The sequence below is a fragment of the Schistocerca nitens genome, chromosome 4, assembly GCF_023898315.1.
Source record: "Schistocerca nitens isolate TAMUIC-IGC-003100 chromosome 4, iqSchNite1.1, whole genome shotgun sequence".
In the NCBI taxonomy this organism is placed as follows: Eukaryota; Metazoa; Arthropoda; class Insecta; order Orthoptera; family Acrididae; genus Schistocerca; species Schistocerca nitens.
Window position 1 is genome coordinate 56,547,119 of NC_064617.1, and position 72,089 is coordinate 56,619,207.

General features: G+C 43.2%; 2 pseudogenes; both read left to right on the forward strand.

Annotated features, from left to right (window-relative positions):
• The first annotated feature begins 13,843 nt into the window (after window positions 1–13,843).
• On the forward strand, window positions 13,844–13,961 carry LOC126254207 (5S ribosomal RNA; annotated as a pseudogene).
• A 2,610-nt stretch (window positions 13,962–16,571) lies between these two features.
• LOC126252112 (integrator complex subunit 14-like) lies at window positions 16,572–56,025 on the forward strand (annotated as a pseudogene).
• Window positions 56,026–72,089: the final 16,064 nt, after the last annotated feature.

The window sequence follows — 72,089 nt, forward strand, 5'->3', positions numbered from 1 at the left end:
GAATGCAAATGTCACATGATGGTTAAATGGTAACCCATCACATCCATCAGTAGTCGAGACTTCCTTAATGTGGAAAATGATTCATGCCAGAACGATCTGGCGTATTTTCCCCAAAAGCACTCGCTCCACACACAGTTCAAATCTTTCTAGCTGCATCCTCTGCATTCGCCCCTCTGTTATATCAAAAGTAACTATTGTGTTGCATATGTTCTTGTTGTTGTTGTTGTCTTCAGTCCTGAGACAGGTTTGGTGCAGCTCTCCATGCTACTCTATCCTGTGCAAGCCTTTCATCTCCCAGTACCTACTGCAGCCCACATCCTTCTGAATCTGCTTAGTGTATTCATCTCTTGGTCTCCCTTTACGATTTTTACTCTCCACGCTGCCCTCCAGTACTAAATTGGTGATCCCTTGATGCCTCAGAACATGTCCTACCAACCGATCCCTTCTTCTAGTCAAGTTGTGCCACAAACTCCTCTTCTCCCCAATTCTATTCAATACCTCCTCATTAGCTATGTGATCCACCCATCTAATCTTCAGCATTCTTCTCTAGCACCACATTTCGAAAGATTCTATTCTCTTCTTGTCTAAACTATTTATCGTCCATGTTTCACTTCCATACATGGCTACACTCCATACAAATACTATCAGAAACGACTTCCTGACACTTAAAGCTATACTCGATGTTAACAAATTTCTCTTCTTCAGAAACGATTTCCTTGCCCTTGCCAGTCTACATTTTATATCCTCTCTACTTCGACCATCATCAGTTATTTTGCTCCCCAAATAGCAAAACTCCTTTACTGCTTTAAGTATCTCATTTCCTAATCTAATTCCCGCAGCATCACCCGACCATATCGAATACATTCCATTATAATCGTTGTGCTTTTGTTGATGTTCATCTTACACCCTCCTTTCAAGACACTGTCCATTCCGTTCAACTGCTCTTCCAAGTCCTTTGCTGTCTCTGGCAGAATTACAATGTCATCGGCGAACCTCAAAGCTTTTATTTCTTCTCCATGGATTTTAATACTTACTCCGAACTTTTCTTTCGTTTCCTTTACTGCTTGCTCAATACACAGATTGAATAGCATCGGGGAGAGGCTACAACCCTGTCTAACTCCGTTCTCAACCACTGCTTCCCTTTCATGTCCCTCGACTCTTATAACTGCCATCTGGTTTCTGTACAAATTGTAAATAGCTTTTCGCTCCCTGTATTTTACCCCTGCCACCTTCAGAATTTGAAAGAGAGTATTCCAGTTAACATTGTCAAAAGCTTTCTCAAAGTCTACAAATGATAGAAACGTAGGTTTGCCTTTTCTTAATCTTTCTTCTAAGATAAGTAGTAAGGTCAGTATTGCCTCACGTGTTCCAACATTTCTATGGAATCCAAACTGATCTTCCCCGAGGTCGGCTTCTACCAGTTTTTCCATTTGTCTGTAATGAATTCGCGTTAGTATTTTGCAGCTGTGACTTGTTAAACTGATAGCTCGTTAATTTTCACATCTGTCAACACCTGCTTTCTTTGGGATTGCAATTATTATATTCTTCTTGAAGTCTGAGGGAATTTCGCCTGTCTTGTACATCTTGTTCACCAAATGGTAGAGTTTTGTCAGGACTGGCTCTCCCAAGCCTATTAGTAGTTCTACTGAAATGTTGTCTACTCTCGGGGCCTTGTTTCAACTTAGGTCTTTCAGTGCTCTGTCAAACTCTTTACGCAGTTAACTGGGTTTCCATCTGAGCTCTTGATGTTCATACAAGTGGTTCTCTTATCTCCAAATGTCTCTTTAATTTTCCTGTAGGCAGTATCTATCTTACCCCTAGTGAGATAAGCCTCTACATCCTTACATTTGTCCTCTAGCCATCCCTGTTTAGCCATTTTGCACTTCCTGTCGATCTCATTTTTGAGACGTTTGTATTCCTTTTTGCCTGCTTCATTTACTGCATTTTTGTATTTTCTCCTTTCATCAATTAAATTCAGTATATCTTCTGTTACCCAAGGATTTCTACTAGCCCTCGTCTTTTTACATACTTGATCCTCTGCTGCCTTCACTGTTTCATTCCTCAAAGCTACCCATTCTTCTTCTACTGTAGTTTTCCCCCCATTCCTGTCAATTGTTCCCATATGCTCTCCCTGAAACTCTGTACAACCTCTGGTTATTTCAGTTTATCCAGGTCCCATCTCCTTAAATTCCCACATTTCTACAGTTTCCTCAGTTTTAATCTACAGTTAATAACCAATAGATAGTGGTCAGGGACCACATATGGCCCTGGAAATGTCTTACAATTTAAAACCTGGTTCCTAAATCTCTGTCTTACCATTATATAATCTATCTGAAACCTTTTAGTATCTCCAGGCTTCTTCCATGTATACAACCTTCTTTCATGATTCTTGAACCAAGTGTTCGCTATGATTAAGTTATGCTCTGTGCAAAATTCTACCAGGTGGCTTCCTCTTTCATTTCTTAGCCCCAATCCATATTCACCTACTACGTTTCCTTCTCTTCCTTTTCCTACTGACTATTAAATTTTCATCTCCCTTCACTACCTGAATAATTTCTTTTATCTCGTCATATACTTCATCAACTTCATCATCTGCAGAGCTAGTTGGCATATAAACTTGTACTACTATAGTAGGCGTGGGCTTCGTGTCTATGTTGTTCACAATAATGCGTTCACTATGCTGTTTGTAGTAGCTTACCCGCACTCCTATTTTTTTATTCATTATTAAACCTACTCCTGCATTACCCCTATTTGTGTTCACCTGACCAAAAGTCTTGTTCCTCCTGCCAACCAACTTCACTAATTCCCACTATATCTAACTTTAACCTATCCATTTCCCTTTTTAAATTTTCTAACCTACCTGCTCGATTACGGGATCTGACATTCCACGCTCCGATCCGTAGAATGCCAGTTTTCTTTCTCCTGATAATGATGTCCTCCTGAGTAGTCCCCGCCCGGAGATCCGAATGGGGGACTATTTTACCTCCGGAATATTTTACCCAAGAGGAAGGAATCATCATTTAATCATACAGTAAAGCTGCATGCCCTCGGGAAAAATTACAGCTGTAGTTTCCCCTTGCTTTCAGCCATTCGCAGTACCAGCACAGCACAGCCGTTTTGGTTAGTGTTACAATGCCAGATCAGTCAATCATCCAGACTGTTGCCCCTGCAACTACTGAAAAGGCTGCTGCCCGTCTTCAGGAGCCACACATTCGTCTGGCCTCTCAACAGATACCCCTCCGTTGTGGTTGCACCTACGGTACGGCTATCTGTATCGTTGAGGCATGCAAGCCTCCCCACCAACGGCAAGGTCCATGGTTCATGGGGGGGAGGTGTTGCAGATGTTACGCCTATTTCCACTTGCGACTCAATTTTACAATGCTTACTTAACAGTAGTTCATGATTTTCAAGTATGCAAAATCCAATGCTTAACTGCAAGATGATAACTAGAACTTCAAACCCGAAAATAACAGTTGATACATACACTGACAGCGTGGCGCCGCGTTCACATGGGCGGCTCTGGAATTCAGGCGGCGGGTGGCGTCTGGTCGTTGGCCGGTAGCCGCTGCTGCGCGACGAAACGCTCGAGCGTAAGCTGTTATGATCGCGACGCAGCCACGGGCTGTCCTGCGGAATTGTTTCTGGAAGTACTTGTTATTGCTGGTGGGTAGAATGTGAAGCGAATTATCTTCGATGTTCCATCAGACTCATAACTTTAGACGAGGGCCGAAATGTGGTAAAAAAAATAAAATACAGTTGGACGCGAACAGGCGACTATAAGTTTGGAAGGCACGATGATTACCACTAAACCACGGGCTCACACAATGCGACAACATCTCAGAAGTAGACAACACTTCCTCCTAACACTTCTGCGTCTTACAGTGTTGCCAGATTGTGCAGATGGTCGGACTTGGAGTTGTCAGGGGCGGTCAGTTTTATTGGCCACCTTAAGTGAACGACTCGGACTTAGTCTCTGTGGCGGCCGGCCGGATGTCAGTTATTATGTCTAAGACTGTACATCTAAGAAAAACTAATAATTCTGATAAAAAAGACAGGACATGGCAGCAATAATATTATATGTAAGGTAAAAACACATAACGATTTATTATAATTTTTCTGATCATATTTACAGACCATCATACTAAGACAATCGCACCTGATTATGGCAATATGCCGAAATTGGCTCATCTTGAATGATTTATAAAATAAAAACTATATCTGGCTGATATTCGTAACAATCATGTCATTAAAAGACATATTTTGCACTGTGAGCCCCAAAGAACAAAAGTTAATATATGAAGGGCTTATTTCAATAGTGGTGCAAGTCCATTACCTCCACTTTTCTGTCTATAATGCTTCTGACATTAATGGTCCAAACAAACAGAAAGAAAGGTTCATCTCTATCAAGAAGTCATGTGCTTGAATATTTCTGGTATCTCAACAGCATATTTTTCAGCGCTCATTCAACTTTAGGACTTTGCATCTCAGAATGAACAAAAGTGGACTTGTGTCACTATTGAAATAAGCCCTTCATATGACAGTTGTAAATTATCCAGTACTATTGTGTCAAAGAAGTCTGTCAAAGATAAGTAAATCTGTTATTCATTTACGTAATAAATGAACTAAGTCTGATGAGCCTTCTCTCAGAGCAATCGAAGAACCCTTAGTTACGGCTGGGCGAAAGTAGTTTCGTCTAGTCACAACGGAACCCATCACCCTCGGGCTGAAAACGCAAGAGAAACAGTTGCCAGGTGTCCAGTATCTTCTGTTTCACGTCAGCAGCGTGCATACGATGCACCCGCCGTGCTCGCAGTCTTCTGTACGGCACCTCTGCAGTGGTGGCCTCTGCATGCTCTCGTGATGCGCCGTACTGGGAGCTGTGTCTGTGTTATCCGACGATTTTCTACAACGAGTTCGTCAACCAGATTCCGATTAACCCCATCGACTGCTATACTTGCTGGCCCACTCTGTTTGGTTTCAGTAGTGAATAGCTGGCAAAGAAGTCGTGATCTCAGTCAACTTTACCAGTTAACCATATAAGTTATAGCACACAGTACTGCGATTACAACAGCTATGGCGAATACAGATCTCTAATTTCGTCATAGGTGCTTAGAAGATTAAGCAGTGGTTCTGTTACAGCCTTGATCGTTACATTACAGCTAAACGATTTGCGTGGATTCTTGCAATGGAAATCGAGAGAACGGACGGTAATTCGGATACATTTCTAGCAGGGGCGGATCCAATCGCGAAGTTCACCTCATCACCTTTGAGGAGTCCGTTCTGTCGGAGGCAGAAGTGTGGCAAGAAATGAGATTCGAGTCACAATCAATGTAGCCCTGACCAAGTTATCGAAACGTTTGTTACGCATGAACAGGAGATTTTTGTCGTTAGGTGAAAGTATATCAAACAAAAAATTCAACGGCATCCTCATCTTGCGAGAGCGTGCAATTCATGCGTCTTCTAGTCGTCTACACCCATTACCCCTGTCGATACTATGAAGACATCCAAGGAGGTCTATTCTTTAAGCATTTAGCGCTCGTCGATGTTTCATGCAAAGCAATCATTTTGTTTGTTAGTTTAAAAAACTGCGAGAACAAAGCTGTCTGAGCTTTTTTTTTTTGTTTGTTTCACTCATGAGGTATGTAGAAACCGAGTGCGTGAACGTATCCACCATCTTCATCTACATCTACACCTATACTTTTCTTATCACTATGAAGCCCGAGACGAAGGGCACATTTTATTGTATCATACACAAATTATAGAAGAGCGACTGAGGAAAAGGAATGAACGGAGAATCCTCCTGGTAGAATTAATGAGAAAGGATCTCTGTAAGTTGAAGAAAGCAGAGGTTAGTGAGTGTTTTGACACAGGAGTAGGGTACACAATACAACACAAAACTGATACGAATTATTTACAGAAGAATGGAGAAACTGGTAGTATCAGAAGTTCGGAATTTCAGTTGGGGTTCCTGAGAAGTGAAGAAACACGCGATACAATACTGACCCAACAGCTTACTTTAAAAGACAGGTTAAAGAAAGGCCAACCGACGGTTCAGCGGCGCTGTTACGTTAATGATGTATTCGGTGATCTTTGGTAATGGACAGCTGCTCGTGGCGAAACATTTTGTAGATGCTGGTTTTAACTTTGAACATATTGTACATACTGGCTTCAAGTTTAGTATGCCAATGTATCTTATGTCAACTATACAGCTAATTAAGATATGGGGTACATTTATAGCGCTGATTGACCACATGTATTAACCTGTTTTGAGATAAGATGATGGTAATAAAGTTTTTACAAATGTCATCTTAGCTGAGATGTTGTCTTTCTTCAAATCTGTAGCATTTAGGCAGTTGAGTAGGATGTTGGAAGGTCGCTTTAAATAATAAACATAGTGAAAGTTGTCTTTAAATAATAAAAATATGACTGACGTACTGTTTCTGATTCTAAGATCTGACCTCTAATAATAAATGAATTGGCGGAATGAAACTTGTATTGCTGTAACGTGAATGCAAAGCTGCACTGTAATAATAATTAATTCTCGGAATGAAAAGGGAAATATTTCATACTGTAAAATTTATTAATCTGACTGCAAGAATTTTGAACAGTATAAACTGCCTGACTAATGAACTTTGACACAAAACCTACGATAATTCGTTTTGGAAAACTGATCACAAAAACTGTCTGTTAATAAGTTGGCACTGATTGAATAAATATAAAAAACATCAAAATATTTAGTCGCCTCTATTCTGCGCAAATCTGGATAACGCGTTGCAGTACTGCTCTGTCTTGCGCGCCGCTGTACTAAAGCTGCATATTACTGCATCTACACAGAGACATTCGTGAGGTGCTGTGAGTTCTCTGTGGAAAGAAATCTATGATCAAGTAAGAATTGTAGGAGAAAGGTAAGTGAAAAATGAAATATGTGCACAAGCAACACTAACTTTTTTGTATACTGTGAAAAAGTGCTCGTGGCTGATTATAAATTTAATGAACTCCTTAACATCCAGATAATATACTTTAATATCTTTCAAATCTAGCAACCCTCAGTACAATAACCATGATAGTCCGATGTCGCACCAATAGTGACAAAAAAGTAACATCATTATAATATTTACCTCTAACATGACGCTTCTGGTATACACTTAGTTCCATTAAACTTCTTCCTTCACAAATCAGTTTCGGTTAAAATCTTGATATAATCATGTTCGTTAAACACATTGATAAATTGAAACTTTACAATCGCTTCCTCATTCCAACACAGCGTAATATTATCTGAATACCAAAGATAATAACCTAACTTCTGCGATATCGCTTTATAACATCGCTGCTCGCTCACAATCGATTCAGATACCAAAATTACACATGACACCTATCAACGTACGAAATTTTAAAAAAAAGCGGAGGCAAAGGTGATGATTTGCAGACGGTGGATAGCATTAGTGTTGCCAGCAGAGAAGATATGTTCCAAGCAGAATCTTTAGAAGCAAAAAGTTTTCGGTAGTTTTACGAAATACTAATGGTCTTCTACGATTGAAATAAACGGGCCGCGTAGCGTAAGTGACACTAACTCTAAAACTCCCTATATAGCTGTCATTTTTCATTCTGAACCTATTGAAGTATACAGGATGTTCTGAAACTCCTGTTACAAACTTCTTGGACTTGTAGACGGGAGTGACTAGATAATATTTTCAATTGGAACCCTTGTCCAGAAATGTACCGTTTCTGTGCTGCAGCCATTGGAAAACATGCTGCTAACACGACCCTTCTCACAAGTAATTGATTAGGCCTCACCCAGTGCATCATTTGTTTTACGTTTACACTCAGTAATGGCCAAAGAAATTGCTTGTGTACTCGTTGGCTGGTTCTCTTCAACGTGATGCAGTACAGTCTCTTACAATTCGTGTGCGCGGCGTCTGCTTGGAGCACAACAGTCACGTTTGCTGACGGTGAAGCTACCCTTTCTCGAAGTCGTTGCGTAATCGTGGCGAAAAGAGCATACGAAGGAGTCGGACGTTGTGGAGAACGATCTTGATAAAGGCGACGAGCAGCTCCTCCATTACGGCGAGCCTCGTCATTCAGAGGGTTCATGTCGGAGTATTCTGCAAACGTGTTTTCAGCCACGTTGCTCTGACTCTTACAGAGACGTGAAGGAGCCTCGAACCAGGTCAGAGAGGCAATACAGACGATAAATGACATCAGCCGATTCGACGTAAGCACCTTCCACGATGACGAGACTGTTGCATACGTACCTAGCAAACATGTTTGCGAACCGCTCTAACACGGAAATGGTACGTTTCTGGACATAGGTTCACGCTCAAAATATTATGTACTTATTCCCCTCTGCAAGTCCTCCAAGTTTATAACGGGAGTTTGTGAACATCCTGTATATCAGACTAATCGGGAAGGAGTATAGAATTTAATAAAGTTATTTAAAAAATCCGTTTTCTCATTGCTCGCCAGTACACGGTGCTTTGGTGCGTCTGCAGCTGTGTAACTTTCTTTGCTGACCAGTGGATGTTGAACGAAGAGGCGATGGGGTGCGCACAGCGGTGCCAAGCGTCTGTGTTGGCACCAGCTGTGGTCCGGACCGCGGCTCTGTCCGTTTCGTGCTCTGTTGTGCTTCCTCACCGTTCAAACATTCAGTTAGTTTTATTTTTATTTACACGTCTAGTTCCGTAGGACCAAATTGAGGAGCAAATCCCCAAGGTCATGGAATTTGTCAGTACATGAAACTACAATACAAAAATAATAACAGATAAAATAAAATGTTTTTGAATCCAAAAAAGTCAAGCTATAAGTTTAAGTAAATGCAATCAACAATATAACATAGGAATCAGCATAATTTTTCAAGGAACTCCTCTACAGAATAGAAGGAGTGACCCACGAGGAAACTCTTCAGTTTCGATTTGAGAGCGATTGAATTACTGCTAAGATTTTTGAATTCTTCTGGTAGCTTGTTGAAAATTGATGCAGCAGTATACTGCACACCTTTCTGTGCAAGAGTTAACGAAGCTCGATCCAAATTCAGATTGGATTTCTGTCTAGTATTAACTGAGTGAAAGCTGTTAATTCTTGGGAATAAGCTGATATTTTTAACAAGAAACCACAGTAAGGAATATATATAAATACTGAGAGGCCAATGTCAGAATACCCAAACTAGTGAACAGGGGTCGACAAGAGATTCGCGAAGTTACACCATTTATTGCCCGAACCACCCGTTTCTGAGCCAAAAATATCCTTTGAGAATGGGAGGAGTTACCCTGAAACAGAATACCGTATGAGATAAGCAAATGAAAATAAGCAAAGTAGACTAATTTTCGCGTCGAACGATCACTTACCTCAGATACCGTTCGAATAGTAAAAATTGTAGCTTTAAGTCTTTGAACAAAATTCTGAATGTGGGCTTTTCACGACAGTTTGCTATCTATGCGAACACCTAGAAATTTGAACTGTTCAGTTTCACTACTCATATGCCCATTCTGTTAAATTAAAACGTCGGGTTTTGTTGAATTGTGTGTTAGAAACTGTAAAAACTGAGTCTTACTGTGATTTAGCGTTAGTTTATTTTCTACAAGCCATGAACTTATGTCATGAACTGCACTATTTGAAACAGAGCCATTGTTGGACACAACATCCTTTACTACCAAGCTAGTGTCATCAGCGAGTAGAATTTTAGAATTACTGTAGTACTAGAGGGCATATCATTTATACAGATAGCCCGTCTGTATGTGTGTATGTTGTTCTTAGCATACGTTAGTTTAAGTAGTGTGTAAGTCTAGGGACCTCAGTAGCTTGGTCCCTTATAAATTCACAGACATTGAACATTTATATAGATAAGGTACAGGAGTGGCCCCAGCACTGATCCCTGGGGTAGCCCCTATTTGACTATGCCTCACTCAGACCCCACATCACAACCATTCTTGACACTTTGAATATTGACCTTTTGCTGTTTGTTGTTAAAGTAAGAGGTGAACCAATTGTGAGCTACTCTCCCTATTCCATAATGGTCCAACTGCTGGAGGAATTTTTTGTGGTCAATCAAAACATGCGTAGAGTTTTAAACCTTTTGTTTAATCCTTCTAGTACTTCACAGAGACAAGAGAATACATCTTTTTCAGTTGCTAAAACACTTCAAATGCCGAACTGTACATTTGATGGCAATAGTTATTCACACGCACTCAAATCTGCCTTTGCGTTAGCGCTACAATGCAAAGATCTAACGAGGAATGATATTTCATGAGTATTATCGTTCATTTACTCGTTTACCGTTGGGTAACTCCGCAGATTATAAAGACAGGGTGAAAAGAAATGACTCTCTACAGTACCTCACAAACCATTACTACCTGGAAACAACAAACAAAATGCAAACAAAATAAAACGCCTTCGTTCGTTCTTCCGGCGAAAACATGTTGAAGAAGAGGAGAGATTCTGGGGTAGTTCCTAGGCTGAAAAGCGCATGGTACCTTAACGAGCTATTATGATTCATAAACACTTTGGGGTGACGTCAGAAATGAAAAGAACATAGAAACGGTGCTTGTAATTGAAGTAGCTGCTTCTACTGTTGTACAGTTGCTGCAAGACTACACGTTAGCCATGCAAAGCTCCAGAAAAAAGAGCAGAAAATTCCACCTCAGTTCAAAATCTTGCACAACATCAAACCAGTCTTCTCTAGAGTTTTGAGGTGAAAAGTAGAAAAAAATGTTCAGTAATTTACAGACAATTCGGTCGAAGGAATATCCTCAACTGATCATTGAATCAAAGACTGAAAATACCGCTTAAGTTGTAAGGTTCTTTTTATTTAAAACACGACTGGTTTCGGGCTCTTACATGGCCATCGTCAGATGTTATACTGAAACAAGAGACCGCGGAGCTAATAATAGTTTTTACAAGCAGTAGTGCACATAAAAAAGCAAAACAGAAGTTCCATATAACATTTCAGAAACGAGCGGTCGGGGTAGGTGCTGTCAAAACCTAAGTCAATGGAAAAATGACACCAGACAATAGTACGGACGACTGCCTGGCTAAAGAAATACGCAATGACCTTCAGGACACGAACGCTCTGCTCTTTGACCCCGAGCGCCAAGTGAGCGTAGGGCACGGAGTAGCGGATACGAAGGGGGAAGCAGACTGGTAAGCCAGAGTGACGAAAGTGCTGCCGTCTGCTGACGGGGAGAATAACGCGAGGCCCACTATCCCGCCCGTTGACAATTTGAATTAGTGATTTACATTCAATATGAAAAAATCATTACATAGAAAGTTACACAAAGAACGTTGGGAACTTATTATGAGTTGTAAAGGAACATATTGAACAGGGCAGTAGAGAACTGTGGTGCAACTAACTGGAAGCCGGAAGCCGGAAACATAAAATTTATGTATAAACTGTAAAATACAATGAAAGTATTCCCTTTCCTCGAGTGGCATGCATAATGTAAATAACGCGTTTGAAAAAATAAGATCCCTCTCACATTCCCTAACACACACACACACACACACACACACAGAGAGAGAGAGAGAGAGAGAGAGAGAGAGAGATAAACACTGATGTGACTGGACTGAGATTTATGGAAATGTGAATGGACATGTGTTATTCTTTCAGCATTTCCGCTCCTTATATCTCTACAGTGTTGCTTGTTCAGAAATAAACACATATTCACATATTCTTCGACTTTTGACTGTTAGTGTTCAGCATCAAACAAGGATTTCGTTTTCACGAGAAAGAAATGGTAAGTGACCATCAACGTAGGTTAAAGCAGTTTTCTGACGATTTCATCTGACTCTGGCAAACTTTCTGCGATGATGTGTAGTAAGAAAATGTGGTTCTTTACAACATATTAGGGAGCAAAAGTGGACAGGAAATGCGCTTCGAGCGCAAAATGATTATCTGAGATGATGTTAGATTTCGTTCTAGTAGATGCCTCGAAGCAGAACTTCAAAGTTGGGCAACTTTCTCTGACAACAGCATTTGGAAGCCTCAGAGCTAGCCTTTGCGCCACTGTCGTCTCATCCATTTCACAATGATCGACCCATGATTGCATAACGAAAATCGATGTCTTGTAGCTTGCCGGAACCGTGGAAATGTCTGCTTCTATTTACTGTATGAATATTACAATTTAGTTCAAAAGGCGGCCGTGGTGGCCGAACGCTTCTAGACGCTTCAGTCTGGAACCGTGCGACAGCTACGGTCGCAGGTTCGAATCCTGCCTCGGGCATGGATGTGTGTGATGTCCTTAGGTTAGTTAGGTTTAAGTAGTTCTAAGTTCTACGGGACTGATGACCTCAGATGTTAAGTCCCATAGTGCTCAGAGCCATTTGAACCATTTTTAGTTGGAAACGGAGCTTCATACTGGTTAATATTTAAGAGAAAACGTGCTTTCTCAAGAATTTTTTGTCGAGTGTCAGCCTCGAGGACTCAGTGAAATCTGACCATAATTAGGAATAAAATTCCTTTTCACAGCTTTAAGATACAGCCTTGTCCTATTTGCAGGCGGATTTTCATTATTTTCTTGTTAGTCGTTTCATCGTCTTAACGTCAAATGCAAGACGCTACGACTGAACTTAACTTTGTAGCTGTTGCGGCGAAGGAAGCGCGAGTGTAAAGCCTGCACTTTTATTGGTTTTATCGTGTGTCTTTACCAACGAATACCCCATGTTTGTCAATTAAGTCTGCTGCAATTCGCGGTAAGCCCCTATTCCTCAGCGAGGGATGGCAACTTCGCAGTCACTTTCCAATACATCGCCGCGCGGAATGGCCGCACGGTCAAAGCCGCCATGTCACGGACTGCGCGGCCCCTCCCGCCAGAGGTTCGAGTCCTCCCTCGGGCATTGGTGTGTGTGTTGTTATTAGCATAAGTTAGTTTAAATAGTGTGTAAGTCTAGGGACCGACGACCTCAGCAGTGGTCCCTTAGGAATTCACACATATTTGAAAAATTTTCCAATACAGCATTGCCGAATTAAGTTGTTGTTGCGAGGAGAGGTCAATAATATGGAACATTGCAACTGAACGCTCGGTATACAGTGAAGCGCCAAAGAAACTGGTATAGGCATGCCTTTTCAAATGCAGAGATACAGTACATAAACGGGCAGAATACGGCGCTGCAGTCGGCAAAGCCTATATAATACAAAAAGTGTCTGGTGCTGTTTTTATATCGGTTACTGCTGCTACAATGGCAGGTTATCAAGATTTAAGTGAGTTTCAAATTGGTGTAATAGTCGGTGCACGCAGCATCTCCGAGGTAGCAACGCAGTGGGGATTTTCCACTAAGACCATTTCACGAGTGTACCATGAATATCAGGAATACGGTAAAACATCAAATCTCCGACGTCGCTGTGGCCGGAGAAAGATTCTACAAGAACGGGACCAACGATGACTGAAGAGAACCGTTCAACGTGACAGAAGTGCACCCCTTCCGCAAATTGCTGCAGATTTCAATGCTGGGCGTTCATCAAGTGTTAGCGTGCGAACCATTCAACGAAACATCATCGATATGGCCTTTCGGGGCCCCTGGCCCACTCGTGTCCCCTTGATGACTGCACGACTCAAAGCTTTACGCTTTGGACTGTTGATGACTGGAAACATACTGCCTGGTCGGACGAGTCTCGTATCAAATTGTATCGACGTGTACGGGTATGGAGACAGCATCATGAATCCATGAACCCCGCATGTCGGCAGGGGACTGTTTAAGCTGGTGGAGGCTCTGTAATGGTGTAGGACAATGCGACACCCCACACGTCCAGAAGTGCGACAGAGTGGCTCCAGGAACACTCTTCTGAGTTCAAGCACTTCCGCTGGCCACCAAGCTCCGTAGATATGAACATTATTAGTATATCTGAGATGCCTTTGGCAACGGCCTTGCCGCAGTGGATACACCGGTTCCCGTAAGATCACCGAAGTTAAGCGCTGTCGGTCGTGGTCGGCACTTAGATGGGTGACCATCCAGGCCGCCATGCGCTGTTGCCGTTTTTCGGGGTGCACTCAGCCTCCTGATGCCAATTGAGGGGCTACTCGACCGAATAGTAGCCGCTTCGGTCACGAATACCATCATAACGAGCGGGAGAGCGGTGTGCTGACCCCACGCCACTCCTATCCGCATCCTCCCTTGAGGATGACACGGCGCATTATATAGATTTATGTGCATAAAAGCATAATAGCTGTGAAAGGCAACAACAGAGCTTACACATAGACTTTTATTTATACGTATCACCATTAGGTGAACTACGGCTATCTACATCCACCATTATTAATACAAATCGAGTTATCGCAAAGCCACGAAAATTAGCCTGTAAAAAGAGATTGGTCGTATGTTTAAATTGTGAAAAGAAAATTTTTGCCATAATCACGTGCTAATTTCTGTAAGTCCTCGAAATTGACTCTCTGGAAAAAATGCTCAAAAAACTCGCTTTCTCTTAGATATTACCGCGTGTATAGCTCCCTTTTCAATTAAAATAAACGTAGACATTCCAAGATTCCAGCAAAGTACAACACACCGATGTTCGTCGTGCAGTGTAACCGGAATATGAGCTCGGAGTCAGTAGTTAATCATTATGGACGGTGGCGACTGTTGTGTAAGAGAACAAGAGCACATGAACATCCAAACATTTGACACTTTGCTCATTTATTAGTTATCTTCCTTTGAGTGCAGTTAAATGTAACATAGAGACGATAATGTGAAATACGCGGCACCAAATCTACTGCTGTAAGCTACTTTGCTACTCCACTAGACTCCGTGAAACTTGGCATCAGGGCCGCGAGCACATCTTCAGTGGTTCACGTTTCAACCCTTTTAGACATAAATTTTTTTCTGGTGGAAGGAACATTTTTCTCCATGCTCCACTGCTCTTAGGTGATTTCTTAATGATTGTAGACGCATAATTTACACAAATATTTGTGCCCTTTCCAATACACTCGTCGAACATTTGGCTTCTTTTTATGGGCGAAAATAAATAATTTGTAAATATTCATTGTTGTAATAAATAAACTAATAATTCAATAATTTCCAGGCAAAATAACAATAGTTATGTTCAGTTGTACAGTGGAAGATAACTAATCGACTACTTCCGTGTATTCTGGCGGTCACAAGCTGCTGCGCACTGCTACATTCACTTGCTGATATTTTTACAGTGATGCCCAAAAGGTGGGAGCACTTGTGCATAATGAAAAGATTGAACATTCACAGAAGTGTACATGAGATTTCTATTGAGGTAAAATATTTCTGTTGCACCTAATACACACTAAATATTAATGTACACAATTGTGGGAGCACTTGTGCATAATGAAAAGATTGAACATTCACAGAAGTGTACATGAGATTTCTATTGAGGTAAAATATTTCTGTTGCACCTAATACACACTAAATATTAATGTACACAATTGTATCCAGAGGGTCTGAAACGGTTAAGGAGCTTTCGCGCATCCGTAACTAGCTTGAGATATGGGTGATCAACGCGCACTGTTCATGGCACGCGCGGCTAGCCCCTATTACCCTACTACAATTTTACGTCAATGCCACCAGGTGGTTGAATACTGCAGCAGACTGTTATCCACATTCACGTGGCACAAATCCCGCTTGACGTTAGTACACTCCTCAGATATGACAGTTCACTTACAATATAGTAAATTCAAGAAAGGACGTCAGTATATGCTACAGTTATACAAACCCTATTTTAGGGGTTTCTGAATAACTTGTAATATATTTAGTTTAGGATTATAACATACAGAAGTCTACTTGAGGCTCTGAGAACCATAAAGTTCATCACCGTCGATTGTGAGACTGTAGCATTTATTCGTGCTTCTGGCATCAGTTGATCTTGTGGTGGGTCAGGTTTATCTGTGCTGTTGGTCCATATTGTATATATCAACATTCACGAAAAGCTGTCTCACTGGTTTCTCCGATTATCACTTTAATGTGGGATGATCGATGGCGGTGTGCTTTTGACTCTTATGGTTCTCAGTGCCTCATTTGTGTCTACTGTACAGGGGTCGGCTTTCTCATACACCGTCAATATGCCCTCTGTTGTATCTATTTCAGATACTAACAGATAAGTAAATTACCAGGAGGAGTTAGCCACAAACGAACTAAGGCTGCCCAGACCAGATCCGTTGACTGAGAAAGAGACGAAATCAAATAAGCGTGACTACAAGCGAACATTTAACAAATAAGTGTAAAATAATTTTAAGCTGTTGTGTGAGTGTAATGTAAAAATGTCTGATTTTCAGTTCGGACGTTAGTTCGTGGACTAATACAGATGTTACGTCCGAAAAAATAAAAAAGTACGAAACCTCCCACTTACACTAAAACGTGAAACGGAGCGTAGCGAAAGCTTACACATTATTTTCTTCTTGGCCTGCACTTAACAAAATTTTATGAAAAACGATCCTTTCTTTTGTCAGACAAGTAATTCATATTATTGTTACTATTATTATTATTATTGTCAGGGTCTGTAGTTGTATAAATTTGTTGATAAGCATACCTGTTATACAGCAGATGCTATTAATTTCGTATTCTCAAATTTATCTGAATCTAAAAATCTGTTGACAACCAGATTGTTTACTCACTAGCCGCTACTGATAATGAAATGGATCAAACAAGACGCTCAGGTGTACGCGCGCCTTTCAGCAGGTTGCTGCCCAGGTTGTCCATCCAACAGGCGCCGCCTAGTTCGGGAAGCCGCCGCCAGGGCGTGTGCCCGCACGGCGCAGGCGGAGGCGGAGGCGGAGGCGGCGTGCCTCTGGGCGCCACAGTGCGACGCCGACCGCCGTGCGACCCAGACGCAGCCTCCCCTGCCGCCCCCACCGCTACCAGACCGCGCAGATATGACGCAGGTGAGTACCGGCCGCTCTGCCATCACGCAAATTAGTCGGAAATTACTCTGTACTCTCAAAACTACAATTGCAACTTCTCAATATCTGCTGGAAAGAAGGATCGCGTGTGATAAAGATGACGCAGTAGAAAACGTACAAACAACAATCAACCATCTCGTTCCTTATCGTTAAACATGCTCTTCTGGCATGTTAAAAGCCAAAAAAGCTAAGTGCTATTAGTGGCGAGTCGGACTTTTTTTCCTGTTGCATCGACTCTGCGTGAATAGATGGCTTATTTGTGTTACAATTTGTGTTCGAAGATCTTTAATCGACCCAACAAAATATGTGTACCTGGGAAGTGCAACAACGCTTAATTCCGATCTCGTCGCATAACAAAACAAGAAAAGTATACTTTGTTCATTATCCTGTCTTATGACGTTTATTATATCTGTCTTGTCACCCCTGTGATATGAATCTCGAACAATACCGATTCAGGTATGATGTTTTGCTCAGAATGTTATGTGAGGTCAGACGAATTTACAATATTACGGGTTGCTATACCGTCAATTTAGAACAAGAAATTCGAAAACGGAAGTAATGTAATGTCAAGCAAGTGGCTAAATTGTAAGTAACCTATCCAACACCAAATTTCAAAAGAAATATTTCCTTAAAATAATTTTTATTTCATCATTTTCGTTGCGAGCATCATGTTCATCTTTATGTCTACATTCTCTAAAGTTCCGTTGGTGTATACCGGTAAGACCCATGCAGTTAACTGAAACAATATTGTAATTATTGTTTTATTGCGATGTACTCCAGATTCACACCAATAAATCGAGAATGTAAAAATCAGATAGCAGACTGCGATGAGTCAATCATCTGCTCTCCTAAATAATAAAGAAGTGAATATTTGCGTAATAAACGTGGAGGCTGAAATAAAATCTATAACAGCGAATATAAATAATTCCGTGAGTGATCCCAGGACAGTCGGGTGCATACGTAATTTAAAATCAGAAATAATGTGCATATGCAACATACAGCTGTTCTTGCCTACCTTGCTCTTAATGGCAAAAACTTACGTCTTGGCAGATACGACACATTACTCCAACAGTTCCTTAAACAATCATTATCAAGAAGAACGAATTAATTCAGTGCTCATAGCTGTTTCTGTCTGAATGGCAATTCACCGATGCAACTTGGAGAATTAGTAGATGTAGCAAGTACAGTTTGGATGTTCCAATTATTGATATTTTTGTCCTTTACTCTACTATGTAGCCTCGTTTTAGTTTATGTAGCCTACCGGAATCTGGTTGTCCTCACCAAACGTGCAACCGCCGTACAGTACATGAGCCACCGTGTCTTCCTGTCTTTGTATCTGGTCTTCTCCTTCTATGGGACAAATAGTTGAGGACGAACTAGACATTGAAACTTTTAGAGTGTCAACAATGGAAAAACCTTAATTTATCACTGAAACGATAACATCATAGGGTAAGCTTTGAAAATGTTAATGAGTATCTAGGCAATCGTGTAAACGAGTGAGAAAGAGTGCAACTATTTCTGTGACTCGGATATAACAAGTTCCCAACAATTGAGTCAGCTGAGTTTGTTGGGCTGATGCGAGTAGTCTGGTCACTCTTTTGAGTAATGAAATGCTGCCCTTTGCTTGTTTCCATTTCTGGATTGTAAAACCCACTGCACCTTCTGACTTCGGTATGCTCTCTCTCGTCGTTTACAGTGTATTACATCGGCTGCTCTCTGTAGCGGTACAATAACTAACCCATTACACTTTTCCCCACAACTCAGCAATCTGTCCCGCCACCTGTTAAAAGTTTTTCATCGAAGTTTTACTTGACGATTCTACGTAATAAATCTACATTTAGGATTTTCTCTACGGATATACTCTTAATCTGTAAAATCCTACCAAACCAAAAAAAAGTGTTCTGTTTTGTTCGAGTTCGTTTGCTCTTGCCAACTACCTCCGTAACTTCACAGCAAAATTACTTCACTGCTTCTACTGTATGTTCACCATTTTTTAAGTTTTGTTTATTTCAAACTCCAGTTTCATGGTAAACAGGCTGCACAATGTTGAATAACTTTCCGATTCCTCTTCGTTCGCTTTCGTCCTGAAGATGAGTATAATGTGCGAATCTCAAGATGAGCACCAGCTGCTCTTTTATTTATGTTTTGAAGTTTTCATTTTAATTTTTTGATTGTTGTCTCTACTTTTCAATATGGCAGTACACTTGATTATTTACGTAGTTTAATACTTGGTGTTGTTGTTATTACTGTGGAGATCCTGCTAATAAATCGCTGCAATCTCATTTATTTTTAGTAGAAAGGTGTGTAACTTGATCCCCTCAGTTCAACAGAGACGTTACTAGGTTTAATATTAACAGAGACATGCTACAAAAACCACTGAAATGGCTGTATGAAGCTTATGAGCCGCGTAGTATTATCATCATATTTGTACTTCCAACCTGATTGCAAATTGTGAACTAAAATTGGCTCATTCTGCAGCTAAATGCTGTGAATTGTTGCACCAAACCCTTTCAGTCTTACTTCTAGGGTAGCGAAGTGAAACGTGTATCCTCGAACGTGAGACAACCTACGTTACCGTCCTCAATATTCTTTACGTTTACGTTTTAGTTTCCCTGGACTGGGCACCAACCAGGTTGTCAGTCTGCAGCCTTTGGATAATAACAATTAAAAGAATAGTAAACCAGGTTTGATTAAGAGAAAAATAATGTCGACGAGTAGCATGAAGAAATATTGAAGATGTGAATTCTCTATCCTATGTGGATGACTATGAAGAGTGTTCCATGACCCATTTTGAAGATAGTGACTTGAATGCAAATTTGAAATTGGAGATAATATTCGCGATGTATCTGTGAGAAAGAGCTGATAGATGGGGAGTATGGGTTATAAGGACGGTAGTAATTGGAAAAAGGTGGTCTGAAGTTTGGGAAGGAGACGTGACTGACACGGTATACAAAAGAAATTACTTTGGGACAGTATGTAGAATGTTTTGTGGATGAAATATTGATACCGGAGGCAGAAGGGCAGGGCTATCAATGATAGATGATGCGGTGGAGTACAGATGTTCATGTATACGGCCGACATAGGAGTGCCCAAGACACTCTCGGTGTTTGAGAAGGTGAGCGGAATTTGAAGGATGCAAGTGAGCGAGAGTAACATTATACGAAAAATGAGGAGGTCGTTTGGAGTGTGTCATAGAGCTGGACAAAAATGGATGCTCATAAACACTAAAATTGATAAATAGGTGGTGAGTGACTATTTTGTTTGGGAGGATGCTAGTAGTTGCATTAATGGCCAGTCAGCGTTTCTAGTAGTTTCATTTTATCGTGGATTCCGTTTCGAATGGCTAAAGATTCATAATAAACCATAATATATCAGTAATAATTATACTTTCATTTATGCGTTTTATTATAATTTGTGGGAAGTACTAACGCTTGTTTAGATTTTTGCTGAAGTTCTGTGGTATGGATTTTGTTACGGCGTAAAGCCAAGCGCCGGCAAGCCACACGGTAAAAAGAGAGTAGAGAGGGCTGTGGAGACGATGTCAGCCAATTGCACGCTGACCGACTCCTCTCCAGCACGACAACGCGACAGCTGCGGCCTGTATGCGAAGTTAGCTAATTAGTTAGTTACTTACTTACTTCCATGCTCTAGAGATTATTTTGCACGATAAATCGTCATGATGTGGAACGAGTCATTTTACATTCATATTGCAAATTAATTTGTACATCTATCTGTACTCATCATATAATTATTTTTTCCGGCAAATGAAAACAAGATATATAGATTGAGTTAGCAATTCCTAACCACTACCTTCAACACATTACAAACATAGAAATTCTTCTACGCATTAGAAGGAGTTGTCCAGGAGAAACTTTTTCAGTTTATTTTCAAATTTATCCTGCTTTCTTCTAGTATTGTTCCTTTTGAACTATAGTGGATTATTTTTAAACATCCAGCTGCTGTGGCCGAGCGGTTCCAGGTGCTTCAGTCCGGAACCGCGCGACCACTACAGTCGCAGGTTCGAATCCTGCCTCGGGCATGGATGTATGTGATGTCCTTACGTTAGTTAGGTTTAAGTAGTTCTAAGTTCTGCGGGACTGATGACCTCAGATCTTAAGTCCCATAGTGCTCAGAGGCATTTGAATCACTTTTCAACAAACTTCATGAGGGAATAAATATACTGTGAAGCAGTAGTCAGATTGCCCAACGCCTTAAACAGATGTCTACAAAATAATCGGGGTGAGCATCACATATTATTCTTACAGCACGTTTTGGGCAATGAAGACCTTCTTTCTTAAAGATGGATTACCCTGGAACATTATTCCATTGACATTACTGAATGAAAATAATCAAAATATGTCAACTTACTGATTTTTCACTCCCCAAAATTTGCTATGATTCTAAGTGTGAATATTGTTGAACTAAGTTGTTTTAGGAGTTCCAAAATGTATTTCTTCCCATTTAAATTCTCATCAATATGGACACATAAGAATTTTGAAGTTTCCACCACGAATATTATTTCATCACCATGTGTTGCACTTACCACTGATGCAGTGCCCATAAATTAATATGATGTGTCTTCGTGAAATTCAGGGTGAGACCATTCGCAGAAAACCAGTCAATGATACTTTTGAGAACTTTGTTTACCTTCTTTTCATTTCTATATGCATACTGGGAGTGATTGCAATACTGGTGTCACCTGCAAAAATAACCAATTCTTTTTGTCGTACATTAGACGGTAAATCATTTACATATATCAGAAACAGTAGTGGAACTACGATTCATTTGTCTCCAGTCAGAATTACGTTCCTAGATTCTGTTGGTTGAATTACTACACTACTGGCCATTAAAATTGCTACACCAGGAAGAAGACGTGCTACAGACGCGAAATTTAACCGACAGGAAGAATATACTGTGATATGCAAAAGATTAGCTTTTCAGAGCATTCACACAAGGTTGGCGCCGGTGGCGACACCTAAAACGTGCTGACATGAGGAATGTTTCCAACCGATTTCTCGTACACGTATAGCAGTTGACCGGCGTTGCCTGGTGAAACGTTGTTGTGATGCCTCGTGTAAGGAGGAGAAATGCGTACCATCACGTTTCCGACTTTGATAAAGGTCGGATTGTAGCCTATTACGATTGCGGTTTATCGAATCGCGACATTGCTGCTCGCGTTGGTCGAGATCCAATGACTGTTAGCAGAAACTGGAATCGGTGGGTTCAGGAGGGAAATACGGAACGCCGTGCTGCACCCCAACGGCCTCGTATCGCTAGCAGTCGAGATGACAGGCATCTTATCCGCATGGCTGTAACGGATCGTGCAGCCACGTCTCTATCCCTGAGTCAACAGAGGGGGACGTTTGTAAGACAACAACCACCTGCACGAACAGTTGGACGACGTTTGCAGCAGCATGGACTATCAGATCGGAGACCGTGGCTGCGGTTACCCTTGACGCTGCATCACAGACAGGAGCGCCTGCGATGGTTTACCCAACTACGAACCTGGGTGCACGAATTGCTAAGCGTTATTTTTACGGATGAATCCTGGTTTTGTTTACAGCATCATGATGGTCGCATCCGTGTTTGGCGACATCGCGGTGAACGCACATTGGAAGCGTGTATTCGTCATCGCCATACTGGCGTATCACCCGGCGTGATGGTATGGGGTGCCATTGGTTACACGTCTGGATCACCTCTTGTTCGCATTGACGGCACTTTGAACAGTGGACGTTACATTTCAGATGTGTTACGACCCGTGACTACCCTTCATTCGATCCCTCCGAAACCCTACATTTCAGCAGGATAATGCACGACCGCATATTGCTGATCCTGTACGAGCATTTCTGGATACAGATGGTGGCCGAGTAACTGGCTCGTCACAATACGCCAGTCACAACTCTTGATGAACTGTGGTATCGTGTTGAAGCTGCATGGGCAGCTGTACCTGTACATGCAATCCAAGCTCTGTTTGACTCAATGCCCAGGCGTATCAAGGCAGTTATTACCGCCAGACCTGGTTATTCTGGGTACTGATTTCTCAGGATCTATGCACCCAAATTGCGTGAAAATGTAATCACATGTCAGTTCTAGTATAATATATTTGTCCAATGAGTACCCTTTTATCATCTGCATTTCTTCTTGATGTAGCAATTTTAATGGCCAGTAGTGTACCAGGTACAACTTGCTGCATTCTTTTTGTTAGATATGACATAATCCATTGGTTGGCTATACCATCAACCCCATAAAACATCAAAACAAGTATAATAAGACACACACAATCATATGCTTTGGATAGCTCACAGAAAATACCTACCGGTGCTATTTTTGTTACGTGAATGTAAATGTCGTTTGAAGAGAACGTAAGAGCCCCGCCCGACTGGCCGCGGCCCAGTTCTACAGACGCTTTACGACTAGCGACCTGAATTGAAGAGTCGACTGTATTACTCCACTTGTATAATGAATGGTATATACTGAAGAGATTTCTTATTTGCACGTCGCCCTTTCCTTGCGACATTCGGTGTTATTGTGAAAGTTAAGTATTGTCATCGTTTCACTCCGTAATAAAACTCATTAATACAATTTGTCTCAATGTTATCTATCGATCCGAGAAAACAGGCTTCCTAGAAAAAAATGGTTCAAATGGCTCTGAGCACTATGGGACTCAACATCTTAGGTCATAAGTCCCCTAGAACTTAGAACTACTTAAACCTAACTAACCTAAGGACATCACACACACCCATGCCCGAGGCAGGATTCGAACCTGCGACCGTAGCAGAAGCGCCTAGAACCGCCCGTCAACAGCGGCCTTTTCTGAACTTTCACTAGGTTCTCATGCCACGCGGGAGATATTAGAGACTTGGGTGCCTTCCAACAGTACCTTTACCAGTCAGAAGTATTTAGAGCTGGTCGTCAGGAAACCTTCTTTACTTTTCCCGTCGTGTGCAAGGTGCGAGAAGAGTAGTTTGCTTGCTACCTTTCTTTATGCTGAAGACTGAGAAGACGTAATGATTATTTTTTTTTCAACAAGCCGGCCGGTGTGGCCGTGCGGTTAAAGGCAATTCAGTCTGGAACCGCGTGACCGCTACGGTCGCAGGTTCGAATCCTGCCTCGGGCATGGATGTGTGTGATGTCCTTATGTTAATTAGGTTTAATTAGTTCTAAGTTCTAGGCGACTGATGACCTCAGAAGTTAAGTCGCATAGTGCTCAGAGCCATTTGAACCATTTTTTTCAACAAACTTGCCGAACGTAATGAGCCATATGAGTAATGCTGTAAGACGCTGAAGAAATTTTGTCTTGTGACTGCATAACTGCGAATACTACAGTTTGGTGCATACTGCGTTAAACTTAAGCACCATTATTTGAGATAGGCTCCTTAATCCTGTTTAATTCAAACCCGTTACGGTATTACCGATACTTAACTCATCCCAACACTTTAAGAACATGTATAGTACGAACCGAACAGTAGTAGCTATAACGTTTTATAGAAATAATATGTACTACCGCTCAATAATTGCCGATAAAATGTGCAAAGGATTACGATCGTACATGCTTTGAAGCTAAAGTATAACAACAGACGACATATTTCAATAAGGTGGGCGAAAGTATCTCTACTTGCAACATGACTTAGACGTTTATTTACACATTTGAGTAATAGCACAAAGAGAGCTCAACTTCATTATTTCCTCGAGAGTTTTATGCAAAAAATAAGATGAGTAAATACATAAAGCTCTATAATTTCAACTGTTTGGTGGAGTGTTACCCCATGTTCATATATCTGACTAACCGAAGCTATGTTCCGAGAATTGTTTCGAGGAAAACAGCACTAGCTGATTGATAGCTCGAGATGTCTTCATACAGCTGAGTTGGAAGAGCAACATGTACTAAAGGCAAAGATCCGGATTCGAGCAGTGTTCGTGCAGTACTTTAGTCTATCATCCGAGTCAGAATACGCAACTCTTTATCATTAATGGGACAAAATTTACTTTATTTTTACTATTTACAGCAAAGCCTATTTACAAAAGAAACAGATATCACAATCGAGAAACCACTGCATCACTTACGCGTTACTCGTCGGAAACAAACAGAATTACATTTAAAACTCGTATTATGAACAGAAATAATAAAAAAAAACGACAGTTATTCCCTGCAGGTAACATGAAAGCAAGTGATACATTTTGTTCTTCAGGCGAGGGTTCTCATTTTTCGGAGAGCCAAAATATCGATATAGTAAAACAAAAATGGTTCAAATGGCTCTGAGCTCTATGGGACTTTACTTCTTTGGTCATCAGTCCCCTAGAACTTAGTACTGCTTAAACCTAACTAACCTAAGGACATCACACACATCCATGCCCGAGGCAGGATTCGAACCTGCGACCGTAGCGGTCGCGCGGTTCCAGACTGTAGCGCCTAGAACCGTTCGGCCACTCAGGCCGGCATAGTAAAAGAAATTTAATATTTTGTCCATCTTTAGCAACTGTAGTGTTATATAAAGAAATAATAAGCAACCAGCTGCGTATAAGAAATTTAATTTCTGAGTGGTTTTGGGCACTTAGTGTCCTTCAGAAGGTTATGCCTGTCGCATTATTTGCGAGTGTTAATGATAAAGTGCATACAGCACAATGCCATGGTCATGTCGTTCCAGTCAACAAATTAAACTTTTTTTATGCAACTGGTTGCTTATTATTTCATTATATAGTCCAACAAATGTGGCCCCGTGTACTCCAACAACAGATCAGCGCATTTCAGGGACTCGGCATCACTTAACTGGTCAAATCCCGGTTCGTAAACTCAGATATTTAATCACTCGCTAATTCTTTCGTAATTTATGACTTCACCAGCCATAAATCTGTACTCTAAAGTGAAATGTTCGTCTAAATCTATCACTATAGAATATTTTTGGTCTTCTGTCTTTATTTCTTTCAAAAAACTCAGAACTATGCGCACATAATGTGCAAGACGGGTAATAGAGATAGTGATGTATTTCTAATTCTTCCGTTGGCTGATCAACATTACATACAGTAGGTTTTGAACTAGACGAGCCAACAGCCACTGAATGTAACAATAAGTCTCTGGTGCTGGCCCTGTCCATTGTTTACGTCGTACTGTGTACAGCACCACTGTTTCAAACTCTCATTATTACATTTCATTTCTCCCACATACATGTGTAATGCTGAAGGTCTGACTGACCTAGTCAACGAGTCCTAGTCGCTTTAAGGGGCAAGAAGAACTTACAATTATTGCCCAGTTTATAAATTCTGTATACTCATTAAGGGGTATAAGAGTACGTTAAATGTTTAACACGGTGAGTCAAGTATTAAAGTCGACACTGGGTGCACGTCTTGAAACAGCCGTTAACTCTCGGCGCACAACTTACCCACACTATATTCACCATCTGAGACTGAAAGCACTTAATGACTTACGCTAAACGTCTAAGCACAATTTGAAACCTATTACAAACTTTTTCTCGCTGACACACTCCACAAAACAATGAGAGAAATAAAGTTCATCACTTGCTGTATTTTCTCTAATCATGCAGTAAAATTCAGCATCAGGTATGACTATTTAATTTGTTACTTCCTTACTACTAAACCTCGCAACATAGTTTGCAGACAGAATCGACATATATCAAGGAATTTACCTACAACATTATATCACTGTACGACGCACAGTTTAGGGAATATGACGTCATAAGTACCTAAACCATACTCATCCAGTGTTTGATAATAAGAGCATTTAGCGGCCTCAAACAAACTTTTAACGTAATTTCAAATTTTTTCTAAATTTCTTCTCGCTTACAGCCCCACAAAATAACGACAAGAAAACATTTCATCACTTACTAGCAGTTCGTTGTTTATGCAGTAAAACTTAAGCATCAGGCACGACGTTGTCACTTATCGCATTTTTACTACGTCCTCCATGTGCTACAAATTTCGCAGACAGTACCTGCCTATAACACTGAAGATATCTGCGGTGTTACATCACTTTTCGGTACATAGTTTAGGAGAAAAGGCAGCTTTTATCGGTTTGCGTCTTCAGTCATATAGCTTCTACACGATTATTGGCAAATATTTAACACCTTAAACTATCAGACATTTGAAGCTGTTTTACACATGGGAGTTCCATTCTCTAATGAATCCGGTGATTGAGTTACTGATCTTTAATGAAACACAAATTGCGATCGATTCCCTACTTTCCAAACCACAAATTATTGAATTTCAAACTAATAGCTGAAAATCAGGACCCGGAAGTTCCACACACATCTCTCCCTGGCTTTCCATTTAGGGCCGATGTATTGTTCTGTTATAATGCCCTATGTTTGTGCATCTGAAAGATGTCTATTCAGATTGAGCACCAGTAGTATAAGAATGGCGCTAGTACCGTCAGTATGAGGATTCAAATCAGGTTTGCTTTAAGTGGACGCTGTTGCGGTCGAGCCGTAGTTACCTTTGAGAATGAAGTGGTGAGTTGATGTTAGCCAAGAATTCCTTTAAGTGGGGTAGGACGTCAAACGGGACGACTTGGAGGAGGAGAGGCACCACAGGGTATTTTAATTTCCACTGTCTGTACTTTTACAAATAAATTCATAAAACTTTGTCAGCATGACCAGGAAGGATTCATGGTTCACACTCATAGCAGTAGAAGTTCAAAAACATAACAAAATAAATTTTTTACATGTAAAATTTCATCATTTTTTCACTTAATATTGGCTGCATTTGTTGCTATAGGTACAGTTTTCTTCATCAGAAAGAAAGATCCTTCGATGAATTTTGCACAGCATACAAACAATACTTACATCTGCATGAAACTCTATAATTTATTTAATTTATGGAAAAGTGTTAATTATGTCAATTTTTACCACAGTTTTTAATAGATTTGGAAAACTCTAACAGTTTCATACACCTGTAAGTATGGTTTGTACGCTGTGCAAAATTGATTGACTATCTCTCTCTTACTTATAAAGGAAAGTCTACCTATGGCGACAAATGCAGCCAGCAGTAAGTGAAAAAATGATGAAATTTCCTCACAAGTAATAAAAAAAATTATTTTGTTATGTGTTTGAACTTCCACTGCTGCAAGTGTGAACCCTGAATCCTTCCTGGTCGTGCTGAGAAAGTTTTATGAATTTATTTGTAAAAGTATAGATAGTGGAAATTAAAAATCCTAGAATGCTCTTCTCTACGCTGCTATATAAAGTCGTTGCTTAACGCTATTACCAAAAATCTCGAAAAGCTTTCCAACTATTTACTTCAGATATTTACACGATGCTCTAATAAACAGTTGGACAGACATAAGCTATCGATAGCTGAGTGGTCAGCGCGACGGAATGCCGTGCACAGGGACCCGGGCTCGATTCCCGGCTGGGTCGGAGATTTTCTCCGCTCAGGGACTGGGTGTTTGTGTTGTCTTCATCATTATCTCATCCAACGGGATGGTGACAGGAAGGGCATCCGGCCACTCATTAAATTAACCATGCCAAATCCGAAGATTTTCTCCGCTCAGGGACTGGGTGTTTGTGTTGTCTTCATCATTATCTCATCCAACGGGATGGTGACAGGAAGGGCATCCGGCCACTCATTAAATTAACCATGCCAAATCCGAAGATTTTCTCCGCTCAGGGACTGGGTGTTTGTGTTGTCTTCATCATTATCTCATCCAACGGGATGGTGACAGGAAGGGCATCCGGCCACTCATTAAATTAACCATGCCAAATCCGAAGATTTTCTCCGCTCAGGGACTGGGTGTTTGTGTTGTCTTCATCATTATCTCATCCAACGGGATGGTGACAGGAAGGGCATCCGGCCACTCATTAAATTAACCATGCCAAATCCGAAGATTTTCTCCGCTCAGGGACTGGGTGTTTGTGTTGTCTTCATCATTATCTCATCCAACGGGATGGTGACAGGAAGGGCATCCGGCCACTCATTAAATTAACCATGCCAAATCCGAAGATTTTCTCCGCTCAGGGACTGGGTGTTTGTGTTGTCTTCATCATTATCTCATCCAACGGGATGGTGACAGGAAGGGCATCCGGCCACTCATTAAATTAACCATGCCAAATCCGAAGATTTTCTCCGCTCAGGGACTGGGTGTTTGTGTTGTCTTCATCATTATCTCATCCAACGGGATGGTGACAGGAAGGGCATCCGGCCACTCATTAAATTAACCATGCCAAATCCGAAGATTTTCTCCGCTCAGGGACTGGGTGTTTGTGTTGTCTTCATCATTATCTCATCCAACGGGATGGTGACAGGAAGGGCATCCGGCCACTCATTAAATTAACCATGCCAAATCCGAAGATTTTCTCCGCTCAGGGACTGGGTGTTTGTGTTGTCTTCATCATTATCTCATCCAACGGGATGGTGACAGGAAGGGCATCCGGCCACTCATTAAATTAACCATGCCAAATCCGAAGATTTTCTCCGCTCAGGGACTGGGTGTTTGTGTTGTCTTCATCATTATCTCATCCAACGGGATGGTGACAGGAAGGGCATCCGGCCACTCATTAAATTAACCATGCCAAATCCGAAGATTTTCTCCGCTCAGGGACTGGGTGTTTGTGTTGTCTTCATCATTATCTCATCCAACGGGATGGTGACAGGAAGGGCATCCGGCCACTCATTAAATTAACCATGCCAAATCCGAAGATTTTCTCCGCTCAGGGACTGGGTGTTTGTGTTGTCTTCATCATTATCTCATCCAACGGGATGGTGACAGGAAGGGCATCCGGCCACTCATTAAATTAACCATGCCAAATCCGACCGTAACCATGCAACCCTGCTAAATACAGGGTGTTACAAAAAGATACGACCGAACTTTCAGGAAACATTCCTCACACACAAAGAAAGAAAATATGTTATGTGGACATGTGTCCGGAAACGCTTACTTTATATATATACAGGGTGAGTCACCTAACATTACCGCTGGATATATTTCGTAAACCACATCAAATACTGACGAACCGATTCCACAGACCGAACGTGAGGAGAGGGGCTAGTGTAATTGGTTAATACAAACCATAAAAAAATGCACGGAAGTATGATTTTTAACACAAACCTACGTTTTTTTAAATGGAACCCCGTTAGTTTTGTTAGCACGTCTGCACATATAAACAAATACGTAATCAGTGCCGTTTGTTGCATTGTAAAATGTTAATTACATCCGGAGATATTGTAACCTAAAGTTGACGCTTGAGTACCACTCCTCCGCTGTTCGATCGTGTGTATAGCAGACCACCAGATTACGTAGGGATCCAAAGGGAACGGTGATGGACCTTAGATACAGAAGAGACTGGAACAGCACATTACGTCTACATGCTAACATCTTTTTATTGTCTTTTTCACTGACGCACATGTACATTACCATGAGGGGTGAGGTACACGTACACACGTGGTTTCCGTTTTCAATTACGGAGTGGAATAGAGTGTGTCCCGACATGTCAGGCCAATAGATGTTCAATGTGGTGGCCATCATTTGCTGCACACAATTGCAATCTCTGGCGTAATGAATGTCGTACATGCCGCAGTACATCTGGTGTAATGTCGCCGCAGGCTGCCACAATACGTTGTTTCATATCCTCTGGGGTCGTAGGCACATCTCGGTACACATTCTCCTTTAACGTACCCCACAGAAAGAAGTCCAGAGGTGTAAGATCAGGTGAACGGGCTGGCCAATTTATGCGTCCTCCACGTCCTATGAAACGCCCGTCGAACATCCTGTCAGGGGCAGCCTAGTGCTAATTGCGGAATGTGCAGGTACACCATCATGCTGATACCACATACGTCAACGCGTTTCCAGTGGGACATTTTCGAGCAACGTTGGCAGATCATTCTGTAGAAACGCGATGTATGTTGCAGCTGTTTGGGCCCCTGCAATGAAGTGAGGACCAATGAGGTGGTCGCCAATGATTCCGCACCATACATTTACACAGTCCACGGTCGCTGTCGCTCTACCTGTCTGAGCCAGCGAGGATTGTTCACGGACCAGTAATGCATGTTCCGTATATTCACTGTCCCGTGGTTTGTGAAACCCGCTTCATCGGTAAACAGATAGAACTGCAACGCATTCTCTGTTAATGCCCATTGACAGAATTGCACTCGATGATTAAAGTCATCACCATGTAATTGCTGATGTAGCGACACATGAAACGCGTGAAAGCGATGACGATGCAGTATGCGCATGACACTACTTTGACTCAGTCCACCGGCTCTCGCAATGTCCCGTGTACTCATGTGTGGGTTCATGGCAACAGCAGCTAACACACCAACTGCACCCGCTTCTCCTGTGACGGGCCTGTTACGGACCCGTTTGCGTGCTACGACCATACCTGTTGCATACAGTTGGCGGTAGATGTTTTGCAATGTGCGGCACGTTGGATGCTCTCTGTCCGGGTACCGTTCTGCATACACCCTGTAGGCTTCAGCTGCATTTCGTCGACACTCGCCATAGATGAGTATCTTCTCCGCCTTTTCAGAGTTCGAATACACCATGGTCACAGTTCCTACAACACTACACTATCACAGATGTCTGGTAACACGGTGTACTGCAGTTGGTCTGCGTGCGGAGACGAATGCAGAATAACAATAGCAGCAAGCGCTACATGCGGACACTGCGACAGCTAGACCAAACCACAACAGTGCACTACAGCCACACTCGTAAACACGGTCGTCATCGTAAACATGTCCCTGCAGATGCTGCTCGCCGACCGCGGCCCGTGTTTGTTACAACACGCAACTGAACGTCGGAGGTTTCAAGCGTCAACTTTAGGTTACAATATCTCCGGATGTAATTAACATTTTACAATGCAACAAACGGCACTGACTACGTATTTGTTTGTATGTGCAGACGTGCTAACAAAACTAACGGGGTTCCATTTAAAAAAACGTAGGTTTGTGTTAAAAAACATACTTCCGTGCATTTTTTTATGGTTTGTATTAACCAATTACACTAGCCCCTCTCCTCACGTTCGGTCTGTGGAATCGGTTCGTCAGTATTTGATGTGGCTTACGAAATATATCCAGCGGTAATGTTAGGTGACTCACCCTGTATATATATAAAGTAAGCGTTTCCGGACACATGTCCACATAACATATTTTCTTTCTTTGTGTGTGAGGAATGTTTCCTCAAAGTTCGGTCGTATCTTTTTGTAACACTCTGTATTTAGCAGGGTTGCATGGTTACGGTCGGATTTGGCATGGTTAATTTAATGAGTGGCCGGATGCCCTTCCTGTCACCATCCCGTTGGATGAGATAATGATGAAGACAACACAAACACCCAGTCCCTGAGCGGAGAAAATCTCCGACCCAGCCGGGAATCGAGCCCGGGTCCCTGTGCACGGCATTCCGTCGCGCTGACCACTCAGCTATCGATAGCTTATGTCTGTCCAACTGTTTATTAGAGCATCGTGTAAATATCTGAAGTAAATAGTTGGAAAGCTTTTCGAGATTTCTGGTAATAGCGTTAAGCAACGACTTTATATAGCAGCGTAGAGAAGAGCATTCTAGGATTTTCCCTTAATTCTTTCGCTTGCTGCACGCATAGGACCTCGGGCTGAACTGTACGTCTGCCGCCTTAGTACTGGTCGGAGGAGCCAGGCCTCTGGTTGGAGAAGGCGAGGGCGCTCCACCGCTGTAGGTAGTACACCACGCCACGTGCGGCGACCGCTGTCCAGCATTCTGGACGACGGCGGCCCCGCCTTCACTCCAGTGTCCCGCCCGCTTGGCGGGTCGCGCCTGAAGCAGTCCTACCGCTGGCATTACCGGAGCCGCTTCCACGCTGTTGGCAAATTGAGAGTGCGACACAGAAAACGGCCCGGAGACGGCTGCACGAGGTGGTAACGCGGCCGTGCGCTTGGGCAACGCCGCATAGCTGCGGACGAGCGCCTGACAGCTCCGGGGGCGGCGCTATCCGAGCCGACCAGACCAGTGCGTGGCAGCGTGGTGCCTCAGCCATTTATGGTTTCCCTACTGTAGTGCGGACACACCGAAACTGAGGTAGCAGGCCCACGCTCCGCCCTTGTCAATTGTGTGTGCAGTAGTGGATACCAGTGTAAAGGGAGCACTCCTCCGAAAATAATAGTACAATTTCAGAAGTGTACACGTATCGAATTTATTACGAAAGTAGTAGATCCCGATAACACATAAAGAGTGGTGACGCAAATACATACCGGTAGCTTCTTTTCTAACAAGAGTAACAAAACAAGGCGTGCGCATTTCCTAGATGGAAACTGGCATAAAAGCACCCCCTGTCCCGTTGTGTTATTGAATGCCGCGAGGGATTAGCCGAGCGGTCTAGGGTGCTGCAGTCCTGGACAGTGCGGCTGGTCCCGGCGGAGGTTCGAGTCCTCCCTCGGGCATGTGTGTGTGTTTGTCCTTAGGATAATTTAGGTTAAGTAGTGTGTAAGCTTAGGGACTGGTGACCTTAGCAGTTAAGTCCCGTAAGATTTCACACACATTTGAACACTTTTTTCTTATTGAATTGTTAGTATGAGGGGCACTCAAATGAAACCCGGTCACTAGTGTGAAGTAACGGTAACGATGTTATTAACTCACAAATGTTGTTATGCACAGTGCACATACTCAAAAATAATAGCCAAAACTGTTGGCACATTTACCCCATCGTGACACTAGCCGGTCGATTCCATCCTTGAAGAAGCTAGTAGACTGGTGTCGGATCCAGGCCTGGGCCCAGTCAAACACTTTGTCGCCCTTTGCGAATCGATGTCTGAGAATACCTTGTCTTAGAGGTCCAAATACACACGGTGAAAGGTCGGGACTGTACGGTGGATGTTCCAGCGTTTCCCACCGAAACTGCTCTAATGTCGCCTTCATCGCATTGGTCATGTGTGGGCGGGGATTATCATCCAGGGGGATAACGCCATTGGAAAACATGCCTCGGCGTTTCGACTTGATGGCTCGTCTAAGTTTCTGTAAAGTGGCTTGATAACGCTGGGCGTTGATGGTGGTTCCCCGTCCCAGGATCTCGACAATCAGTGGGCCTTAGTGGTCAAAAAGGACATCATGACGTTACCAGAACTGGTGTGCACGGCCTTTGATTTCTTTGCTGGTGGTGAGGATGCATATTTCCACTACTTGCTCTGACGCTTGCTTTCCGGTTCAAAACGGTGACACTTCTTTCGTAACCTGTGACAATACGCGACAAAAAGCTGTATTCCCCCTCATAATAACATTGCAGATGACTCAATGACAGCGTCATTCGAGTAATGCGCTGTTCGGCGGTCAGTTGGTGGGGAACTCACTAAGAACAGATTTTTCGAATGTTAATATATTGATGCATTATGGTGTGGGTGGTGCCCATGCTGATACCCAGTAACCGAAGGAACCCGTCCACGGTGATTCTGCCGTTGTCCAAGACTAAAGCATTCACCTAAGCAACCATTTCCGGTGTGATGACACGATGAGCCTGGCCAGGACGAACATCGTCTTCCAATCACTTGTGCCCCTCAAAGAATCGTTTGCACCCTCCACAACACTTGAACGACTCAGACTGTACTGACCGTATACAGCCCTCATCTGTCGATACATTTCACGGCCTCCAACTCCCTCCGCCGCCAAAAATCGAATCAGTCCTCTACGTTCCTGCTTACTCGCCTGCATGTTCGGTAGTGGATGATAACTTGTGACCACCTTCTCTTCGGCATGAAACCACACTGGTGCTGTGCAACATCAAACGGTGCACACGTGTCAGTCTCTCCGCCAATAGATGGCGCCACCATACTCACTGTTACGTGGTGCTACCTCGCGTGTAAGACAAAGGTAGATGCACTGACCAAGTTTCGTTTGAATGAATCTCATACTCTGACCAGCCTCCGTTCTTCCAAATTGCCTCAAAAATTCTCTTCAGCATTGATTTTGTAAGAATTTACAGTTGTTCCACTACAACTGTCACCCATTCTTCTCGCATCGCTCTTTTCAGCTCACAGACGGCCTCAAATTGCCTTCCATTGCGATAAACACATCTTGCACGTGTTCCAGAAAAGGTTTTCGACGGGGTTGAAGTCCCGGCTAAGTACAGGCCAGGGCAAGAGATCGATTTATTTATCTTAAATCCAATTTTTCGCTATGACAGAAACGCCCAAAAATGCATTATCTTGTTGAAAGATTAGACTTTCGTCCTCTAGGCTCTCAAGTATTTTAATCAGTTATGTCACTATAACGTCTCACTGTGCATATTAAAGTTCATTCTGGTGCTCAGCCAAGAAATTCGTGATGCATCTTTGGCGCAGAAGGTTTCCCAAATCATGAAACTTCCAGCACCAAAATTTCTGCTTATTCTTACCTGGCAGCTCAGTTCTCAGGTCAATGATATTGAAATTGATTCGGACCATCTAAAGTACTTCACATTACTGAAGGTCACTTCATCCTATTCTCAAGTCCTTGACATATGTTTTTCAGGAAACTCCAGTCTAGCCTGTTTATGTTAGGGTGTTAGAGCAGGTTTCTGCTGTCGCTTCTTGAATTCGACATGTTTGTCATTTGACAAAACTTGTCGTACACATCTGGCAATTTCTGGCCACTGTAAATCAACAACAAGTGGAAAAGGATAACGGTTGGCGGCCCTTTCTCTCCGCAAAAGTAACTGTTTAGATGCCTGAGATAATTTTCTACTTTGCCCACATTTAACGTTTTGTCCATATGGTGCACCCAGTCTAACGCAGTTATCTATCATTGTAGCAATTTGACGAGCAGAGAGTAGTCCCATCTCTTTGTACGCACAGATTTTTTGTATTTTCATCACGAGATAACTGTTTCCCGCTTGGCAGTGCAACACGTACTGTCACTAATGGTGCTTGCTTCCTATAAGCAGTACAGGCACGTACGCACACACTAACACCGCACAGAACCGACTGTCTTTAAACCGAGTTCCACCCTCTACCACCCAAATCGTTGATGACTTGTTATATATAATGTACTACTGACATCAAATGCGATGCCACTTGACAGCGCTTGTCGGTATGCTGATTCCCATACTATTGCATGCACACCGTGGACACTTATTCCAACCGACAATGTTAATTTTTCTCCAAATATCTGAGCCTCTATACTCATTGCAACTACTGCACTGTTTCATTCCGTCGTGTTTTCTAGGGCGAGTCAGAAAGTACTGCATGCTGTTTTTTTTTTCTCCTTCAGTTAAGTTAGTAACGTAGTAATCATGAATTCTGCAAACCTCCTTCTACACCCCACTGCTGTAAAAGCGCCCTGCATCAACAGATTTCGGCAGTCTATAAGTTTAGAAGACGCCCGACATCGAAGCGCGTATAAGATAGCGCTCTGTTATCGTAGAAAGTGAAACGCCCAATGGCATTCATGAATGGCTGAAGAAGGTGAGTGGAAATGCTGCATTAGAAGATGCGTTCGCCGCTGTGCAGAATCTGACGGGCGGACGCAGTCGGCTGATGGAGGGCGGACCGCCCGGTGCCGTCACACAACATTCGTAGAATCATTTTCTGGTTATTGTTTTGGAGACAGGGTGCACAACGAATTGTCCAACTCCTGAAAACCCTCTAGAAGTTAAAAGCTCGTCTTCGGCGAGTTCGTTCTCGAAAAGTTGCGGCGCATTTTCTTTTTTTGCTCGACAGTTCATCAGACCACAGACCAGTCACTTCAGCACTCGCGAAATTGCAAAAATTGGTAGGAAAGCCTTGCCCCATGCGTCACTGTTACCGAACTTCGAAGATGGGCAGGCCTCGAAAAAAAAATCTGAGATCAGTAACTGAGGAAGCCGGACCACGATTCTTACAGAATAGGTACACATGCTCTTGTTTCAAGTTAGAAAAAAAATCTGAGGAGAAAGATGGCGATTATATTGGAAAGTGACAAATCAATCGTGAATATTGTTCTTGCTATTCTATGTATGTGTCATTTACTTTTCTTTTAAAATAAAAATAAAAGAATAGGAGTCATTAGTTTCCGTCTGACCGTCCTAATTACGTCATGCAAATTTTGCAATTGCACTTTGATTGCGAGGAAAGAAAGAACATACAACAAGTGAGCAACTTCTACTTTCTGGAGTATGGTTCAAATGGGACTTAACATCGGAGGTCATCAGTCTCCTAGACTTAGAACTACTTAAACCTAACTAACCTAAGGACAGCACACACACCCATGCCCGAGGCAGGATTCGAACCTGCGACCGTAGCAGCAGCGCGGTTCCGAACTGAAGTGCCTAGAACCGCTCGGCCACAATGGCAGGCTCGGGAGTATGACTCTGTACGTAAGCAGCTGTTAATGTATGTTGGTTCAAGAAGACGTTTAACTTCGTACCACATAATAACATTCGAACATCGATTGTACTCAAATACAGAGTTTCACAGATAAAGTACCTTGATATGTGGTACGACACATACCTCTCTCTGTTTCAAAATCGTTTTCACTCCCTTTTAAACTTTCTAGCAAAGGTACTTCTCTCGTTACTTCGGCCTCTTTGCTAGACCTGTTACCATCATTATTTACACTCCAATATCTTAAGTAATTTCCTCTAACGCCATACAAATACTTGATTAAGTTGAGCTCACGAAGTTTTACAATGGTACGTGGCTCACATTGAACCCTTCTGGGAACAGTGAGAAAATCATACGCGAGTAGGTTTTGCTGTGAAAGGAGCGATACCTACCAGTGAGCTGGGGCGACACATATCTCGTGGTCAGAGCACCATGACGCCGCCTACGGCCTCCACGTTTGGAAACACTGTCCAGTCTGTGGCAGACGGGCTTGCAGCAACACAAATCTAATTCTGGATAAACTGTCGTGGTTACACCTAAAGGATCCGAGGGAAAGGGCCCACAAAGCGCTTAATATCCTGAATCGCCTTAGCCACAGGTCTTGGGGAGTGGACAGGGCTCATCTGCTCCAGTTTTATAGCTCCCCATGATAATACCGTCCCCGGCGGACTGCGTTGGTGGTGCGATTCATGTTTCGCGGAGACGTTCCATGACCTGAACGAGGCGCAACGAGAAATTTGGTTCAATCTATCAGGAGACACCTTTCCATTGATCAACGTTAAAATGTCGACAGTCCAGTGCCCATTCCAATCGTCAACATAGGTCCCGTCTGCTGCAGAGTCACACAAAAATGGTTCAAATGGCTCTGAGCACTATGGGACTTAACTGCTGAGGTCATCAGTCCCCTAGAACTTAGAACTACTTAAACTAACTAACCAAAGGACATCACACATATCCATTCCAGAGGCAGGATTCGAACCTGCGACCGTAGCAGCAACGCGGTTCCACACTGAAGCGCCTAGAACCGCTTTGCCAGAGGCACACATTTAATCTGATTTTCTCGTTGTGAGATGGAACTTTAACGATGAACCTTTTTGTCCCCTACTTGTAGTTCCCCGTCCTCAAACACTTTCCACAGATGCTCACGAATACAGTGCGCGAACAGACGACCAGCTTCGCCTTTTGTTATGTGCTAGATTACAGGCGCAGAGCCGTAAACATCTGCCCTTTGAAATTTCCAGCAGATTAAAACCGTGTGCCGGACCGATACTCGACCTCGGGACCTTTGATTTCCGCGGGCAAGTGCTCACCAAATGAGCTACCCGAGCACGACTCTCGAGCCGCACTTAGAGCTTCTCTTCCACCAGTACCTCATCTTCTACCACGCAGCCTTGACAGGAACTCTCCTGCACTCAGCTACAGAGTCAAAAATTTCATTCTGGAAACTTCGCCCAGGCTGTGGCTAAGCCATGTCTCTGCAATAATCTTTCGTCCAGGAGTGCTAGTTCTGCAAGGTATGGAGGAGAGCTTCTGTGAAGTTGGGAGGGTAGGAGACGAGGTACTGGCAGAATTAGAATTGTGAGGACGGGTAGTGAGTCGGATAGCTCAGATGGTAAAGCACTTGCCGGCGGACCGAGCGAGGTGGCGCAGTGGTTAGCACACTGGACTCGTATTCGGGAGCACGACGGTTCAATCCCGCGTCCGGCTATCCTGATATAGGTTTTCCGTGATTTCCCTAAATCGCTCCAGGCAAATGCCGGGATGGTTCCATTGAAAGGGCACGGCCGAGTTCCTTCCCCGTTCTTCCCTAGTCCGATGAGACCGATGAACTCGCTGTTTGGTCTCTTCCCCCAACACAACACAACTTGACGACGAAAGGCAAAGGTCCCGACTTCGAGCGTCCATCCAACACAATTTTAATCTGCCAGGAGGTTTCATATCAGCGTACACTCAGCTGCAGAGTGAAAATCTCATTCTGGTAATCTGTCCTTTGTCGAAGTCGCCAATGTCAGTAGACTTCCGCTCTTGCGGTCTCCAGCGTCGCTAGAGTCACTCCCCATGCCTGTTTGCACCGCTTCTGTAGTTTCATTACCGCGCGACATGTGTGTGTGTGTGTGTGTGTGTGTGTGTGTGTGTGTGTGTGTGTGTGTGTGTGTGTGTATTACAAAGTACGTGTAACGACTATGTCAGAAAACATGCTCCATAAATGAAGTGTCCGCATCAGAGTGCTGTTAGTATTCGCGCACTCGCCTGCGTGTGCGCTTCACACTGCTGCGACTGATATGTGCGAGTTTTCGCCGGTCTCGAGAACCCACTGAGTCGACACGGCTTCGAAACGCTGCTGTGGCATTTTCGAAGCCCTTTCACGTTCAGCTGGGGCCCGCAGTTACCAGCCTGAAATGACTGACGTCCGCAGCTGTCTCTAGCTCTGTCGCTCAGGGTACCTGGACCTCCGACAATGCAAGTGACGTCAGCCGGTGTCTGACATGCCGGCTGCGGCAGCGCGGCAGGTGAGCGCTCCTTGGCGACGAGGCGGGCTCGTAACGCATCGCTCACCATGGAAACCTGTCCCTCGCCGGCGCACCTCACGGTGTGGTGTGGGGAGGCGGGCATGCCGCACCCTCCCGCACCTGCAAGTCTCAGTCCGTCACTTCCTCCTTTCTCCAACACACACACGACTACTCGAAACTAATAACACTTGTCGCGACTCAAGCGCCACACTATACAGCAACTATTTGCTTCTGTTGTTTAGCCTACGACGATCTTCCGTGTTCGGTTACTAGAGGTGACTATGAAATGATAAAATATTCTTCTGTAGTATTAACACGGAAGTAACTGCTGGCAGAATGGGGTACCTTCAGTCAAAGTGCTTTTATGGTGTAGACAGAAGAAGAAACAGGAATCGACTTACAAGGGGAGGCCGCCAATTGTGAAATTCAGATTCGATTCATACTGCGCATAATAAAAGCTCATGGCCAGAGGTGTAATGTGGCAAAGCACCAAGATGCACTTCTCAGCCGTTGTCGAGAAAATCGACAGTTAAAAGAAACCGTTGTGGTGAAATACTCTCTACGATTTATAGTTTCCTACAGCGTCGTGGCTCAGCGGTAAGCGCTCGGGTTTGTAACCCGAAGGTCGCCGGATCGAATCTCGCGCCATGCAACTTTTATTATTTTAATATTTGTTTTTTGTAATTCAAATATATATATATATATATATATATATATATATATATATATATATATATATATATATATATATATATATATATATATATCGTGGGGTCTCTACTCTAATTCGGACGTTTGACTTACACTATACGTATTCGTTTCGGAATATCGTTTCTACGTCTTCCGTTAACTACACGTGTAAACATTATGAAGATAATTAATAACATTTGTGAAATACAACTTTGTTTGCGGAAAACATAATCATGTTCGAAGTCGCCAGTTTTTCCACGACAAACGACTTTCAACAACGTATTATATGCATAATTGTTGCAACTGATTGCATATATATATTTGAATTACAAAAAACAAATACTAAAAAAAAAGTTGCATGGCGCGAGATTTGATCCGTAGACCTTCGGATTACGAACCCGAGTGCTTACCACTTTTTTTGTTTTTTTTTTTTTTATTTAAAGAGTGTTCAGTTATGAGTAGGTGGAGACAAGGCGGGCAGGGGTCGAAACCCAAGGCCTGGCCGCGATGTCTTCCCCCCTCCCGTCCCTGAAGCACTCCCGCAAAGTAGCTTTTTGATTTATTTTTGTTTTATTTTTATTTATAATTTTTTTTCACCAGGAAAAGGGTAAATGAAAAAAAGATCTTTATTGGTACAAACTTAAATACAACAGAAATGCCATCCTTCCGGCGAAAATAACACAAGACAATATACTCGTACAAGGCGAGGAAAAAATTTTTTTTTTTTTTTTATGAAACCACTGGGCCACGACGCTATAGGCAATTATAAATCGTAGAATTTCACCGCGACGGTTTCTTTTAACTGTCGATTTTCTCGACAACGGCTGCGAAGTGCATTTTGGTGCTTTGCCACAGTACACCTCTGGCCATGAGCTTTGATTATGCGCTGTATGAATCGAATCTAAATTTCGCAATTGGCAGCCTCCCCTTGTTAGAAGAGAAAAGGGATCCAGTATTAGAATTTAAGAGAGCTTTGGAAGACTTAAAATCAAGTAAGGCAGAAGAGATGGATAACATTCCATGAGAATTTCTAAAATCATTGGGGAAGTGGCAACAAAACGACTATCTACGTTGACGTATATCGAACGTATGAGTCTGGCGGCAAACCATCAGACTTTTGGAAAAATATATCCACACAATTCCGAAGACTGCAAGAGCTGACAAGTATGACAGTTATCATCTTAACAGCTGATGCATCCAGGTTGCTCACAAGAATAACATACAGAAGAATGGAAAACAAAATTGAGGATGCGTAATATGACGATCAGTTTGGCTTTAGGAAAGGTAAAGGCACCAGAGAGGGAATTCTGACGTTGCGGTTGACAATAGAAGCAAGACTAAAGAAAAATCAAGACACATTCATAGAATTTGTCGATCTGTGAAAAGCGTTTGAGACTGCAGAATGGTGCAAGATGTTCGAAATTCTGAGAAGAATAGGGATAAGCTATAGACAGAGACGGGTAATGTACAATATGTACAAGAGCCAAGAGTGGGCATACAAGAACGAAGTGCTCGGATCAAAAAGGGTGTAAGACAGAGATGTATGTCTTTCGGCCCTACTGTTCAAATTTGTACATCGAAGAAGCAATCATGGAAATACAGGAAAGGTTCAGCAGTGGAATTAAAATTCAAGGTGAAAGGATATCAGTGATAAGATATACTGATGACATTCCTATCCTGACTGAAAGTGAAGAAGAATTACTTGACGTACTGGATGGAATGAACAGGCTAATGAGTACAGAATATGGATTGAGAGTAAAACGAAGAAAGACGAAAGTAATGAATAGTAGCAGAAAAAAGGACATGAGAAATGTGTCACGGCTGGTGATCACGAAGTAGATGAAGTTAAGGAATTCTACTACGTAGGCAGCAAAATCAAGGATGCCATCAAAAGCAGACCAGCACTAGCAAAAAGGGCATTCCTGGCCAAGAGAAGTGTACTGGTGTCAGACATTGGCCTTAATGCGAGGAAGAAATTTCAGAAAACGTACGTTTGAAGCACAACATTGTATGGTAGTGAAACATGGATTGCGGGAAAACCGGAACACAAGTGAATCGAAGCATTTGAGATGAGGTGCTATAGGCGAATGTTGAAAATTAGGTGGACTGATAAGAAATGAACAGGTTCTGCGCAGAATCGGAGAGGAAAGGAATACGTAGAAAACACTGACAAGGAGAAGGGACAGGATGATAGGGCATCTGTTAAAACATCAGGGAATGACTTCCATGGTACTAGAGGGATCTGCAGAGGGCGAAATCTGTAGAGGAAGACAGAGACTGGAATGCATCCAACGACAATTGAGGACCTACGTTGCAAGTCAAATGCTACTCTGAGACGAAGAGGTCGGCACAAGAAAGGAATTCTTGGCGGGACGCATCAAACGAGTCAGAAGACTGATGATTCAAAAACAAAAAAAAAATGAAATGTACCTATAGTTTATTTGAAATGGTATTCAAGCGAGCCCATACCAATAGCGAAGAATTCCAAATCTACAACTCCCGTGGTCATAAAATAACGGGACTGATGCTGCCATGACACGCATGCACTAAAGACGAACGACCAATAGCTGTGAAGCACGAAGCCTTCTCAGACAAATGCGGCATCTCTGGTATCTGTAGACAAATCAGTGTAGCCGTGGCCTTCATTTGCGTACCAGCTGCGATTTTCTCTTGCCTAAAAATGGTAAGTGTAATAATAGAGCAACAAACTGTCGTGAAGTTCCACATGAAACTTGGAAAAATTGCTAAAATCTATCTTTCACACAAGAAAGCGTATGGTGAAACCGTTTATCGCGGACGGAAGTTCTTGTGTGGTTGAAGCGTTTCCAAGATGGTCGAAAAGACTTTGATGATGACTCACGCCCGGGACGCCCTTCAATATCAAAACAACGGACGAAAATATGGAAAAGTCAGGTAATCTGACTCGATGTGGCCCTCGGTGCTGAAACTGTAGCAACTGACAAAATGCGTGAGCCAAGTTGTTCATAACCGATGTAGCATAAAAAAATGTGTGTGAAACTGGTGCCGAAAAGTCTGACGATCAAACAAAAAGAAGTTAACTAAATTGTTTATGCTGACCTTTTGAATAACACTGAAAATGTTCCTGATTTCTTGCGAAGAGTGATAACATCACTTATGATCCCGAAACTAAGCGCTGCTCCATACACTGGACGGGTCCAACTAGAATGAGCAAATTCAAAGCGATGACGACTCTTTTTCCATATTCACGGAATTGTATATCTACACTGGGCTTCTGAAGGCCAGACTATTAATCAGCATTACTACCTTGAGATTCTTGCTCAACTCCGTGAGAAAAAAAGTAGAAAGACTTGCATTGTGGCAGAACAAGTCATGCGTTCTGCATCAGGAAATCGCATCACCTCATACCTCATTGTCTGTTAAGTCTTCTAGCACAGTACAGCATCCCAGTGTTAGACCGCCCACCTGATTCACCTGACCTAGCACCGTGTGACTTTTATCTCTCCCCCAAGGCCGAATCTGCATTAAAAGGAACAGGACTTCAGTCCGCCGCAGCCGTGAAAGAAAAATCGGCACGCATCGTCAAGGAGCTCACAGAGGTTTCCGTCTATGGGAAATTCGCCTGAGCGTTGTAGAACAGAGGAGGGCAGTATATAGACGGTGACAACAATTAAATATGGATGTTTCTGAAATAAAATTTTTACACTAATAGTCACGGTATGTTATAGTCACGCTGGCTGATTAGGGTTGGAGGTTCATAGGTCCTTTTTATCACTGAGGTGATCGTGGCCCACCTCCATTTGAGGTTGTTCTCTTGTGATTTGTCACTCCATTCCCATCACGTCAGACAAGTTTTGCTTCGGAATTAAGACATGTCTTGTGATCCAAATTGAGCTTCATATAATTTTAAGCTGTACTGATAGCAAATAAAACAGATCACGCAGCGAATCCAAATGACATTCGCACTCATTGACAAATTTCCGGTTATGTTCGTGTACAAATCGAGTTACTAATATATTTATCAAAAGAGCTGAAATGGGGTGGAGGAGACAAAAACCTACCAAAACAAAAATCACTAAAATATGCCAAAACAAAAATCACTAAAATATGCCAAAACGAAAAACAGAACGTTATCGTGATGTACTCTCAAAAGATTCCGTGTGGTCGACGGATTAGGAAACAGAAAATCGATTTTGTCTAGAAAAGTATTCGACTGACGTATATGGTTCAAAAGTCTTTTCCAATAAAATTTGAAAATTAAGATAATCATCGCTGTCGTATAACGCTTTGCAGATATCACCTACAAAGTCTACTACGTCACTGCGAATAAGTGGTGGTTCTGACTTGCAGTACACGTTAGTAAAGGCTGAAGATAAAAAAAAATCAAGTTTATAAACATTAACAGCAAGTAGAAGGCTGGTAAAGTGAATAAAAGTAAAGTTTCAAGCAGTTTTATGCAGTGTGTGCTATGTAACGTCAGAAACAACTAACTGTGACCATCTTCTGGCGCCCTGGTAGGCATGACGTGTTACGTTATGGCAACGATGTTTTGTCGAATTGTGATGTACACAGTAATTTTAATTTTGACGTGCCAACGCATCACTGATATCAGTTTTTATGTATCTGGCATTTCAATGGAAAGATTTTGTGTGTAGCTGTCACAAGATGTTTGGAACAAACTTTATGAGAATCTGAAGATGATAACTTAGTTTTACCGAAACCGGTTATCTACACTGAAGTTTCTTTTATAAGCGATCTCGTCCAAGAAGTCATTCTCCTAAGTTTTACAAGCCCGTTTGCAGTTACTCCATTGTCTGTTGTTGTTATGCGCCGTCGGAGTTGCCGCGCGGGATTAGCCGAGCGGTCTTAGGCGCTGCAGTCATGGACTGTGCGGCTGGTCCCGGCGGAGGTTCGAGTCCTCCCTCGGGCATGGGTGTGCGTGTTTGTCCTTAGGATAATTTAGGTTAAGTAGTGTGTAAGCTTAGGGACTGATGACCTTAGCAGTTAAGTACCATAAGATTTCACACACATTTCGCCGTCGGAGTTCACATAAATTGTTGGAAGGGCAAGCGCATAGACAGAGTCTATCACGAACTTACTAAGAAAAGGAAATCAAGCGACAGTTTCGCTCATGCTCAACTGTCGTGTGTGGTAGATGTGTTCGCCACATTCTTATGTTGTAGTGGGACATTTTTCCACTGATACGAAACGCAGCCTGAGCACTGAACCCTAAACGTTGACAGAATTGCAGTAACTACTGCTATATTCGTTTTATATAGGAATTGAATGATCAGGAGGGGTTTCGTCAAGTAGCCTTACAAGGTGTAAAATATGAAAGAAACCAATAAAGACTTTAATTTAGTATATTCGCAAAATAGGTTATTTGTGGTGTCACTGCCAGACACCACACTTGCTAGGTGGTAGCTTAAATCGGCCGCGGTCCATTAGTACATGTCGGACCCGCGTGTCGCCACTGTGTGATCGCAGACCGAGCGCCACCACACGGCAGGTATCGAGAGACGTACGAGAACTCGCCCCAGTTGTACGACGACGTTGCTAGCGACTATACGGACGAAGCCTTTGCTCTCATTTGCCGAGAGACAGAATAGCCTTCAGCTAAGTTAATGGCTACGACTTAGCAAGGAGCCAATTGTATCAGTGCATGTATCTTACGAGTCTCATTTGTATAGTCAAGAGAGATGTACCAAAGGAAGCATTAAAAGTTAAGTATATACCAAAGCTACGTATTGTCTTTATAGCAGTCATAACTTATCCTGTTCCAGACTTGACGCCAGTCGGCGTGTGTGTACGCGTGCCTTTCGGCTTCCTCCTCAGTGTGGCGTGACTAGCTTGTTACGCCACAACATTATTTAATCACTAACAAACTTTACACAGATCTCAGTTATTCCACAATGTCTATACTCAATAAACACGTCTCTGGCCACAAGAAAGATACGAATATTACTCTGAGTGCATGCATACACAAATCTGACAAAATCCCTCCAGGGCACAAGCAAGCAACACTACTTGCAGCAAAAAGGCACATTACCAAAACTCCTCAATTAATACCAAACTCCCCCACGGCGCTGCTAGCACGATCACGGCAGGCTGCGACCTCTCATGCCGCGCGGCTGTTCTCCACCGTAACCTGTGTCCGACCACTTCCGACTCCCCTCGACAACTTTTCGCTGCACACCACAAGCAGAATCACTGGTCAACTCTGCAAAGAAGTATTAATGTTCAAGTTTCAAACTGACCACTTATCTTACATACGGACAACTGAAATCGACAGAAGTTACACTACTGGCCATTAAAATAGCTACACCAAGAAGAAATGTAGTTGGTAAACGGGTATTCATTGGACAAATATATTATAATAGAACTGACATGTGATTACATTTTCACGCAATTTGGGTGCATAGATCCTGAGAATTCAGTACCCAGAACAACCACTTCTGGCCGTAATATTGGCCTTGATACGCCTGGGCATTGAGTCAAACAGATCTTGGACGGCGTGTACAGGTACAGCTGCCCATGCAGCTTCAACACGATACCACAGTTCATCAAGAGCAGCGGCTGCCGTATTCTGACGAACCAGTTGCTCGACCACATTGACCAGACGTTTTCAATTGGTGAGAGATCTCGAGAATGTGCTGGCCAGGGCGGCAGTCGAACATTTTCTGTATCCAAAAAAGGCCCGTACATGACCTGCAACATGTGGTCGTGCATTATCATGCTGAAATGTGGGCTTTCGCAGGGATCGAATGAAGGGCAGAGCCACGGGTCGTAACACATCCGAAATGTAACGTCCACTGTTCAAAGTGCCGTCAATGCGAACAAGAGGTGACCGAGACGTGTAACCAATGGCACCCCATACCATCACGCCGGGTGATACGCCAGTATGGCGATGACGAATACACGCTTCCAATGTGCGTTCACCGCAATGTCGCCAAACACGGATGCGACCATCATGATGCTGTAAACAGAACCTGAATTCATCCGAAAAAATGACGTTTTGCCATTCGTGCACCCAGGTTCGTCGTTGGGTACACCATCGCAGGCGCTCCTGTCTGTGATGCAGCGTCAAGGGTAACCGCAGCCATGGTCTCCGAGCTGATAGTCCATGCTGCTGCAAACGTCGTCGAACTGTTCGTGCAGATGGTGGTTGTCTTGCAAACGTCCCCATCTGTTGATTCAGGGCCGGCCGCTGGTGGCCGAGCGGTTCTAGGCGCTTCAGTCTGGAACCGCGGGACCGCTACGGTCGCAGGTTCGAATCCTGCCTCGGGCATGGATGTGTGTGATGTCCTTAGGTTAGTTAGGTTTAAGTAGTTCTAAGTTCTAGGGGACTGATGACCTTAGATGTTAAGTCCCATAGTGCTCAGAGCCTGTTGACTCAGGGATCGAGACGTAGCTGCACGATCCGTTACAACCATACCTGTCATCTCGACTGCTAGTGATACGAGGCCGTTGGGATCCAGCACGGCGTTCCGTATTACTCTCCTGAACCCACCGATTCCATATTCTTCTAACAGTCATTGGATATCGACCAACGCGAGCAGAAATGTCGCGATACGATAAACCGCAATCGTGATAGGCTACAATCCGACCTTTATTAAAGTCGGAAACGTGATGCTACGCATTTCTCCCCCTTACACGAGCCATCACAACAACGTTTCACCAGGCAACGCCGATCAACTGCTGTTTGTGCATGAGAAATCGGTTGGAAACTTTCCTCATGTCAGCATGTTGTAGGTGTCGGCACCGGCGCCAACCTTGTGTGAATGCTCTGAAAAGCTAATCATTTGCATATCACAGCGTCTTCTTCCTGTCGGTTACATTTCACGACTGTACGACGTCATCTTCGTGGTGTAGCAATTTTAATGGCCAGTAGTGTATTATAACTCAGAGGAGCGGCACAGCAAACAGGTTAGACCCCTTTGCGCGACTCGATCCTCCAGGGAGAATAAGTTACAGCATTTCCCGCGCTGTGCTAGCACCTGGTAGGCCCCAGAACCCCAATGGCCGCTTTGCGCGCCACGGTCATTTTGCACCGCTGTCCCCCGTATTCCGTCAACATTGCCAAAAGCTGTCCCTCAAAGCTATTTACTACTGCGTTTCCGATATTACTGAGGAACCTGCTACTGCCTGCAGTCAGGCGCGCACGGCAGACGTGTTCCGCCATGCGCCACGCCCACCACACATCACACGCCACACACCGCGGCACGCACCGCGCTTTCACCGCCGCGCCGTGTTATGCACGCGCGGGCTCGCGCTTCTTGACATGCAGGCGCCCGACGGCTGAACAGCTGACGAGGCGTGGAAACTTTCTGCGGCCGGAACTAACGTGAGCATTCGTCAAAAAGCCGCCTCACCTATACGACTCGCTGCTCAGTTTTGCCGGATGGATGAGCACTGCTGTTACGGCGGCTTTCGCGGACTCACCGCGACAAATGTAAGCGTGCTTTTCTTCCGTACGTTTCTGACGCTTACGCCTGAGGCACTTTCGAGGTGACAGTGGATGGCGCGTTCTATTGTTAGGCAATTAATACACGCAACCGTCAGACGCCGTCGGCGCCGTTCACCTGTCACTGGCAGGGAGACGGAAGTGGCAGGCAGGGAGGGGCGCCGGGGCGAAGCGTCTCGTCTGCGTCGACGCCAGCTGCGGCGGAGAGTCATCCCGATGACGGTACCGTCACGCCGTAATACTGATTTTGGATAGGCCGGACAAAACTTAGATGCTGGATGCCAAAACCAGAATTTTTACTCTGCCCTCTTAAATGTAACATACGAAACGTTTAGGAATGAGGCGAACACGTTTACTGAGATGCGGACGAGCAGTATTAGTATTTGCCCGTCTCAGTTGCTCACTCGTCGGCGAGTCTGACTGCCGCGCAGGGGAGCCAGATTCGGTTACCAGTAGTCCAGGGAATTTTGCTTGACAGGTGGCCTGGAGTCCAACGCAGAACAGGTCGTCATTTCTCCCGGTCGTACTCAGCAGTGTTAAATCAGGCGGGACGGCGTCGTGAATAAGCAATGTGTGTGCCACATCTGTTTCGTAAACAGTTTACGTTTCACAGAAATCAAATACCTGTTGCATCGACGTTGGCGGCGCCATCTTGAAAAACAATACACCATCTGTGATGAGTCCCGGTGGTGTCTACCGCTTTTGACGGTTCACGAGTGGTTGTCGAGAACGAAACATTACGAGAACCGGTAGACATGAATTTAATGTACGGGGCGGCACTCTCCAGCACCCGGAAAGCCGAAAGAACGCATAGGAGTACTGAAACAGGCGTCGTTCAAATTGTAAGAGATTTATCGCCGTGTGTAGAACCTGACGGCAGGCGGAGTAGTTAATGCCACGGAGACATGTCCAGAGTTCCGTTCGCACAGTAGAATTTGAGACCGTGTCGGGCGGTGTGGAAGATTTGTCAGTAGCTGCCTGCCGACCTGTCCACAGAGGGCGGCGTGGAGTGTGCTGCTGCAGCAGCCGTTGTGCCTATTCTACGCAAGCAATGAGGCCAACTGATTTGTAACCCAGAATTCCGTTCCGTCAATGTATTAACCATAGCAGTGCCGAGTCACTTAGCTCTGTAGAGAGCTTGTACCTCACAGATGTGACGTCTTTGAACAATGCTGGTGTTTCCGACTGTGGCCGCGAATATGTCTGGAGCGATAAAATCTGTAGTTCTCACTCGTATCACATCGCCAGCAACGACTGTCCATCATGTGGTGGACTGCAAGAGCACAGGGATAACGTCAGACCTAAACTGTTAACAAAAAAGTTCATCACGCGCACTGCTAGTTAAAGACCTCGTATCGCATGAGGTTTTAGTTCCTTTTCTCAGAATACTCAGTTTTTCACTGTCTACCGACTGTACAGTTTTGACCCTAAGGGTCTGCGACTCCCGATATAGCGTAATCGAGTCGGAGAAAGCAGGATTTTTACAAGCGCGAAGTAAAACCAGAAGATTCTCCGCTCCATTCAGTCGCTGACCCTGCTACATAACGACGCGCTTGTTCAGAAGGACAGAAGCTACCTACATACATATTGCGTAGCTCTGTGCTCCCTTAAAGATGATGTAATACACTTGCTGTGCCGTTAGTTCACGTATTTCTAGATTTCCAGAAGGCTTTGACATTGTGCCACACAACCGACTTGCAGTGAAACTGCGTGCTTCTGGACTGATTCGTGATTTTCTGTGAGAGGGGTCACAGTACGTAGTAACTCATCGATTAAAACAGAAGTGATATCTGGCGTTCCTAGAGGTAGTGTATAGGCCTTCTGCTTTTCCTGACCTGTATAAATGATTTAGGAGCAATGTCAGCCGCCGTTTTAGGTTGTTTGCAGATGATGCTGTCGTTTATCGTCCAGTAAAGTCATCAGAAGATCAAATCGAATTGCAAAAAGATTTAGAAATATATCTGTGTGGTGCGAAAATTGAAAATGGACCCAAAACAGTGAAAATTTTAAGGTAATCCATATGAGTGCTAAAAGGAATCCGTTAACATATTCAACTTTTGTTGTCCTGTCTTCCTCAATTGCGTGTAATATTACGGTACCTTAATCATTTTTACTTTTTGGACCGTCTTACTACAACTGAATTTTCGTGCCATACGCGTTTCGTTTTTATTCTCTGCAATGCACCTTAAATGGCAGGTTGCGTGCAAAGTTCTCTACATATTTGAATCACTGCGTCAAAACAAATGTTTTGAAATGTCGAAAAACCACAAGTGGCAATTAGAAGAGGAAGTACGCCACTAAAAATGGAACAGAAAAATAATATGTAGAAAATCGTCCACTTAACCTGCTACTGAAGATTCCTTGCAGAGAATAAGGGCGAAAAGCGTATGTCACGAAAACTGTGTTTCATTCAGTTGCAGTCAGGCGGTCCAAAAAGTAAAAATTATCAATATACCGGAATCCGTTAAACTTCGGTTACACGATACATCAGTCAAATCTAAAGCCCGTAAATTCAACTAAATATCGAGGAACTACAATTGCGAACAACTTAAATTGGAAAGAACACGTAGGAAGTGTTGTGGGGAAGGCAAACCAAAGACTGCGTTTTATTGGTAGAACACTTAGAAAATGTAACAGATCTACTAAAGAGAGTGCCTGTATTACGCTTGCCCGTCCTCGTTTGGAGTAATGCTGCGCTGTCTGGGATCCTCAACAGATAGGATTAACGAAGTACATGGAGAAGGTTCAAACAAGAGCAGAACGTTTTGTATTATTTAAAAATAGCGGAGAGGGCGTCACTGACATGATGCAGGATGTGGGGTGGACATCATTTCGTTGCGGCAGAACCTTCTCACAAAATTTCAGTCACCAGCTTTCTTCTCCGAGTGAAAAAATATTTTGCTGACGCCGACCTATAAAGAGAGAAGCGATCGTCATAATCAAATAAAATAAATCTGAGATCGCACGGGAGCTATTCGAAGTTGGAATGATAGGGAATTATTGCGAAGGTTGTTCGATGAACCCTCCACCTTGCGCTAAAGTGTGATTTGCAGAGTGTCCATGTAGAAGTAGATGTAGACTGCATGAAACTCTTGCACTATTAACTGGCACTCATAGGAGACATACTAATTGCATCACTTTTTAATATTTGTTCCCGTGTGCAAAAATTGTTTGTTAATTTTATGAGCTTATAAATGTCATTTTTTACATTTATTTGTGCACGGTTGTAACTTTCGTATGACCAGATCTGACTGCAGAAGTAATTGTTAGTGAAAGAGTCTGCGGCATGCCATGTTTATACTTCAGCACTGAGTCCCATTGTCCGTCGTTACCTGTCTTCTATACCTCAAAGGACGGTTTCCGAACGATGGCAGTAATGTGCTCTGTTTTACTTTCAGTGTGCCAATGGACCCTGGTTGAGTGGTCGCTCTTGCGTAGCAATGTTTTGTAGGAAAATGATCAAATGAAACAATAAATTCACACTTATTTCTTTTGAGTTGTAAGTTATTATCTTTCACATAGTTTATTGGCACCAACTGTTAATATAAACGAGGATCGTTCAATACGTAATGCTCCACATTTAAGAAAAAAAAAATATTAATACAGATACACAAAAGTCCTTCTTGGTGCTTCACATTTGAGGTTGTTCTGTGCAACCTTGGATGTAATGCTGTTCTACACATGTCAGCTTGTGATTAGAGCCATATCAACGGACAAGCTTAAAACATCTGAATGATACTTTATTTAAGAGGGACTATTTTGTCTACGTAAATCTACTATCACTTTCAACAGTATATTCACAAGGGCGAATGAAAGAACGAGACACCACGAATGCAACTCATTACGATGCCCAATGCGATGCAGGAAAACCGGTGACATTGAGTATAACTTCCTCTCGTTTCGTTACAGCATTATCATAAAAATCACTCCGTGTTTCATTATTGACGGTAATACTATTAACCTCAATGTTGTGCACACACTAACAAGACATTATTTAAAGCGCACTCGCGCGCAACTGACTGCGAGAAAGAAGCATTATCGATGATGCTCTCTCTATTCCTTGAACTAAGAGAGCTGTGGTTTGATGTTAACTATTTTCAAAAGCTAACTTCTGATATTATTATGGTCGGATGTATTACGTCTTGAGAGAGAAGGCATCGTTGCGAGACCGCCATCTTAATGGAAAGGCATTTTCTGATTTTGAGCGACAATAATAAGCCAATAAACAAATTTCTCGACAGCATAAACAAGGTGTGTATTGCGTAAATTAGTCTCCATCTTATGGTTTCCAATTTCCAAATATTTGTGGATGCCTACAAGATACTTCTTTTGGACTGTGGAAGCTCGAACCTGCAAACTCTATACAGTCATTAATTTGAAGACTGTTAAACAAATCCACTTCGACGGACAGGCTTCCATAGAAAGGAGAATTGGATCTTAGTTAACGTAGACTAAGATTCCTACAGATTCAGCACGCAGTTCGACGACTGGCAGAGACATCGAGTACAACTTACAGTCAGCGTGCAGCAGCAAATCTCTAGTCTACCATGCACGATCGCCTGAACATACACTCGTCTAATGAGATCTGTTTGGTTATTTATTCATTTCAAAGACCTAACTCTTTCCTTAGAGAGACTGAATGCTAAAGAACTAATTCCTTGAATCAGTAATAATAATAATAATAAAGTCAAAACACTAATTAAATGAATTACAATAATAATAAAAGCAGTTCGTAGAGGTTGCTTTTTGTCTCTGACAGGAAATTTTCAACACAAACCTCCACACAATAACTGGGTTTAGGCTGAAATAATGACTCGTCTCATGAATCATTACATTTCATCTTTTACGTGAGAGGAAGTTACATAGTTGACAACAATGTGCAACTACGAGGGTGATTTGAAAAGTTCTCGTAGCAGAACAGAAAAAAGTACTTACATCACTGAAGCATTTTTTATTTTTCTATGTAGTCTCCTTGTAGATTAATGCACTTCGTCCAACGATGTTCCAGTGCCTTGATCCCATCTTCAAAATGAGTTTCCTCAGGGACTGCAAAATAGTTGTCAACTCCGGCTATCAATTCTTCATTTGAAGAGAATCTTCGTCCATGAAGAAAAGTTTTTGAGTTTCTAGAAGAGATGGAAGTCTGACGGAGCCATATCAGGTGAATAAGGCACGTGTGGCAACACGGCCATGGCGACGGCATGCGTTTTTGATCCAGTCGGGGCACCCACCTTGCAGACAGTTTTTTCATTTCTAATTCTTCAAAAAAATGGTCAGATGGCTCTGAGCACTATGGGACTTAACTTCTGAGGTCATCAGTCCCCTATAACTTAGAACTACTTAAACCTAACTAACCTAAGGACATCACACACATCCATGCCCGAAGCAGGATTAGTACCTGCGACCGTAGCGGTCGAGCGGTTCCAGACTGTAGCGCCTAGAACCGCTCGGCCACCCCACCCGGCTCTAATTCTTCAGTGAGAAATTTCACGCACTTTCAATCGGCGATCCTCCATGACCATTTTGTGCACTTTTGCTATGGTTTCTGGAGTAGTGACACATCTTGGCCGACCACTGCGCGAATCATCATCTAAGCTCTCCCGACCAAATTTAAATTAATTTGTCCAAGTGGCAACAGTTGAATCTGAAGGATCAGAGTCCCCTAGTGTACTCTGGAAATCGGGTTGAATGTCCTTTGCTTTCATACCTTTCTTTACGAAGAATATAGTCAGTGCTCGAATCTCGATTTTTTACACCTTCGCAAATCACTACGTCACCGCCACAGCTCTCTTCCAAAATCACTGACGTAGCACGCGTTTACAGGCAGCTGTCCAATGAATATCACGTGAGCAACTCGTTGCGCAAGCGCTGACCTCTCGTGGCGATTCCGAGAACTTTTCAAACCACCCTCGTAGACTCGCTAAGGTTTTATGCCGTCGGCACCACGTTTTCCTGTTATCACCGGTGTGCGGTTTACGGACTCCATCTCGTCCCCCAATTCCCTGCTTATGAAGCTCCCTCCGTCTTGGTTCGCATGTGTGACATCCAGTTCTGCAGTGTCTTTCGCAACTGGCGTCCTCTTATTTTTTAGCCAAAATCCCATTCTATGACGGTGTGTCAGCATCACTCAACACTTATTTTCGTCCGCGTTTTGCTTAGTGGGCGACATTTTTCCACTTTCCCTGTATTGCGGTATAAATATTTGATACGGTACGTCTTGAAACACCAGGAACTTTGACTACCTCGATTTCTGAGCACCAATAATTTGCCCACAATCGCATTCATTTAGCTCCGACTGGCATCTACACACAATACTGTTCTCACCACGGCTGACACTCGCGACGTACTGAGGACACTGAGCTACCTAGTCGTCTTGTTGAATTGGCAGATCTTGATAGCTGTGTTCATGTACCTGAAGCAGCACTTACTATCTCTTCAGTTCAGGCATTGTTCCAGAAATTTTGCATCCTTTCAGGTCACACTGAAGTGTGGAAATTTGGGCTCCCGCATTATTCTCTCACCTGCCCCTCAGTCTTTTAACAAAGCTACTGATGTTGGAAGCCCTGTGGCTATTTCACGTCATCTGGTGCTACCTCATGGTTCAGGGAAATTGGAAGAGGTAGATGGTATTTCCTCTGTGATGAAGTCAGGAGACTCTGATGATGATGATTCAGGTGTAGATGAAGGAAAAGTCGCCTCATTTTGTGTACTACTTCATGGTGCACTTAAAGTGGAAAACATGGCTGCCTTGGGTCTTTTAGACAAGGACTGGTTTGCCTTTGTTTAGTCTTGGGCTGACAGCAAGAAGAAATCAAATTTAATGTGTTGGAATCTGGAACGAATATTGTGCCATGGCTGGGAAATTTAAATAACTTAGGTTCTTTGGAAGATTTTCGCGCAGTGAATGGTGAGGAAGATCCGCCGCCTCAGTTACCAGTTCGTCCTCTAGAAAAAAGAAGTTACTCACAAAATTGTGTGGTTTGGATAAGGCAGGCAGGATTATAGTCTGGTATACAAAAGATCTTGCGGCATGCTCGCAAACTTCCAGACAAAACACAGCAGTTTTATAAGGAGTTAAACAGGTTGAAAAGAGCTGCAATATCATTTGTATTCATTCAACTGCTGGATGGTTTAGCAGCAACGTTCGAGAGGGAGCGCACTCTACTCCCTGGAGGTGCCCATCCAGATTGTGCACTACAACTTCACACATGCAGCGGGAGTTTTACGCAGGCCTTACTGTCGTGATATCAAGTTCAATGTGACACCGCTGTTGACAAAATTCCAAATTTGTGAATAACTCTACCTCTGTGATATGTGAAGTCCAACCAAATATATATTTTTAAATATAAAAAAAAAAAACAGCAGCAGCGCAACCAGCAGGCGTGGCTAGCGTAGCAGCCGCGTTTTTGTTCAAGCACGCCTCTCTCGCCATGTTTCCATATCTATTGTTCAACTCCTGTACGTGTCCTCCTCTCGAAGTCCTCTGTCCAACAAATGGACGACTTCTAGTTTTAAAAAAAGGAACCTGGCGAGACCGTGATTATGAGAGTCGTAAAGCGCAACAAACACCCACCCGCTTCCCCAGCTGCGTGGACCACGCCTCCATGTCGTAGATTCGTTCCGAATGACAACTCGCATCGTCTAATGAAGAAAGGATACCGCGCTTCACTAAAAGTCCGCTTCCCGGATCCTCGGTGAAAGCGACAGGTGTCGTTTGAGCCATTACAGGCAGTTTATACGGTGGCATGCAAATGCGTCACCACCGCACACAACCACACAATTCGAGGACGAACTTGCGAAACGAGTTCTGCTCACAGTTCGCCGATATTCGTCAAACAACAATTTAGCTAGTCTGGCTCATCAAAACTGATGAGAAACAACTAAATGTACTCCAAATTGTTCTCTGGAAGGGGACGAATTATAAAGCTCGAAGTTTACCGCACTGCGTTTCACAAGATTCGTGCTCGTTCGTTGCAGAATGATCGATAGAGAAAATATTTTTCATTTATTTGTTCAGTAGCCACATACTCGACGTCTGCGGGAAATCCCGCTTTCGTGTGCCTTCTGTGAAGAATGTCGCGGAGAACGAAAATAGAATTTGATACTTCTTTGCTACTGACAGTTTTCAGTTTTCGTACAGAACCTGTGAGGCACAAGTTAAATGCAGATCAATGCACTACTATATTCCATGAGATCACTTCGCAGTCATTCGATATAACATCTTGTAAATATGTGTCTAACATGCTTAACATAAGTATGTAACACAACATTTGTACTCAGTTAGCTTACCCTATGATGTAGCGAGAGTTTTGAACGTACTGTACCACGGTGATGTTTACGTGAGCTGCTAATTGTAATTGGTTTTAAATATCTGCAAATCTCCGCTCTGAGATCAAATAAAAGAAGTAAGTGTGCGTCCAACATGTTTTGCTTATTTTGGCTTCTCAACCAGATTCAGCTGTCTGCTACACATAATCAGATTGTAACAATCGCGGACTAGCCACAGCTTCGTAGACTTTCTACACTGATTGTTTTGTTGCTAACTTCTGCATGCCAGAAACAATATTTTGCGACAGTGTATACCGAAATTTAAATCTCATTCGCTTTATTTATCATTTTTTCGCAAATTCTTCTTCGTTGGGAAGGATGTGTTCATGATTTGTCTGTACTGTCCAGTAGTCTCATTGTCGAAAGATAACACTATCGAAGGACTTCTCCTAAAATATCGCTCTCAAAATCGAACTAAAACTCAGTTTAGTTCGTTATAACAGTGGGAGGCGAAATCAATCCCAGATCTGGTAAAGTGTTTTATGAACTGAAATATTCTACTGTCAACAATTTTCACGAAGGAGGCTTGTCTTGCTGTTTAACATGCTGTGCTAGCGAAAACTCGAAACCAGAAGAACAGCTTTAAAATCAGGAAAGCCAACATGCACGTAGAACAGCATCTCGTACCAACCTTGCCTTTCAAAAAATAAAGACAAAAAGCGTATGGCATGATATTTATTTATTGATTTATTTATTTGTGGCAGTAAGGTAAAAATGACAATACAATTAGTTACATTGAAATAATTATTGTTATAAACAAACATCTAACATATTTATATAAGTTATTGCTTCTGGAGTCGCCATCAGAAAATCATCAGGTTTCCCTTCATAAGCTGTCCGATAGCATTCTTCTACGATGCGCTTTACGGTTTGGATTTCACCACATTCGCTGAAGGGCGTCGGTTTCTTGCCCCACTTGCGCAGGAAATAGACACTTAAGCCGTGCTGGATCCGTATTCTGTTCAGAGTTGACCAGGTTTTACGTGGTAACTCAAAACCCGAAGGCTTATGGGTATTACATGGAATTTCGTTACTCTGTTTTGTGGTCCATTGTTGATTTCAGGCTTTAGTCAAGCTGAATTTTTCGTCTGTGGCTGCAATTGCTATTTTGATAGGTGGCCATCGGTGGCCTATTCAATGTCTTCATGTAATTGTTGCTCAAGATCTTGTACTCTCTCGTGAGTGCGTTTATTCGACGTAAATTTTACGGTCGTATATGGCTCACTACTGGAAGCCATTCCATGGTAGTAGATTTGATGATTCCTACGGTCATTCTCATTGTGTTATTTAGTTGAGCGTCAATTTTACGAATGTGAGGATTATTAAGCCTATCTGGCGCACAGTATTCAGCAGTTCAGAAGACAAGACTCAGAGAGATGAGCGTAGGTCATAGGCCGATTCTCCCCGTCTTGTTCCACAGAGTTTTTGTCTAATACTGTCCCTCGATTTTAATATCTCTGCGGTTTGTGTTATATGCTCTCTAAACGCGAGAGTTCTATCGAGCGTCACACCCAGATATTTTGGTGTTTTATTGTGAGTAAACCATGTGTTCTCAAACTGTATTCTAAAGTCCCTTATGGTGAATTTATTGTTCAGATGAAAGCATGTAACCTCTGTTTTGCTGGCGTTTGGTTGGGGGCGTCATTTTCGGAGGCACGTTTCCACCTTCTTCAGTTCGGCTGTAAGGAACTCCTCTGATTCTTCAGATAAGTTACATCTTGTTGCAAGTACTCAGTCATCAGCGTAGCCATGCTTTTTAGTTCTCGTCTCTGGCATTTCTGTGATATGTAAGCAGGACAGGAGTGGTGCATGTACCGATGGCGGGCCGTTCTTTTAGTTTTCGTGGTGAGCGTATGTTGGACCCCACGATAACCTGACCGCGAGACCGCTACGGTCGCAGGTTCGAATCCTGCCTCGGGCATGGATGTGTGTGATGTCCTTAGGTTAGTTAGGTTTAACTAGTTCTAAGTTCTAGGGGACTAATGACCTCAGCAGTTGAGTCCCATAGTGCTCAGAGCCATTTGAACCATTTTTGAACGATAACCTGAAATGTTCTGTCATTTAGCACGTCGTTTAGCAGACGAGATGTTGATTTGCATCGGATCACACGAAGTGATTTCCAGATCATGCCTTCTAGCCAGACAGGGACGTAAGCGGCTGATAAATCAACGAATTCGACATAACTTTTAAGCTTCCTTTGAAATCCTGCCTCAATATAAGTTGTAAGCGAGAGAACTTTGTCAGCACAGATTCGTTTTGGTCTGAAACATGCCTGTTCGACTGGCATTACATGAAATATTTTCTGAGAAATCTTGTTGTAGATGAACCTTTCAAGTAAATTGTATGTTACTGATAGTAAATCAATAGGCCTCTGGCTCTCAGGTAAGTTTGCTGTTTTCCCTGGTTTGAGGATGGCTATTATCTTTGTTCGTTTGAACTCTCTGGGTAGATTACAAATTCGGATTATGTCGGTGAAGAATCGGACCAGACAGAGCTTTCCGTGTTTTCCACATTTTATTAGGAATTCGGGACTGATGTCGTCAAATCCTCGTGCTTTCCATGGCGTGATATCCTCAAGCGCTGACTCGATTTCTTCAAGTGTGAAAGAGTGAGCATGATCAATGTCTGTCGCCTGATTTCGCATATTTCTGAGCTCACGATGGCATGATAAAATTGGTTTTATTCAGTTGTATACAAATGGACCTAGCGTGAAACTTATCAACTTAACGTTACACGCATTTGATGGCCGCGAGACAACAAAAGTTGAAATTATCTTGAGTAACAGTTTAATAATTATGTAAGCGTGTAATTTACGCTGCATACCATGCTAATCGGAATGTACGTCTGCCGTGAAGGACTGCTTTATCCACAAGACCAAATTTAACAATTCGGCTACGACTCTTTTTATTACAACTGATTTCTTCACGGTAAATGATAACAGCCAAACAGTTGCAGGATAAAAATTTATTAAAATCCTTGACCACGGTTTCGGTGTATCTCAACATACACTAAAATCACGTCCTGCAGTGGAGATACATAAAACAATAGTGCCAAAGGCGTCGTCAGTGGTTAAAACATCATCCCCATGTGATTTTAGTGTATTTTACTTCTGATGAAGGCATATTTAGATATACCGAAACCGTGGTCAAGGATTTTAATAAATCTTTATCCTACAGCTGTTTGGCTGTTATCATTTACCGTGAAGAATTTCAACAGTTTCTGTTTCAGCCATGTTTAAAATCTTGACAAAAGATTTACTAGGTAATGTACTGCAGCGTCTATGGCTATGAAGTTTGAATGGATAACGACAGAAGCCTTCAGTCTGAATGTAAAGAGCCTTTAAAAAGGACAGGTAACTTATCACAGAATTTGGTTGAAGAATATACTAGTCATACAAGAAAATGAAGAAAACTAGTTAGTAGAAATTGTCGCCCAACTTAGAACCATAGGTGTAAGTTAGTATCATGCTTGACGAAACACGTGAGAAAAAATGAAATACATTTACTCCCAAGCAAGGAAGAATATGGGAGATGGCCGAATCTAGGAAGAAGTCAGAAGCAGATTAGCGCAGATGAAGGAATGTTTCTTAAATAGACCGTTAACACAACTGACGAAGGAGATTCTGAAACTCTTTACCGAGAGTATAGCAGTTTTTGGAAGTGGAGTTTATCCAGAGCAAAAAATCACCGACAAAGTACTGGGAATATTTAAAACGTAGTATTGCGGCAAGTGTTCGGAATTAAGCGGACAAATGAAGATAGGTTGTAGCTAAGTGGCGAAAAAGACTTCTTTCAAGCCGTTACAAGACGAAGTGAAAGATTAGTGGTCATGGAATCCAGAAATAGTTACCCTGATCTTAGAAGGTGCAGTGCACGAGAAAACTGTAGAGATAGTCAAAGACTAGAGCATGTAAAAGGGATTGCCAAGAACCACGAATGAACGCAAATATGAAAGCATTAGCGGAAGAAATTAAGAATTGGAGGACGTCATGGCACAATCGTGTCTGACACATTCCATTAATTTCTCGGACAAAACTTAAATGTAGATCAAATTTCAAAGGTCTTTGTATCTATAACTGCGCGTCCCTCTATATGGTACATATTCAATAGCTAGCGTATGTAGCGGCCTAGGACATCTTTCGCGGTACATATTCAATAGCTAGCGTATGTAGCGGCCTAGGACATCTTTCGCATCATTTTCTTGAGCTGTCTGTCTGCATTCCTCTTTTGCTCCCCTTCATAGGCTTGTTCATCTCTGCTGTGATTTCCCTAGTCTATAATCAGCCCTTCTCAGTTTCTTACATATCAAAATCCTCTTTAGGTGTCATATGTCTCCACGACGATTCACTTGACACCAAAATATAAAAGTAATGGTCTTTTCGTTTACCGGACAGCTATCTTCATAGTGCTTCTCCTCTTCGTATCATCCTCTGACATTCTCTGTAATTTCAACACTCTAGTATTTAACATGAAAACACAAATTTCTCTCATGTCATCTTTAGGTTTCTCCACGTTTCTGATGCATGTAGCACAATAATTTTTATAACATATACAACTGTAAGGTGTCCGCTCACGTCATGTTGCTACGTTCTCCACGGTGTTTTGGCAAACAGGCTATCTATCATCTTTAGGCGTTCCTAATGACTGCTGTTCTGCTGATGTTGTGCGTGGCTGCCCACCACCCCCTCCATCTGTCTGTCCCTGCCACTGTCGGTGCAGCCACCGAGCTGGGGAGTGGGGTGTGGCGGCGGTGGGACTCGAACTGCGGCCGGCAGTCTCTGCGCTGTCGCTGCTCCGTGCGGACCTCACTGTATGGGAACACTTAACATTTTCTCGGCCCTGTGCAAGGATCCACACCCGACTTAGTTGTAGACTGCTGCCTTCGCTAACCGTCTTGAGTCGTAATCTCTGTGGTCTCTTTAACCACGCAATATCAGAATGAGCAAGATCTAGTTTTTTTTTTCTTTTTCTTTAAAAAAATCTATAGTGTGACGAGATTTGTATATTACGGCCGACCAAGGTCGATTTGATCTAGTGTCATTCACTGTGGTATCTATGTTCACGTGATCTCTCTCTACCAGTTTTCGCAATGTATGCCTTGTCGCAATGGCAAGGGATTTGTTAGAGCCCCCCGTTTCCCAGGCTCTATATCCATCCTTTACTGAAACTAGGTGTTGGCGGATGGGGACGCGTACATCTGACACTCTGTCGCTTCAAGATTCTGTTGACCTTCTGCCCGCATCTCGTGGTCGTGCGGTAGCGTTCTCGCTTCCCACGCCCGGGTTCCCGTGTTCGATTCCCGGCGGGGTCAGAGATTTTCTCTACCTCGTGATGGCTGGGTGTTGTGTGATGTCCTTAGGTTAGTTAGGTTTAAGTAGTTCTAAGTTCTAGGGGACTTATGACCATAGCTGTTAAGTCCCATAGTGCTCAGAGCCATTTTTTTGTTGACCTTCTAGTGGAACTGCCTCCAAAGTGGATGCACGCTAGTGACTCGTGCTCCACTTTTCCAGCTATTGCCTACGTACAACCTATCTAAATGCAAGCCCTATCTGCTTGTTGCTATACGCATTCCTTTGGGAATATCGACTCCAAGTGCTTCAGCTCAGTTGGAAGGCTCAGTGGCAGATGGATCGCGCCCTGTGAACAAGTGTGCGTAAAATGCCTTTACACTGGAAGCTGTTGTGACTACTGGAAAGGTGTAGATACAGATCAGTGTGTGTAGCTTTTCTGTACATACTGCGTCACAGTTTCTCGTCTGGTTGCCGTTTCACTAGGACATCGACATACGGTAGGACGCCATCCTGTTCCACTTCCATGGTAAATCCCCTGAGGTGCCAAAACTCACGGGATAGCGATATGCGCATATACAGGTGGCGGTAGTATCGCGAACGCAAGGTATACAAGGTCAACCCGTTGGCGGAGCTGTCATTTGAACTCGGCTGATTCACGCTAAAAGGTTTCCGATGTGATTATGGCCGCACGACGATAATTAATAGACTCTGAACGCGGAACGGTAGTTGAAGCTAGACTCATGGGATATTCCACTTTGGAAATCGTTAGGGAATTCAATACTCCGAGATACACAGTGACAAGAGCGTTCCGACAGTACCCACGTTTCAGGCACTACCTGTCACCACGGACAACACAGTGGCCTTCACTTAACGACCGAGAGCAGCGGCGTTTGCGAAGAGTTGTTAGAGCTACTAGACGAGCAACTATGCATGAAATAACAGCAGACATCAATGTGGTACGTACGACGTATCCGTTAGGACAGTGCGACGAAATGTAGCGTTAATGGGCTACAGCAGCAGACGTGCGACGCGAGCGCCTTCGCCAGCAGCACGACATCGCCTGAAGCGCTTCTCCTGGACTCGTGACCATACCGGATGGACCCTAGACGATTGGAAAACAGTAGCCTGGTCCCGATTGTAGTTCGTAAGAGCTGATGGAAGGGACAAAGCCACGGACTCTAGTTGTCAGCAAAACACTGTGCAAGCTAGTGGCGGCTCCATGGACTGTGTCCTCTTGTCCATATGAAGCAACTGAGACCATTTGGAGCCATTCATGGACTTCACGTTCCCAAACAACGACGGATGGTCAGAAGAACATTCTGAACAGTTCGAGTGAATGATTTGGCCACCCAGATCGACCTACATTAATCCCAGCCAAAATTTGTGGGAGATAATCGAGCGGTCTGTTCGTGCACAGACGCCTGCCCCGGCAACACTTTCGCAGTTATGCACGGTTACAGAGGCAGCATGGGCCAATATTTCTGCAGCGGACTTACAGCGACTTGTTGAGTCCGGTTGCACGACTCGTTGAGTCCGGCCGAACTAAGCCGTGCAAAATGAGGTCCGACACGATATCAGGTGACGTCTTACGACTTTTGTCACCTCAGTATATTCTGCAGCACGACGTAAAACAACTGGAGCGTCACTGTGTGCAGTACCGCCGTTCGCTGCAGGGATCAGCGACCCTGCATCGTGAGCCCGCTGTGTCACTGTGGCGCGGCCGTTAGCATACTCTGGCTCGGTTGGAGGTCGCTGCCATTGAGTCACGCCCAAAAGAGAAACCTCCGGGCTGGATCCTCTTGTTCAGCTGCGGTGAGGCCTGCAAAACATCACACCTGCCGACTGGATACGGCTGCGGGCACGCCGACGGGCACCACAACGCTACAAAGGAGTTGGCGCCCCAGCCTGTGGAAAGGAAAGAAATGAGCAAATAACGAAATAAATGTGACCCCGTCTTGGATTCAGGAGCTTGGGACAGCGGCTGTCGATTGAATGTAATAATACTGTACCGAAAGCAGTAATTATGAAACTTCGTGGCAGATTAAAACTGTGTGTCGGACAGAGACTCGAACTCACGAACTCTGCCTGGTCCCGAGTTCGAGTCTCGGTCCGGCACACAGTTTTAATCTGCCCGGAAGTTTCATATCAGCGCACACTCCGCTGCAGAGTGAAAATCTCATTCTGGGAGAAGTAATTTTGATTGTTTTAATAGGCAATCAGTGTCGACATTGCAATCGCGTCATCTTCAGGCTTGTCACATCAATGACATCAAGTTCCGCTCGTGCATGCGTAAGACAAGGCATCAATAATCGTCTGGTGCTCATGAAGTTCGGATAGCTACGGAACCAGAAACGATTATTAGTAACTTATCTTATACATGCACGAGTGGTACTTGGTGTCACTCATGCAACAAGCCTGAAGATGACGTGATTGGAACTGGTTGCTCCATAAAACAATCTAAATAACGTCTGTTGGGACGGTATTACGAGGGTCGTTCAGTAAGTAACGCCCTACATTTTTTAAAAAAGCCATTAATATACACAGACAAACGTCCTCGTTGGTGCTTCACATCTGATGTTTGTTCTGTGCGCTGGTGAAATTTCGAAACGTTCCGGCAGATGGCGGAGCCGTAGTACAGCGTCAAAATGGCGTCTACAAACGACTCACGTTACAAGCAGCGAGCTGTTATTGAATTACTGTGTGCAGAAAAAGAAGCTGTGGTCAACATCAATAAACGTTCGTGTGCAGTGTATGGCGATACTGCAGTCGATAGGAGTACAGTTAGGCGATGGGTAAAGAAAGTTACAGCCTCAGGAAATACTGAAACAGAGCTGCATGACCAACCACGCTTGGGACGTCCTGTACTCATCACCCTATAGCCCATGCCTGCCACCCTCGGATTTCCATCTCTTTGGGCCAAGATGGCTTCGAAGATGGCGAGAGTGTCAATAATGCACTGAAAACATGACCACACCTACAGGACAAGAGCTTTTACCAGCGAGGAATACATGTTCTTCCACAACATTGGCGTACGGCCACAAAACGTGATGGAGACTACGTAGAAAAATAGGATATGGACAAGACCTGTTTATCTATACAGTAACCAAATTCTGACATGCTCCATACATTTTGAATCGTGCGGATGTCATCATTCGTGCCGACTGGCGCATCACAACTCGACAATTGGCTGTACAGTTGTCGGTCAGCACTGGATGTGCGTCTGGAATTATCGAGATTCTTGGATATTCAAAGAGGTGCTCAGATGGGTTCCACAAATGCTCACAGCGGACCACACGATTCAAAAAAAGACCATTTCATCTGGATTGTTGGAGCCTTTTGAGACCGACGGAGAAGCCTTTCTGTCACTGATCGCTACGGGGGACGAAAGCTCGATGTACCGTACCACTTTGCGCCGAAAACAAAAAGTCAGTCCATGGAGTGGCATCATCCTCATTCACCACAAAAGAAGAAATTCAAGACAACCCCCTCTGCCGGAAAAGTCATGGCGATGGTCTTCTGGGATTGTAATGGCGTCATTCTGGTGGATTTGATGCCAAGAGGGTCAACCATCAGTTCAGAGGCATACGTGAAGATTGAATAAACTCAAGAACCATTTCAGACGTATTCGATCTGACAAGAATCCAGCAGAAATCTAGCTCCAACACGATAATGTACGACCACATACAAGTCTGAAAACCCATCGCCAAATGGGATTGGACATCATTGTCTCAACCATTCAACCCTCGGACTTCCATCTCTTTGAGCCGCTTAAAGATTCACTACGGGGAACACACATTGAAGATGACGAGTGTGTCAGTCATGCAGTGAGAACATGGCTACGCCTACAGGAGAACAGTTTTCAGCAGCAGGGAATAAACGCTCTTGCATAGCGCTGCCGTACGGCCATAGAACGTGAAGGGGACTACGTAGAAAAATAGTACATGGAAAAAACATGTTGATGTATATTCTGACCAAATTCTGACTCTGAACAATAAGTATTTCCGGGGAAAAGAATGTAGGCATTACTTATTGAACGAGCGTCGTATTATAGAGTAACGAAACATTCCGTACGTAAATCAGGATCTGTGGACCCGAAACAATTTAACCCAGAAAGGGTTCGTAAGGACAGCGCGAAAATGGCAAGACAACTGATGATGATGTAAGTTTGTGAACAGCACACCGTCATAGGTTAATTCAGTAAACAGTGTCCTAGATTGTAGCCGAGCCATTTCTGCGCATTTTGGCTCCCCAAGTTGTGCTGGCCCTACAAGACGTACTGAAGAGCTCGTGTGAAGTTTGGGAACCAGCAGAGGGGTAGTGGCGGAAGTGGAGCTGGAGGGGTGCGTCGTGAGTCGTCCTTCCAGAACACCACCAGCGCCTCTACTTGGCTCATGGGTAGGTGCGCCTCCTACGCTGCCGCAGCGAAATCCACATCGCTCCAAGAGTATAGCTGTATTTTACACTAATGAACGGCACAGAATTCTGCAGAACAAAACAAAATACAGAAAATGGTGCAACGACTTTCCCACGAATACCATTTAGCTTTAAAAAGTTACGAATATTTAAATTTAAAACAAGGGAAGTTTATTTAATGACAGTATTCTTGTTTTGAATTTTTTTAAGAAAATGAACAAGATGGTTAAGTCGTATACTTGTAAAGAAGGAAGATATTCTGATTTTTTAAAAATTTATTGAAAACGCTAATCAGTCTTGATCACAAGTATTTATTATTAAAAAATTAATAATGACTTGTCCAAATGGGAATCGGTTTCGATTTTGTCAGAAATCATCTTCAGACTATGTCAGAGGCAACGGCTTCAGCATTAGTAAGTGTCGGAGTACAGCACTGGCAACTGTTAGCAGTGGTGTTCTTCAACAGGTACTGCTGGTCAAGCTGTCGTCTTTCTTCACCATCTGATGACACATGGCCTGAAGATGATTTTTGATCAAATCTAAAAAGGTAATATTTGGGTGTGTGGTTATTAATGTTCCATAAATCCTAGTGATCAAGACTGATTATTGTTATAACTATCAATGAGATTGCTGATTTTTTCTAGTAATGTTTTCAGAAGTTTTTAACCCAGGAGCACGTGCACTGGTCTCATAACAAGAGAGGGCACACTGCGTACTTTGTACGTTTGTAAAGATTAGCTGTCTTTATGTTGCCAAGGTAAACATTTATTAACAAAATAACAGTTTAATCTTAGTTTAATTAAATGACGATAAAATAAAACAATTGAAAATTCAGGATGGAATGTAACAATATTATGAAAAGGGAAGTTGCTACTCACCATATAGCGGAGATGCTGAGTTGCAGATAGGTACAACAAAAAGACTGTCATAAGTAGAGCTTTCGGCCAGTAAGGCCTTCGTCAGCAACAGACGACACACACAAAAACACACACTCACGCAAACGCAACTCACACACACGACTGCAGTCTCAGGCAACTGAAACCACACTTGAGCCACAGCACCTGTGCATGATGGAAGTGGCAACTGGGTGGGGGTAACTGTGGTGTCACCGCCAGACACCACACTTGCTAGGTGGTAGCCTTTAAATCGGCCGCGGTCCGGTAGTATACGTCGGACCAGCGTGTCGCCACTATCAGTGATTGCAGACCGAGCGCCGCCACACGGCAGGTCTAGAGAGACGTCCTAGCACTCGCCCCAGTTGTACAGCCGACTTTGCTAGCGATGGTTCACTGACAAATTACGCTCTCATTTGCCGAGACGATAGTTACCATAGCCTTCAGCTACGTCATTTGCTACGACCTAGCAAGGCGCCATTATCATTTGTTATTTATCTTGGGATAAATGTACAGTCAGACCGATGTTCACCAATAATGGATTAAAGTTAAGTATTCCAGAAGCTACGTACTTTATTTGCTAATATTCATTACTTGACCTGTGCCAGACCTCACGCCAGCCTGCGTGAGCTTAAACGCGTGCCTTTCGGCTTCCTCCAAACCCCGTGTATTGGCTCCTGCCAATTCACAACAGTAACGATGAAGGTGGGGTGGGAAGGGTGTCGAACAATGAAGAGCTGCAGGTTACACAGAGGGCAGGGGAGAGGTAGGGAGCCGGCCGGAGTGGCCGAGCGGTTCTAGGCGCTACAGTCTGGAACTGCGCTACCGCTACGGTCGCAGGTTCGAATCCTGCCTCGGGCATGGATGTGTGTGATGTCCTTAGGTTAGTTAGGTTTAAATAGTTCTAAGTTCTAGGGGACTGATGACCTCAGCAGTTAAGTCCCATAGTGCACAGAGCCATTTGAACCGTTTGAGAGGTAGGGAGAGGGTGGGGAGTAGCGGAAAAGGAGAGAAGTAAAAAGATTTAGGTGTGATGGTGGAATGGAGGGCTGTGTTGTGCTGGAATGGGAACAGGGAAGGGGCTGGATTGGTGAGGACTGTGACTAAAAAATGTTGGGGTAGGAGGCTTACGGGAACATAGGATCTATTGCAGGTAAAGTTCCCGCCTACGCAGGTTAGAAAATCTGGTGTTGGTTGGAGGGTTCCATATGGCACAGGTTATGAAGCTGTCATTGAAATGAAGGATGTCATGTTCGGCAGCATGTTCAGCGACAGTGTGGTCCACTTGTTTCTTGGCCACAGTTTTTCGATGGCCATTTACGTGAACAGACAGCTTGTTGGTTATTTTTCCCATACAGAATGCAGCTTAGCTTGTAGATCACATGACTGGTTTCACAGGTAGCCGTGCCTTTGGTGGGATAAATGACATTTGTAACTGGACTGGAGTAGGTGGTGATGAGAGGATGTATGGGACAGGTCTTACATCTAGGTCTATTACAGGGGTATGAGCCATGAGGTAAGGGATTGAGAGCAGGAGTTGTGTAAGGATGGACGAGTATATTGCGTAGGTTCGGTGGACGGCGGATTACCACTGTGGGACGGGTGGGAAGGATAGTGGGCACGACGATAGGTAGTTGAAACCCTGGCAGTGAATGTGAAATAAACTTGCATTAAATGAGCTAAAGCAATGTTTAACCAAGCAATAATAAAATAAACTCTCATTATATCGATCTGTTGCCACGGACAACAGTTACCCCACAGTAATGACACACTTGAAGCATTAAACAGCGCAGTTGCGTCAGATACCAGCTACTCGCTTATTTGATTACTCATTACCTCGTAGATAACTGCCTGACTGTGAGGCTGTGCTATTGTCTCATAGTGTGTGTCACATTCTTGCACGGATAGTAAATTTTCCCACCTAGCTCACTGTTTATTTTATGTCACTGCAGTTCACTTAGCCGTATGACAACACGATTCATCACTGCGGTAGCTGAAGGAATAATGAATTGTGGGATTCTTGACATCGTTGAGGTGCCTTGCTGCAGCCTGCCTTCAGGTGAACCCTAGACAAGTAGAACACTTGTTGTAATAAGTTTGCTTCAAGCGCTAATCTGCAGTTTGGGTCATCGAAGACCTCTGTTATTACGTCTTCAAGTATTCTCAGTCGTAAAACTCCGTATCGTGGAAACCATTGGTTTCGGCACCTATGTTTATTAGCACTATTTGCTTGTTTTGTTGGCGTCTACCCGTCGTTTCTTTCGTACCTATAATAGTCAAAAATTGTATAGTTTCTTAAAATCCAAAATCGGTTTAGTTAGGTATAAACGTTAAACATTACTCGCGTATACCAGAAAATTCGCCACATTATTCGCTACAAATTAGTAAAAACCGCACCTCGATATATGTAGAGGGTTTGAATTTATTTCGGATGGCCTGTGTTAACTGCTTCACCCTGTATGACTAGCAAACGTTAGGTTTGAACAACAAGAGTGCCTCGTATATATACACGGGTTACCTACTTTAATACAGCCAATAACTCTCGATTTACCGGCAGAAGAAATCCTCAAGAATATCTCCCGCTCACTTAGGGTAAGAGTGGCACCCGTTAAATGATTATTTTTATGTGAATGTCTTTCCGGAAGAGAGACAAGTGTGAAGGTGGGGCCTCACTTTGAACGATTCGCGGTACGTGTGTTCGAACCGCTGGCATATTCACCAGCCGTTAAGTATCAGAACTGCAGAAGACACAATAGCGAACGTCGTTTAGTGTGCCGACAATACTGCAATAAAGTTTCATCATTTGTTGCCGCGAGTGTTCAACCACAGCATAAATCTGTTGTGGAGTAATGCAGCAAAATTGTTCTCGACCTGATTGTTGGTCTGAAAAGCGCAGTGCTTAACTAAGCGTGATCCCCAAGGCAGCTCTCTGCCTCCAGGCTCTGAATTGTCGTGCACAGCCATTTATAGGAGGGCTTAAGTATAACATGCACCACGGACCATGATCCAAGTTCGCATTAGTCACCTAAACAAATTGTTGCGAGAGACCAAAGAAGCGATTAACTGACTGTAACGTCGTTATCAGGAGGAAGAAAACTGGCATTCTACGGATCGGGGCGTGGAACGTCAGATCCCTTAATCGGGCAGGTAGGTTAGAAAATTTAAAAAGGGAAATGGATAGGTTGAAGTTAGATATAGTGGGAATTAGTGAAGTTCGGTGGCAGGAGGAACAAGGCTTCTGGTCAGGTGAATACAGGGTTATAAATACAAAATCAAATAAGGGTAATGCAGCAGTAGGTTTAATAATGAATAAAAAGAATAGGAATGCGGGTAAGCTACTACAAACAGCATAGTGAACGTATTATAGTGGCTAAGATAGACACGAAGCCCATGCCTACTACAGTAGTACAAGTTTATATGCCAACTATCTCTGCAGAAGACGAAGAAATTGAAGAAACGTATGATGAGATAAAAGAAATTATTCAGGTAGTGAAGGGAGATGAAAATTTAATAGTCATGGGTGACTGGAATTCGGTAGTAGGAAAAGGGAGAGAAGGAAACATAGTAGGTGAATATGGATTGGGGCTAAGAAATGAAAGGGGAAGCTGTCTGGTAGAATCTTGCACAGAGCATAACTTAATCATAGCTAATACTTGGTTCAAGAATCATAAAAGAAGGTTGTATACATGGAAGAAGCCTAGAGATACTAAAAGGTATCAGATAGATTATATAATGGTAAGACAGAGATTTAGGAACCAGGTTTCAAATTGTAAGACATTTCCAGGGACAGATGTCGACTCTAATCACAATCTATTGGTTATGAACTGTAGATTAAAACTGAGGAAACTGCAAAAAGGTGGGAATTTAAGGAGATGGGACGTGGATAAACTGACTAAACCAGAGGTTGTACAGAGTTTCAGGGAGAGCATAAGGGAACAATTGACAAGAATGGGAGAAAGAAATACAGTAGAAGAAGAATGGGTAGCTTTGAGGGATGAAGTGGTGAAGGCAGCAGAGGATTAAGTAGGTAAAAATACGAGGGCTAGTAGAAATCCTTGGGTAACAGAAGAAATATTAAATTTAATTGATGAAAGGGGAAAATATAAAAATTCAGTAAATGAAGCAGGCAAAAAGGAATACAAACGTCTCAAAAATGAGATCGACAGGAAGTGCAAAATGGCTAAGCAGGGATGGCTAGAGGACAAATGTAAGGATGTAGAGACTTATCTCACTAGGGGTAAGATAGATACTGCCTACAGGAAAATTGAGGAGACTTTTGGAGAAAAGAGAACCACTTGCACGAATATCAAGAGTTCAGATGGAAACCCAGTTCTAAGCAAAGAAGGGAAAGCAGAAGGGTGGAAGGAGTATATAGAGGGTCTATACAAGGGCGATGTTCTTGATGACAATATTATGGAAATGGAAGAGGATGTAGAT